Source organism: Leptonotus elevatus, chromosome 3, assembly GCF_054856555.1.
Source record: "Leptonotus elevatus isolate MCC_2025b chromosome 3, RoL_Lele_1.0, whole genome shotgun sequence".
Classification (NCBI taxonomy): domain Eukaryota; kingdom Metazoa; phylum Chordata; class Actinopteri; order Syngnathiformes; family Syngnathidae; genus Leptonotus; species Leptonotus elevatus.
Genome location: NC_141241.1, coordinates 23,054,749 through 23,126,837, shown reverse-complemented (window position 1 = coordinate 23,126,837; position 72,089 = coordinate 23,054,749). Strand labels below are relative to the sequence as shown.

Below are 72,089 nucleotides of genomic sequence, written 5' to 3'. Positions count from 1 at the left end.
GGAGTCGCTCTATCATTCACTAAGCACCACTTCAACCTCCAACCAAGGAAAGCCCCGTACTCCCCAAATCCCAATTAATAAGAAAAAGGTTTGAAGTGGCGGCTCTTGACTCTGGTTCTGACGGTTTAATTGTGATTTTGGCAAGGCCCCTCCGGCAGCAATCTCCTCTACTTGACAGTTCTGCGACCCTGACTGAACGGAAAGGCCTCTTTTGCATACACATTTATTTTCAACAATGTGCTTCCAACGCATGTCCACTGCTGTCGCTTGTTTGGTGCTAAGGAACAATTGTACATCTCTTTTTCCTCATGTGTTATTGGTCCTTTGAACGAATGACAGCATATCCAAGCAGAACTGTAGAATTTTTAAACATTTTTGGCAGTTTATTTGCTGAGCTACATGATCAAAGAGCCAACAGATCATCAATGTGTGAACTAGGAAACTGATGGTATTGGTAAATGATTCTAGAAACCTGCTTAACTCATTTGCTCCCAAAATGTATTTAAAAAACGTTCTATTTTAAATAGTGTCATGGTCCCAAAACGTATTTATACGTTTTTATGTTTTTTATGCTAGAGCATACAGAAGGCTTTGATGCAGCCTCTGACCTGAAGAAGTCGCTAAAAGCAATGGTAGTTATTACAAAAAACGGCCAGCAGGTGGCAGCAGAGTATATGAGATCAATCAGGGCCATGTGCTCTTTTCCCCAGTGTTGTAAACAGATTTGTGAATAATAATTAAACTTAGCTATATTCAAATGCTAATTGCTACAAAACAGATACAAATATTTTTTCCTGATGAAAGAAGAGACTCTAATCTTTCTTTTGATAGGTTCCATGTTTTTATAGCAGTATAACACAATATTCTATGAGCTTTGCAAAATCTGTTAAAATCCAGTAAAACAGCCAGGAGCGAAGGGCGGTGCTTCAGTGAAAATAGCTGGGAGTGATTACTTAAATTTGGAAGTCAACAATAAACATTTCTTCACAATAATTTGTTACATGTGACATCACTAGTCTAAACATGACATTCTGATTAGTATTACATTTGTGGAATATGAGTTATGAAGCAAAATCCAGCCGTATTTATCCATGTCAGGGGGCGGCCATTTTGCCACTTGCTGTCGACTAATGATGACATCACAGTTGCTCAGGCAACAACCAATCACAGCTCACCTGTTTTCTGACAAATAAATAAAAAAACTGCTGGATTTTGCTGCTTAACTCATATTCCACTAATGCAATATAAACCAGAATGCCGTATTTAGACTAGCGTGGCTGCATAAAACAAAGTATAGTTACAAATTTTTTTAGGGGTTGACTTCCGCTTTAGGGAGATTTTTATATCAATTAGTTAATAATTCATTCTAATTATAAAAATAACCCACAGAGTTAATAAATTATATATAATTAAATGATAAACCCTTTGGAAATACCTGCATCTCTGCATAAATTGGGCATGAAAACTTTAAGCCACTGCAATCCACCTTATTCCTGGGGGGTTCTCATGTACAAATGATTAATGGCCGCAACTTCCTGTGAGACATCAGAAGACGAAGAAGAAAACACAGAGTTGGATCCCTACCGGTAGTCATGTCCATAAGTCACACTAAAGGCTCATGGGAGTTAAGAATAAGGTGGATAGAAAACACATTTTGCTTCAACAAATAACACATCATCAATGATGTGTTTTCATTTAATTTCATCCATGTAAGCTTCCACAGTGCAATAATCTATCTGTTCTAATTCCCTCACCTAAAAAAGGTGTTTCATTAGAAATAGTGCTATCTTGTTAGTTGTACATCTGATGTAAATCAAATACCTGTAAATAAAAGCGGAACTGTTGATCTCTTGTCTCATATTCATCATTTGATGTCAAGCCAAAATGTTTTCAGTCAACTCAAAAACAACGGAGTTCCTCCAATACTTTTGGAGGCAAGTGTCGTCAACAATGGGGTTGTAAATAAAGATTAGTGTTATATTTATACAGATATTCATCATTTATTTACATTTTCATTTAACTTGATAAACCATGCGACAGAGCTTGCCATCAAATGATTACTGGAATTTCAATTTGGCAGTTCTGTCACTCAACTGACATCTCTTTTGTCTGTTCTCATAATTGTTATGAATTGCATACAATTGTCAAATTAATAAATTAAAAAAGAATGGAATTTGAAAAACAACAACAAATATGTATGAATGTAGTGAACGATCAAATAATTTACAGTGGCTACATCATTTTCTCAGGGCTTCAACCTATGGCATGTTTAGTATTATTATTTCCCTCAATGAATTTCTTTCATTGGCATGGTGATAGCATCTCTTAGCATTCACAAGCAATTTTTAAGAGAATAACTCTTCTAGCTTGTTTTAATAATGGCCTTAAATGCACAATGTGAACGTCTGGCTATACCATTCCCACCAAAAGCAAGGATAGAGGAGAGGGTAGTGCTATACAATCTTTTTAATGTGTGAAGCTGTGTATTCTTCTGCAACATCCTGGCACGACACGTTCTCTCCATTAGCATAACATTAGTTTTGAAAAGACTGGCGCTAAATGCATTTTTCCACATGAATAATGTAAATAACAGAAAATCCTCTTTTTTTTTAAGATTGCACTTGCGCAAATTCAGCAGCACATACTTTCTAATGCAGAGCTTACTAAAAGCCTTCTCTGGGAGAGTGCAGCGTGGTGGACAACAAAGCCCAACTATAGGTGAGCGTTTTAATGATGCATGGAGGTTGTCAGATTAAAGCAACTCATTACACTTTGGTGGCACTTTGTCGAGCGGTGAAACACAATCAGACCTGAAGGATGGTTCTCTGGGGGGATGTTTCAAAGAGCTAACAGTTCTCTGTTGATGACAAAATGAATAACATTAAATTTCCCCAAAGACCAAAACCTCATTAATACTTAAGTGTGTTTCAAGTTTTACGGTCGGTTTTAGAGTATTTCTGTTCTGTTGGATATAATAGTTCACAACTTCCGACAACAAAGACAGGAAATGGAATGTACACAGAAATATTTAAGCCTAACTTTTAAAATTTATGCACATTTTTTTTTACCTAACAAATTCCCGCTTAATTATTATTTTTAGATAATTTTAACACAGACCTACCAAATCAACCTTATGTGATGCATATTCATTAATTTAATAAAGCCATTTGATTTGAAATGCATAAACCTCAGGTGTATGTAAATAGTATTAAAAAAGTAGACTTACTTTATAACGTTTTTGGGATGTCTGCATTCAGTTTCATTTCAAAAATATAAAAATGTATTTAAAAAAATGGACATAAGTGTTTTTCACATATAGTAGCGATGATATGCTATTTATCGTGTATAGGTAACCTGATTATTATGCAATTCAAACACTATACTTTATGTATTTTAAATGAATACTCTCATTAAAATTATTAATTTAGAGTAATTATACTTCATTAATACTAAAATACATAAACTTGAGGATTATGCATTTCAAATAAATAGGCTTTATTAGACTAATGAATATGTATAATATAAGGTTTATTTGGTTGTTATCTAAAAAAACCATGTAAATTGAAATTTGTCATGTAAAAAAAATACATAAATCCTAAATTAGGCATGTTGTAAGTGCAACAAAAACATTCATGTGTGTAATGCAACTGTTAATTTTCATGATACTGTAACATTTTGGAAAGTATAATGAGATGGTTGTAGTTCTTGTGACATATTTACATGCAGCCATAGCATTAGGTACACCTGCACGAGCCGATGAGCTGAGTGCAATATTTTTATTGCATTTTTTATTTATTTGGCCGTTAAAAATATCAATGCTTATTTGAAAACTACACACCCCTGTTCAAATGCCAGTTGTTGTCTTGTAGATGAATGGCACAACAAATCAAGCAGCTTTGTTGTACTGTGAAGCCAATGGTCACAACAGATACTGACTGCTTCTCTGCCCCTACAAGAGTAAAACTACACATTAAAGTGCCAGACGGAAGCAAAGCCGGCTTCGTTCCTCAAACAAATCTCGTACACACAGAAGCATTTCAAGACTGGTGTGTGTCCAAAAGAAGACGCTGAGGACGTTTAACGGCTGTAATGTATATGCCAAGTCTGGAGTGGCGCTGTAGCGCAGCCACAGGGAGTTAACGGAAAGCGTAGAAGAAGAATCAGCAAAGAAGACGAACACTTTTTTTTCTAACTTTATTGCAATCTGCAGAACAAACATGGCTTTGCATGTAATAAACAACATGAAAAAGACGAACACAGGAGAAGTGACAATGGCGGGTGATTCAAGCACAACACCGCTTGTTGAACGTGGGAATAAATGTCCAGACGGACGCGTACGGGGCGCGTTTTGGAATCTTTCCACTCTGGAGCCCGGTTTCAAAAGTGATCGGTTTCAAGCTCCGAAACCGCGCCATCATGTGGACAAACGGCCTGAACGGTAAGAAACTTGTGAGGATGCATTGAAACTGGCTTTCGTGTGGACGGCGCCTTATTGTGGACAACCACCTGTGCGTCTCTATGGTGTCTACTCAGCATATTGATTTGCCACACCTGTGAGGTAGACAAAACAGATTTGGCCTTTGGTCTGCAATAAAAATGTCTTCAATATTAGAGAAAAAAATACATAATACTATATATATATATACCAAGATAATTGCAAAACATTTCAACCATTCATGCTATTCAAAATATGTATTACTCAGTCTGGTTGTACAACCTACCAAATTTGATGACACACACAAATATAACCAAGAGAACACATTTCAGTTATATGCAAATGTGGATGTGGCATGTTCAGACATCAACCAATCATATTCAAGCTCATGTTAAATGGGAGTCTGCACACACTTGTCAACAAATAAACAAAATGCCAACATTTGGCAGAGACATTATTTAAATAGGAAATAAACAGGCTGTCCACTGGTATCAAATGTGTTGTCAGAAACACAGAGAATAATCTTGTGCTGTGGAATTAGGTGATGCAAATGACATACAGGCCGTAGATGGCTTTATCCTCTGTTTGGCTGCCCTGGTGTTAAACAGAACCACTGTGTGAGACACAGCATGTTTCTCCAATCTCATCATTTCTTCCTCATGGTGGGACTCCCCACTGTGTTTAATATCACATGTCAACAAGTGCTTTGGATTTACCTCTCCCCACTTATATTCTAATCAGTCACTATTACGGGCTAAACAGCTACACTAGTCCTGCAGCCAGCTGTGAGGCATTGTTGGATATGTTTGGACATGCGCCTGCATTGCAATGACCAACCCGTGAGAAACCCTGTGATGAACACGTAAACAAAAAAATATATAGTGCAACAAATGAGCACACGATTATACAAGTGACAATACCTTTGTGGGTGGAAACACAACACACACAACTGTAAATTAGAGTGATGACATCACTAATGCTTCACAATGCCAGTTCCTTGAAAACATAGCATGCTCGCCTCTGCATTTACAGCTATGGGAGGAGCAGGGTAATTGGAGCTATTGATCAAGTTAAACGATAGCCTTTCCCAAACGCTTGAAGGGTCGTTTTCTCAGCCATCCCCGGTTCAATCTGATGACCCATAAACGCCTGACCTGGCTGCAATCTCCCAGGTGACTTATCTTACTCCATTTATCTGGCAAGGCGCCGTGGGTCAGGCTTGTGACTGCAAACAGCACATGCAAGGCCACTACACACACACTCACACATAATAGTGCTTCACACACTTCATGAGCATCCAATGCTGTACAATTCTCACTGCAAGTCTACAAGTTCAAACAGCTCATTTAGACTGCAATCTGAAGGGGTAACATGGAGGGGCTTGTTCCCTTGGAAACCATATTTTTCTCTTCTACAAAATGAACTCCATTCTCAGGTCGCCCACTGAGTGGCTGATGAAAAAAGATCATTACACAGAGAAGACATCTCAACTATGACAAAGTTGCAAGGCTGTACACTGATGCCAATAATACTCCTTTTTTTTCTGTAGCTACAGTCGGCACACACACAAAAAAAAGTATAGTAATGTAAAAACATTGATGTAAAAAAAAGTAACATTTTGTTCAAATCTAGTTTGTTACTTTTGTAGTTGAAGGGGAAGTCGAGTTAAATATATATATATATATATTATATTACAATAATATGTTCTATGCTTCCTCACTAGTGACTAGTCTAAACACTTTATTCTGATTACCGTATTTTCATCACCATAAGGCGCACCGTATTAAAAGGCGCAGTCCTATTTCTGTATTTACCACACACGTAAGGCGCACCACACTATTAGTTGAAGACACGCTAGCCATGATAGCAGGCTTTCACACGAAAACATCCTAGCGCTCGCGTATGTTTTTAAAAAGGCAGCGGAGCAAAACTGAGTTCGGTTGTACTTCATTGAAGTATTTAACAATGTAAACACTAACAGTGAGTTCGGTTGTAATTGAAGTATTTATCAATGTACTCACCTTAATTTAGATCAATCCTCATCCACTGATCCCTCAAAGTCCTCATCTTCGGTAGCTGAAACGAACAGCTGGGCAAGTTCTCCATCAAACACGCCAGGTTCCCTCTCGTCATTGTAGTATTGTCAGAGTCATGCTGCATTCACACTAAAACCAGACCGGAACGCAAATGCATGAATGAGCGGCAATCGTTACAAAAAACTCTATACGGTGAAACACTAGCGAAGGAAGCGTTCCAGATCGCCTTTTCGGTTTTGGTGTGAATGTAGCATCAGTCTCATTCTGTGCAGCTCCTCAGAAATGATGCTGGCCTTTGCAAAAGCTTGATACGTGCAAGCAGACACGTTTAGCCCAATCCATTCACAAATTGTGGCGTAACTCGCTCTAGCAGTTCCATAAAGCGAAAGCAGAGAGCACCAAGACGTCGAACTGTATCTTAAATACAGGAAATCCGGCCCTGATTGAAGACTGGCAGTTGAGTCTTTCGGGTTGCCATGCCTGCCAGTCCTCAACCAGGGCTGGATTTCCTGTATTTAAGCAATATGTCGGCAGCAATGCTCCCACATAGACAGTCAAGCGGAGCGCTTACCGAAGTCGCACAACATTTACAGATTTAAGAATTCCGTTCACACAAAAGGCGCACATCACTATAAGGCGCACCGTCGATTTTTGAGAAAATTTAAGAATTTTAAGTGATGGCGGTAATAATGCGTAAATGGAATATGCAGCAGAAAAATCCACCTGTTTTAATCCATCTCAAGGGGTGACCATTTTGCCGCTTGCTGTTGACTGCAAGTGTGGCAAAATGGCCGCCCCCTAAGATGGATAAAAACTGGATTTTTCTTTTCAATTTATATTCCACAAACATAATATTAATATTATTGTAATGCTGTTTTTAGTGAGGCCGCAAAATATCAGCCCTATTGTAAAGAATAGATAAATGATCATAGCAACCACAAAGACTAAAGAAAACCTTTTCAAGGATGCAGTCATACATGATTTTAAGTAAAACAATCTTTACCTGTTTCTCACGTGGCATCTCATAAAATGATGGCTGTATGACAGACTGCGGCAGTAGCAGTAGATTATTTTTTCTCTGTGCACGATACAATTCACAATGTAGCGACAAAGTGGGCCTCGCTATCAACGGTGAGTTTCCTGGCACTCTCAAGTTGAAGGATAGGAAAAGGTCATTGTGTTAACCTGGTTTTTATAGCAGCCACTTGGACTGAAATCACAGAAAATGACACCAGCCTCTCTAAAGAGCCTTTCACTGTGCCAGCCAAGAGACCTGGTCACAGTGAGTGTTAGATTAGCTTATTAATCATGCGCTGCACCACAGCCGCATTCACGCGCAATTCAATAGCTGAGAAAAGCAGTTCAGAGAATAAAATACAATGACTCCATCATATTTGTATAAGTGAAATAATTTCAAATTGACACAGTATGTACTCAGAATACTTCAATTCTGTTTTGACCAGCATACTTTCAAAGAAAATCCTAAATTTCCACTTGATCATGACTTTGACTTTTTAACATGACTAGATTGTCTGATGTTAGGTAGCCAAACAACCAATTAAAACACATCGTGTTCATAATTAAGCTACGGTGGTTAGCACATTTTATTTACCGTACTCACTTGTCTATTTGATATGCACTGCACAAAAACATTGGACAAAGCAGACCAGATTTAAAAATTTTAAAACCGGGACAATACAATTTTGTTGAAAATCCAATATACAATAAATTATCACCAAGAACTACTTGTAACAAATGTAATCACGAGTCTATCTGGTTGCATTATTACTTAAAGGTGGGGTCTTAAGTTTTGACCGTTTCTGTTTGTAAACAAACAATTCAAAACGGACTCCTCCCATGGCTCAACCCATACTAGCTCAACGTTCACTCCCCCTGCCTCTGACCGCACTCAGCCCAGCACCGGTTGATTGCTGTACTGCAGCAGAGTGTGTCTGTATACATTACTGATCCGAGACAGCGCCGACAGGGATAATTAGCTCACCTCGCGGCTAGTTGTGTCCTGGTGTGGAGAAAAAGAGAAAACGGTATTCGCCTTTTGGCTTAGCTTCACCTATTGCCCGGTGTAAATATAAGGATATAAGAAAAGTTTGACCCTCGTTACATATTGCCGAGTTACCCTTGTCAATGTGACTTAGCAGCCTAGCATGTTGCTAAATTAGCAAGCTAACATTTTCTTCGCTGTGTTTGGTACTTACCTGTCCAAGAAGGCCAACTCTGCGTCGCTCTTCAGCCCAAGCCGCTCCTTCGGGGCTCGGAAGCGGGTAAATGCCAAGCCAAGATTAACTCTAGTTTTCAACCGTGCACTTTCCGCTGCACGTTTTGTTCTGGAATACTTTCTCTTTTTCAGCCATTGTATGTTATCGCTGAAAATGTCACTCTTCTCATCAACATTGCGCTAGCCTTCAGCGACACGCCCCCCGCTCTGTGATTGGCTGGAGGGGTAAATATTGCCATTCCTCCCAGAAACATCCCTCTGATGGAAAAACACAACAAAATGGCAAAATACAGGCTGAGGGGGTGCTGGTTGATGACAAAATCACCACCACACATTAACAGAAGCCCAGAGGAGGATTGAGAAGGATTCCATGTGTATACATCCAGTGTTTATGAAGTGTTTATTTCTGAGTGAAAACTTTGGACCCTCCCTTTAAGCTAATGTTAAATCTGTTTTAGCTGACAGTTCAACAGCTGTAAACAAAACAATGCACTCACCTTTTATCCAACCTTTTTTGCTCGGTCCCAGCAGCTATTGGAAACTGGCTGTGCCATTTACCTTGTGCCAGTTTTGCATTGTAACATTGGAAATATGCTGCCAGAAAAGCTCAGCTTGCATTGGCGTCTGACCGGCAACCGCACGATCTGGCAAATAGTACAACGTTTGCCATTGTTCTTAGGCACAGAAGTAGGAAGTCGTTTTAGTTTAGTTTTAGTTGTGATCTTTTGAACACTTTTATCAAAGCAACATATTGATTAAAAAAACAAGTTGCAATTACTTTAAAACAAGTTCTCCCCTTGCAGACCATTTTTATGTGCGTAAACAGACGACAATGTCACAATGCATTTACGTCAAGACAGAGCATGTGCACACCGGACGCATCCTGACCTTTCTGATTGAACTGTTTACATGGCGCTCGTTCAGGTTGGCAAAAGGAATATACCACCGCTGTGATTCAGAGTGAAATTTACTTTGGATTCAGCCTTTTCATTAAAATTGAGGTGTTTACATTAGAGCATTTTCATTCCGTTTGTCTGTTCGGATTCATCCTAATCGGAATACATCTAAACCCATCTGGACCCAGCGATTGACGGATTACCGTATAGCGCATTATCCGGCAGCACCACACTCACTCTACTCAGGGGCGGATTTAGGAAATTTGGGGCCTTTGGAATGAGAAGACAGATACATTTATTTTAATTAGCGATGTTCAATACCACATTTTTTTCAGATCAATACCAATACTCATCTCTTGAGTAGTCATAGATATTGATACGGGAATTTTATATACTAGTGACTAGTATATAAAATTCCCTACCAAAAAGAAACTGATAATTTTGAAGACAAACCTATAAATCCCAATATAGTACTTTTCCTTAAAATTGCATGACATAATTTTGGAACTCTCACAGCACTTCCCTGTCTTATTTGAAAAACAAACATGCACAACACAGTATAAGGCTTCTTATTCAGTGGTATACTCGAGTGCTAATGTAGAAATTTGAGGATTTTGTCTGCTCCGCTGTATCTCTGAGGCAAATACTGCACTCTCTACTCCATTATTGTACATTATGTTGCTGGTTACATATTTCAAACTCTTCCTGCTCAGAGAAAACCACAATGATGATTTAATGCTTAACTCTTTGACCGCCAAAAACGTTTAATAACGTTTAGTAAAATCCAAATGAGTGCCGCCAAAGACGTTAAAAGACGTTCACTATGTTTTTTGGGGTTTTTTTGGAAACGGGTGGAGGAAAGCCTTGGCAAGCTGTGCTGAAAGTATCAAGCAGGTCAAGTTAGTATAATGACTATTTTTGGGCACTAGATGGTAGCGATGACTCTCTCTGGACAAGATCGGGTAGGAGTCAGTAGAAGACGTGAGGCGGAGCTAGAGTGTTGAGGGGAGAATGGCTGAGGAAGGGAAAATGGCGACCGGTTGCAAGCAGCTCACGCTTGAGCATTTTTTTCAAAGACGAAAAGCATCGACTAATGCTAAAGAGCACATTGATGATGATGATGGTGACTCCGACCGAGGTTGACGCCGAAGTTGGAAGCGTTGACGCGGCGGCTTCGATCGCGTCGTAAAGCCTCACCGGCTAGCGATGCTAACGGCGGAAAACGTGGTGCACAACCGAGCACTTCTGCACAGGCGGACGTTCAATCGGACGATGAAGAGTACCCCGAGTCCAATGCATATTTATCGGAGGAGTGGGTACAGTCTGATCACGGAGAAGACACTGGTTCTGGACTACGATGTCACCATGAATGGAGTGGATAAGATGGATCAGAACATCTCTTACCACCCGGTATAGGAACTGAAGGACATGAGGAAGCCAGACGTAACACCACCGTAACGTAATCGTATCATGATCCTGAGAGTAGACTTGATGACAACATGGCCAAACACACACTGTAGTATATACCTGCTACTCCCCGGAAAAAAAGGCAGGCAAGAAAGTGCATGCGAAGGGGCAATTGCAGTGAAACTAATCTATGGTGCAAATCCTCCTGCGTCCCCTTGCACGCAGGGGAGTTTTACACAATATACCACACAAAAAGAAAAACTGTGTAGTTGAAACATCCACACAATTGTAAATAGTACCACAGTTGCACACAATTGTAAATAGTTTGCCAAATTGTTTTGTCAAATTGTTACACTGTTGAATGTAAATAAACGTATTTTGCGATCAAAAAACACTTTTTCATTGTTGATGGTAGTGTTTTACAGAAGTAAAGCACTGTTTAGGTGTTTGTGGCATCATTCATGGAAAAAAAAAGGTGTCAAATTCACTAGAGTGCATGAAATAATATCGTTTCACTAAAAGCTTGATTTCTCCGTATTTTGGTCCAAAACAGAGCATTTGGATGAAACTAACCTATTTTCTATTGTTGATTACTGAAAAAAGGACTAAGGTAGAAACAAAAAAAAAATTCTGATGAAAGATGAGAGTTCAATCTTTCATTTGGTAGTATCTGTGTTTCCATAGTCCAAACACAACATTTTCTGTGGAACTTGAAAGATCAGTCAAAATGCTTAAATCAGCACCCACATATCCTCTTTTCTGAAAATGCTTGGCAGTCAAAGAGTTAAAGTCAAGGAGTATTCCTTTGCAGGGTGACTTTTTAAGACAAAACATTAAAAAAAAGAAATCATCTTGGACCAGTTTGGAAAATGCATCATGACAAACCTGAAAACCGGCTGGCTGCAACTCATAGGAGAGACTAGTGATGATACAAATAGTTAAATCTATGAAATTGCTTAAACTGTCCAACAGCACATAATAATTAATGTGCGCAAATAAGTATAAACTGTATTGGCCATTACTGTATGAGGAATTTCATGGGACCCCTAGTAACTTGAGGCCGGAGGCAACTGCTTAGGTTTGCCTAATGGTAAGTCCGCCCCTGACTCTACTGCATGTACACACCAGACAGTCTGACACCAGCACAATTTATTTCATTCTATTTTCTCTTTCAGTGGCGCCGCCTCCCATTTTTTTCAATTAGACGCCTACTAATTGTTATGCCCCTCATGTGCAGTAGATGGCGCTATGTACCACAATGTGTTGTAATCCACCTCAATAGGAGTCTGGAGAAGAAGAATCTCCCGCGTTCCATCAAGACACTTCAGATCAGTTCATCAAGATGACACGTTTTTGGCAATTCATATTGGTTTTCCCGTAAGATGTGAGTGACTTAAAACATATTTTATATTCAGATAGATTGTTTTGAAAGGACATCAATAAGTTAACGTTGTTTTGCACAAGCTAAAAACAAATGCAGGAGCTGAATGACGAACAAAGACGTGAAACAGGAAACAAAAGTACGGAGCGGGCTTCCAAATTAAAAGCATGGATTTCAAAATAAGAGATTTAAACATCACACACAAAACAGCTTGAAGAATACAGCTTGCACTTACACACTTAGTATATATGCCTGAACGTTTTTAGTCTAGAAATGGGGGCTTTAATAGCATGATTTAATAACATTATTATTAAATAATAACATTAGTAACATTATGTGGTTGTAAATAAAGTGCTAGGAGTAACAAATTTCTTCTTCTTTTTTCATAGTGTGGAAAATGAAACAAGAAAATATGACTTGTTCCTTAAATGAAACAAATTTCAATTTTTTAAACAAATTGCAAATTGTTAATTGTTCATTGTTTGAATATTGTACATTTTGTCCAGCACATTATGGGCGAAAATCTCCTGTGTACTATAATCCATCTGTGCATTTCCAGAACCGCTTACTTGTGCTATAATATGTACTTAAATATGTTTCAACATTTAGAGACTCTGTTTGAAATTAATTGTTTATAAAACAAAAGTATTTGGCATAATCTTTGGATATGCATACTAAGTATCCATGGCCCCTCCCTGGCCCCTCCCTGGCCCCCCCATTTATAAAAGTCTGGCTCCGACCTTGCTCTTGACTAGGCCCTTTCATCATTATTGCATTGACAAAAGATGGTTTAGTTCCTGTGATCAGCATTTAGTGAAAGTCCCTTTTCATGTCTAGTTAGTTGAATTGGGGCCACAGTATCTGCTTTCATAGCCTTAACTTCGCTGAAAGTATGTCAGTCTTGCGTCAGCGAACGGTTTCTTAGCATTGCTGTGATCATCCTTCCAAACAGAACACCGTTCTCTTATGCTCCCATCCGAAGGAAGAAAGACCAAGAGTGAAAGAGAATGAAGTAGTCATCTGATGGGCTCTCCAGCAGGAGTTCTATCACTGTTAGCTGATAGCAACGTTAGCCTGATCTTTTAGAACCTCACACAGTACACCAAATATTGCGAAAACAATCCTATTACTTTGCACAATCGCTCCTTGTTTTCACACTGTAGGTGAGTGAACATGGTCCCCCTTTCTCAGGAAGTATCAGGCTCCATGTAGAGAGCCGGACCTGGAACCACTCCCCGGTCACTATAGAAGCTGCGGTCTGAGCACTGCGAATGTGTTTGAGATCAGAATCTGATACCATAAGCAGAAGAAATGAGATTTGAGTCTTTAGTGGCCACCAAAGCCATTGAAAATATACTTCAGGTCTATTTATTTTAGGGTGAGTCGGTGTGAAGGAAGCTAAGAGGATGAAGGAATCCATTCGCCAAGTTCTTGCAGGGATGGGAATGAAATGAGCCAATCGTTGCTCTGTAAAGAATTAAAACCACCCCTGCAAATAGCTCCAATATTTGCGTAGTGTCTCTGAGTACGGGTTTCACAGCGTCTGGGTTTCCTGTGCAAATAAACAGTGAAGCGGTCCACAAGTGAGGAATACCACCCCCCGCCCCGCTTGTCCCTGAGGTGAAGCCCACTTCGTTGTTGCTGCCTAATCAGGGCCACTCTGTGCAGAGAGCTGATCAGATAAAGATATATGATAATGCCGTCCTATATGGGGTTCTTGATTCAGCATCTCAGACCTGTGGAGCCTGCCACAGGATTTGCCAGCTCTAACTTCATCCACTTCCTTGACCTCTGGCACGCACGCACGCATACAGAAATCCCAAGCGCGTCTTGGCACTGAGTGAACTGACAAATATTGGCACAACTGGCCAATATTTCGGTTTGAGGACGTTATAAGGAGGGAGAAAGTTTGACTAAAAGGTACTGTACAAACTGGCTCTAATATACGTTTTAGATTCTATCCTATCCAAATCGGCCTTTTGGCTTTTCCCTGAACGTCAGCTTTGATTTGGTGCCAGTAAATGAAAGCATTCAAGTTCATCAGTCTGTCAAAGTGGAGGACGTGTCTGTGTGTGAAGTGTTTAACCTGGCATAAATTGTCCCAATTGTGATGGCATTTAATGCATTATTTTATAAAATGGTGTCTAATATTGGCTTATTTAGTGGTCAATGTACCCTAAAATGATGTAAAGCCACCTTTTTCAACAAACGGTCAAGTTTGGTTTAGTACGATAAATTTAATTGTTGCTTTATAGTGGGGTGGTTAATTTGGATGATAATTGCTGCATCTCCACCATAAATAGTGTGACATTGTATAACCACAAAATCAGAATTAAGTGTTACACACCAGTGAACGCAACAAAGAAGAGGAACATGACACTATTCTATAGGACAGAAGGTATGTAGGCTATATGACTGTTAGAAGAAGATAAGTTTTGTTGAAGAAAAGCTGTGTTTAATTGTGTTTTAGTCCCCCCCCCACCCCACCCCACCACCACCAAGAGTCTGACCAGTTTGACTCCTCAGTGACATGCAATTATGAAAATGCATAGTTACGATAGTCAGTCACAGAAAACGTCCAGCTTCAACTAAATAGCAGCGCTAGCATAACAAAGCTAACATTAGCACTGTAAATAAGCCAATATTAGCCACCATTTTATTAGATGACATATTTGTGTCACTATAGTAATAAACCTATTGGTTTGAAGTTTTGTTTTTGGAACGTACGATCAATATAATTTTTTTTTTTTAAAAAGGTCATAAATGTACCTGTCGAGCAGACATGTTGCTAACCAATGCCACTGAACAAAGACCTTTTTTTCCTGACCTTTCTTTCTGATAATTTGCTGATCAAACTGCCAAGGAATAATTACACAATGTCACAGTTGTTTGTTTTAAGTATCTGTGGCTGATATTGGCAGCCTCTACGTGTACCCAATACCTTAAAAATAAGGATGGTACCGGCCCGATACCTGTTATCAGTACTTGCCAAGAGGTTTCATTAAAAACAACAGTCATCCAAAAATGCAATACACAAAGTTTGTTCCTAACTCCTCTAAAGTTGCTGCTTTTTCAATTAAAATAGATGTGAGGACTATTTAGTTAAAAATTTAAAAAGTCATGAATATAGTTTTTCTCTAGACTAGCTACCAGGACAGAGTATTAGGTCTTCACAGTTAGTCAACAAAACATATTTGTGGAATCTTTGTCGTGCCTTTGCTACATTTTCATATCTGTTCTAGTTAAAATGTTTGTCAACCGGTTTCCACTCTCTGGGATTACACCAAGAATCTGAATTTGGTTTCAAATAATGCATTAAATATAAAATTGCTTGTGCTCTTCAAGGTTGTGATTGGAGGAGCCTCTCCCGGATGACTTTGGACAAGAAATAGACAACACCCTCTACTGGTTCCCAGTTAATCACCGGCTAGATATACAAACAGACAACCTTTCACGAAACCAATGCTGTCTGCACAGGTGAGTGAACCACTACACCTTCAGCGATGTTGTTCCAAACAATATTCACTCTAATTTAGCCACACAACATTTTGCTATATTGTTTAAATATGTTTAATACTCAAGTATTGACGAGCCAAAATAAACCAAAACATATGAATCATTCAAGTCACAAGACTCCTCACAATGTTGTCTTAATTGTCTCACTGTTGTCGTAGAAGGTATTTTGCAAATAATGAATAATTGATTCCCTTCTCAAGGAAAGGAATGGCTGCTTAATTGACACCCCAAAGCTGACCCCCCAAGGTTTATCATGCACATTTTAATTCGACACATTTGAAGAAGTAAGAAAGTACGATTTTGTGGCTCACAAAAAAGAAAAAAAAAAACTTGTAATAAATAATCATCTAAATTCTAATAAATGTTCACTTGTTTCATTTGCAGCTACATTGTTTGTGTCATTTAAAAACCCAACTGTTATCCTTACTGTGCAAATCATTTGCAGACCTAAATGCAGACAGAGTTGTCAAGTTTTGCACTGATTTTCCTGCATGCCCCCAGTGCATATCAATGCATCTCCAGGAGGGATACATTTGTTGCTTAGCAACAGCTCCAGTTTGCACCATGCTACATGATGTTCAAATTGTGATACACTTCATGATTTTTAGGGAAGTCACCCCCCCCCCCCCTCCCCAATCGCAGTTGAAAATAGTATTATGATTATTATGAGTTGTTTTCTTTAATCGTGGCGTTAAGGTGTAGAAAAGCAACACATTTCATATATAATATGATGCTGCCTTGGTGCAATGATAAAGTACAGATGATAGAATGTGTGCTATTGTTTGCTTTGAGATGCTTTTCAACAGCATTACCACACTGGTAAAAGGTCATTTTAACAAACTTACAACCCCCAAGTAAAAACATTTGACTGTTGTAGTTAAACACATACATTATCAAATCAACCATTCAAATCCAAATAGCTTTGATTGATTCCCAGTGTGTTGGAGCAAACAAGACAATTCATACAGTACATGTGGTTTAATCAGTACGACATATTGAGGGCTCGACTCCCCCAATATCTACCACAACTGTTTGAATGATTCATATATTTAATTGATTTAACGAGTCCTCCTGTCAAACGTCTTCATTCGCAGTGTGACACATTGTGGTTTTACACATAAATGATAAAGAAATTCAACATTTCGGGAGACACTGAGGACACAACTGTGCAAGAGCCAATGTTTGAGCGAGGTAAAAGCTTTGTTTTACAGAAAGCGCTTTCATGGGGGAGGACGAGAAGGGGAATCAAACTGATATTTAGCCCCTACTGGCTTGTTCCCCCCTTGCTTTTGTTTTATGCAAAGCTCTTTTTACCACATGGTAGTGACAGATTGTTTGAGCTGAAAGGAAAAGCCATTCGAAGCTAATTAAGCAGCCATTCCAGCCTCTATTCGCAGGCAGGAGGGAGAGGAGCGCCGGCATTTGTCAGCGCAGAGTCCAACGTGGGTTTAATTGACACCCCTACGCTCTGACTGACGGCTTCTCTTGCATTGGGCCAATTACAAGCTGTGTAGGCAGACAGCTGAGAGCTTATTGGATAACATGCATTGCTTGGGGGCGGGACGACCCACGTGGGTTGTGCATTGAAGGCAACACGTCATAGGCTGATGTCCTCAAGAGCAGACGCGCAGTAGCCCACTGACATGCTAATAAAGAGAAAGCTTGGAAATGTTTGAGGTCTTATTTGAAATAGGTCGATCAGTTTGAGTCTGTTAATGGAAACGCTACTGTGAAATAAGCGCTTTTTACATCGTGTGCATACTGAACTTATATTATTTACGTGAAATGTGAACAGCATGACGGAAATGATCTTGACGACCCTTCCCAGTCTGTTTCACCGCTGCACACATGGTTTGCATCTCACACTGTTTATTTTTGTGTGCGCAATGGTATCAATGCACTGATATATAAATTACCGTCTTTGTTTTGAACAAGTTGTCGAACACACCGACTGTCACTTCAGATCCAAAATGGCGAGTTTGTGAGGTCACATATCAGCGACCAATCAGAACAACGGTTGAATGAGTTCACCCCACGTGGGATTTGCTGGTCTTGATTGGTTGGAGTACCCAATTGGTTAGCGAGTGGTCCTCTCACGTCAGTCGCGTCCTCGTGTCAGTGCTCAGTCTGTGTGTGGTACAACGCGCGACGGAGGAAGCGGCTGTATGCTAGCTTGTGCTTTATTTCACAACTACGGACTTTTTGTTTTTATTATTCAAGCAGCGTTATTTCCCAACATTCATCCACGGGACTCGTTGGAATCAACTTTGCCTACTACTGGATTTAATAGAACCTTCATTTGAAGGTGTTTCCGCCCGCAATATCGAAGGGGCTCCATAGTCCGGCTGGACGGAGGACGTCCACCGCCTCGGGACCACGGAGGTCTCAACATAGCACTGTGGAGGGGCGGAAAGACGACGCCAAGGAAAAGGGAGCGGATATTTTTATTCTCTTGCTCTTCCTGCGGTGACTTGTGCGAATGAAGGATATACTGCAACCTCTGTGTGGATATTAACATTTAACCTGTGCAAGAGGGGAGGCGAGGGAGTCAGTGGAGACAAAGGTAAAAAGAGCGACATATCCGCGAATAAGAGTGTGTGTGTGCGCGCGCGCGCGCGCGTGTCGACTTTGTTCCCTAGCTGTGTTTGGACCACCAGGACAAACCACTGAGAGAGAGGGAGAGAGAAAAAGAGAGAGTTTGTGTTTATAGAACACCTCACAACTCGTTAGATTTGTGAAGGAACAAGCACGATATTCACAAATGGTGTGATCCAAAGTATCAGTGTAAATCCTGGAGTGTTGTTTTTCTCACTTGTGACTTATTCGAATCACTGGAATTATTTCCATTTCACGTGAAAGAAGGTGAGATCCATGGCCACACTGGTGTGTTTGTGTGTGTAGGAGAAGTGTGAGCTCCGATGCCGGGTGACTGAGCGCCTCGCAGCCGCGAACGGTACTTTGTCCACCGCCATCCCGCGCCGCCCGGGCAGGAGGTGTGTGGTGGTGGTGATCTGCTGCACTCGGATTACTTGAAGCAAAAATACAGGAAAACAACGCATTCCCTCGCGCGAAGGGTCAGCTATGTATCCACAAGGCCGGCATCCGGTAAGTAGACGTGTTTGGTTTGAAAATTGACATGCATGCTGCCACCGCCCTTTCAGGTGGCCTCCTCAGTGTGGAGCTGCACACCTTGCTATTTATGTTGTGGCCTAGAGGTTGCAATGAGGTTTTGATAGTGCTCATAATCAGATGATGTATCAACATCCATATATGGTAGTATACATGATCCTGTACAGGAAGTTGAAGGTCGTTTAAAAAAAGTGTTGTTTTTGCTGTACAGGCACCTCATCAGCCAGGGCAGCCTGGCTTCAAGTTCACCGTGGCAGAGTCGTGTGACCGAATCAAAGACGAATTTCAGTTTCTGCAGGCTCAGTATCACAGGTAACACTGAACCTACTGTGTCAACATTAGGGATGTAACATCTTTTTTGGGGCAATAATATACTGCAATTACTTTTTATTATGACTTAGTTATTGGTTATTAATCATTCACTTATTTTATTTTTATTTGCCTAATTTTCCTGCTTTGGGTACTAGTCCATGTACAGTTGAACATTGCCGTTACTACTTTCACTACTATTACGAATATATTTTTCATTCATTTACTTCCTTTTCCTCTAAAAGTACTGAAGCATGTTTGTATGGCTCAGTGGTTGAGTGGTCGACTCCCATCCGTAAGGTTGTGGGTTTGATCCTGTGTGAATGTGAGGCTTAGTTGTAAAGAGCTTTGGGCACCATATGTTGTAGTCAAACCACTATAAAAATGCAGTCCATTTACCATTTAGTGTTTATTGCTTCTACTAAAAATAGTTGAAGAAAATTAGGGATGTAACAATAACTGCAATCTCGTGATGTTGCGATATTAAAATTGCCACAAAATTGTTGTCGTCATGTCACAATGTTAAAAGCAGCAGTTCTGTTACAAAGGTGAGGTTGTATTCCATTCGTGTAGTTCTAGTACCCTCTAGTTTATTAGTGAATTTAAATTTTAATTAGGAATGTTTTGGTCACTGCTGCGGTTATCGCTCACATAAATCAGTCATACCAGCAAATATATTTAGAATTTTTGGGGGGATTAGTATCATGAATTTTTACACAGTATTGTGACTTTTTTTTAATACAGTGGAACCTCGAAGTTTCAACGTCTCGGAACTCGTACAATTTGGACTTCAACCCAAAAATATGAGTAAAAATGCCTCTGAGTTTGAACTCATTTTCTTGAAAACGGGTACCGAGTGAAGCCGAGCAATGCCGAATGCTCACGTTGCGGTAGTTGAGACGATGCACTGCTCATTTCCATTTAGATCGTGAATATTCCATACTCACAAGTGCATTTAGATTTTTCCACGACAATTTTCTTCGCCATGGGCCCAAAGAAAGACAACAGTGCCAGTGACAGCAAAGAAAAACATACAGTGCTACGAACCACAGTGGATTTAGGAAGGAGATTATCGCGCAGTTGTAACTACCTTGACTACTTCTGTAAATACTGGCATGTGGACCCCCTTAGCTGTTCAACAACGTACTTGATGTTAAACAACGCACGCAAGGACCGCTTAGTAGTTTAACAATATGCCCAATGTAAAATACACACACTCAGCACTGAACTAAAGCTAGCATTAGCATAGCAATTATCATCCACTGATTCCATCACACCACAACAGGTAAGGTAAGGTATTTTTATTGTTTAAATACTGTACTGTACTGTAAATGTAAAAAAAACATACATAGAAATTAAAATAGGAATTTTCTGTTTTTGGAGCTTTTTCAAATTAATACATTATTTCCTATGGGAAAAATGTTTCGGAGGTTGAACAATTCGGACTTTGAACACTTCGCAGGAACCAATTATGTTCAAATTCCGAGGTACCACTGTATATATATCAGCAACCTCCCCACAATATTGTGATCATTTTCGTATTGTGAGGTTCATATCCTGATATTTATCGTATCGTGATGATTGGTATCGTTAGATCCCTCTTAAACATTACCGGCTTCCTGCTGGAAAGTATAAAGCTTCCATTGTTTTCGTTTTCTAATTAATTACTTTAAGCACAGCTCTACTAATTAAAGACAGTACATTTATGAATGAGATAAACCATGATTGTTTTGTGATTGCCACAAATGGAGTATGTAATCAAATATTTATCCTTCCCTCTCTTCAAGTCTTAAAGTGGAGTACGACAAACTGGCCAACGAAAAGACGGAGATGCAGCGCCACTATGTCATGGTAAGTGGAATCATAAAGATGTCAATATGATTGAACGTCATATCCTCCCTTTGGCCTCAGGTAAACGGTCACAGGTGGTGCACAGGCGCCATGTTAGTGCTTGCGCCTGCTGAGGTGTTGTTGAATCATCACGTCTGTGTATTCATTGGATTAGCAGGGTCGGGGTGGGGGTGGTCGAGGGGAAGTTGAAACTCGAGCAAGGGTCAAATGTCCAGCTATTGATTGTGGGGTGTGACGACCCCCCCCCCCCTCTATGGCCCCGGGGTCCTCTTTCTGACCCGATGCGACCCTTCCCGACACACTAAGCATGACCCGCGGCGGGTTAATGGCCGCTCTGCAGGCTTTGAGCACGAATCAAAGGGTTTCCTGTATTTTTTTCCCCTCTTCTTAACTATCCCAACGTGACACTCCTAACACCCAGGGGTCTCGGGATATGAGGGGCACTTGGTGTGTTTTTCATCAGCCCATGAGATAATAGAGGTCATCTGTCTATTTGAAGGTAGATGCCAAGTAATCAACTTGGAACCCAATACAACTCCGGTACGCGTTTTAACTCATTTGCTCGCAGCCATTATCACTGTTGCTGTTTTACTGGATTTTGACTGATTTTGCAAGGCCCACAGAATATTGTGTTGTATTGCTATAAAACATGGTACCAAAAGAAAGATTAGAGTCTCTTCTTTCATCAGGAAAAAAAGTATATTTGTATCTGTTTTGTAGAAATTAGCATGAGAATATAGCTAAGTTTCATCATTATTCACAAATCTATTTAAAACAATGGGGAAAGAGCCTTTTTGCAACATGGCCCTGGTTGATCTCTTATACTCTGCTGCCACCTGCTGGCCGTTTTTGTAATTACTACCATTGCTTCACCCGTTCTCTGCAGTTCAGAGTAGCATAAAATATATATATTTAAAAAAAGAAAAAAGCATAAATACGTCTTTGGAAGCATGGTAATATTTAAAATATAACATATTTATATGTTTTTGGGAGCAAATGTGTTAAAGGGGAAGTCACCCTAAAAAATTATTTAAATTAATATGTTCTATGAAGCCCCATTAGTCTAAACAAGGTTTTGATCCATATCAGGGGGCGGCCATTTTGCCACTTGCTGTTGACTGAAAATGACGTCACAGTTGCTCAGAGTGCTCACAGCCCAGCTTGCGAATGTCACATAACCAAACTCAGAAAGTGTGCCGTGATTGGTCATTACCTGCTGAGTAACTGTGATGTCATTATAAGTCGACAACAAGTGCCAAAATGGCCGCCCCCCCCCCCCCCTTCCCCAGGTGTATTTTGCTGCTTAATTTATATCACACAAATGCAATATTAATCAGAATGCCGTGTTTAGATTAGTGGGGGTGCATAAAATATATTATTTTGAAGACTTTTCTGGGGTTGACTTCCTCTATAAGTCAAACACTATTTACTATTAGATTGATTTGTAATTGGGCAGTTGAGATTGAATTTGTATTCAAGCATTTTAACGTCATTTCAACCAATACAATGAAAGCAATAAATGTGTTGCACAGCGTTTGTAATTTCCAGTCTTTGTGCTTAGTTTGTGTTTTATATATGTACATTTTATCAGCAGTATGTTTTGACCATAGTAATAAAAAAAAAAGCAGTAAAACATACCACTGACATGCTTAGCCCACAATATGCAATTATTGTAAAGTTTTTGGTCAGTCTACACTTTTATCATACTGTATATTAATAACTTTTTTTTTTTAGAAAGCACTATTTTCATTTTTAACAATATGCTGCAAAAAGATGAAGTAGAAACTCCATACTCAGATCATGTTCTGTAATATGTTTACAAAATTACAAATGCAATATTTCATAAGTGTTTTGGTAACATGCTTGTCTGTTAATCCTTGGTTATAAAGCGTTGGCCATACCAGGTAACTCATTCACTTCCAGCCATTTTCACTGAAGCAACCCCCTTTGCTCCCGGCTGTTTTACTGGATTTTGACTGATTTTGCATGGTCCACAGAATATTGTGTTCTATTGCTATAAAACATGGAACCTAGCAAAAGATGAGAGTTTCTTCTTTCATCAGAAAAAAATACATTTCTATCTGTTTCCGTTGTGCAGCAATTGGCATTAGAATAAAGCTAAGTTTCATCATTATTCACAAATCTGTTTAGAACTGTGGGTAAATGAGCTTTTTTTCAACATGGCCCTTGTTGATCTATTTTGCTGTGCTGCCACCTGCTGGCCGTTTTTCTAATAACTACCATTTCCTCAATCGTTCTCTGCAGTTGAAAGGCTGCATCAAAGCCTTTTGTGTGCTCCAGCATACAAAAACCCATAAACATATAAATACGTTTTTGGGTTTGAATGAGTTAATGGTCAACCTGTCAGAATGCATTTTGTTCTTATTAATAGAGATAATTAGTACAGTAATCGTGTTTTAGCTTCTACTGTTTCTAAAGATGACATACAACAAGCTAGCATTAGCATGTACTAATGCTTTGTCTTCTCTTTGGCCTGCAGTACTATGAGATGTCCTACGGGCTCAATATTGAAATGCACAAACAGGTATGTAGCCATATCGCCCCAGTCTGTGTTTAGCCAAAACAATCTTGTTGTCCCTCCCGTCTTTGTGGAATACACACACGCACCTGACCTTAGTTCCTACCCTCATCTTGAAATGCCTTTAGGAGGCACACATACACACACACACACACACGCACCCACACGCACCCACACACACACACACACACACACACACACACACACACACACACTGGCCTTCTGTAGTGAAAATGCTGACAGGCTAAACAACAACATGAAGGGCACGCTGCCTGATGGGGATGGTTTGATAAGATTAAAGTGAAATATTTGGCAGACTGTCTGAGAGGATGTGTTTTAGTGTCCCTTCTGAATGCTCGGTTGTGTGTACGTGCACGCATGTCTTGCTCCCTTGCCTTGTTCCAGCTGCACAAAAAGCTCATTAGTTTAGCTGCCACCCTGCACTGGGCGTCATGCTGTAGGCTACGACTACTGCTAAAGATGAATAGGAGAAGCTGATTAGTACTTTCGTATCGCAGCCGAGCTTAGTAAAATGAGATGAAATCACACATGTGAAAGACCTTAGATAATGGCCACATTTCAGACCCAAACTAATTTCAGGCATGGTTTGTGTTTGGTTGTTTTTTTAGTTAAAATAAAATGTACAGACCAAAGCGTAATGGGGCTTATTTTAAATATCCTACACTTGTTACTAACACATAACTGGTAAAAGTTTAAATTCTCATTTTTAGGGATAGACCAATAATGCAGATATTGGGCATTTTGACAAATATTGGTATCGACCTTTTTTCAAAATCGATAAAAGGTAAAAGTACAACCATTTTAATCTCAGGAAACTATTTAAATTTTCAGTTAACTTTATAAGAGATGTTGGTGACCCTGAGAATCTTAACCTTTTGTTTTTGTTTGATATTAAAACAAAGAAATGTGGAAGTTTAAGAGTTCAGTTATTTTTTTGTGTGGGGAAGAAACAGAGCTATGGTATTTTTTTCTTTAAGTTTCCTTTTAACTTTTTTAGACTTACTGATAACCTTGGGAGCTCCCTGAACTTTTTTTTTTTTCTAGAAATTTAAAATCAAGTAAGTCTAAGATTTAAAAAACAATCTACATTTTGAAAAGTCTGAAAAATTGTTGAATGCACATTAAGACATTAAAACAAAGTCAAGATTGGCGTTTGATTATTTTATTTTTTTTTCACTGAAAATGAATATCGTCTTCAAATATTGATTATCAACCTCCTTGACTACTAATAATCGGCTTCGGTACCGGCCCTGAAAATACTGCTCTATCATTTTGCATATGATCTTAATTAAAAGATCTAATCTGTTATATGTCTTAACTGGTGATTTTACAGTTTTTGTGTTTGAAAAACAAATGCCGTCTTTGTTTCCTAAGTTAAGGTTTGGAACGATGAGTAAGTAGACTGTTCATACCAATTTATCCTCAATTATAAATATAGCAAAATGATATTAAATCAGCACAGTTTAATTTGAATTTTACACAATCTCACAGGCGTGTCACATACATTTTTGTTACTGGCCACATCACAGTTTCTCTCAGAAGGCTGTTATGACTTTGAATCGACATAAATGCATTGTAATGTCACATATAAACAACAACTTGATGGATAACTTGTTTTGAGCATTTAAAATTTTATTTTAAAGGGTGATTGGTAACAAAAAGCTCCTATAAAGTGAAGTAAATTTTTAAGAAATATAAAGTCGAAACACATGATTTGCTTTCGTTTTCGCCAAAATCTGGCCCCTGGTCCTTGAGTTTGACACCTATGTCATAGGCTTCTAATAATTTTGTGTACAGTTAACTCCCAAGCCTGCATGATCAGGTGTCTGCTCAGTCATCCCTTTGTTTCTCCGTTTCCTGCCATCTTTTCCTCCTCCTTTCCACATCTTCCCTGTGCCTGCTCAATAATTGCTTTCCCTTCTACTGGCTAAGCCCAGCACCCCAATGATGTGAAATGAATGGTGGCCCTGGTGTCATTAGCGGTGCATTATGATGTATGACAGTGGGAGGGAGCGAGAGGGGAGGTATGGAGACGTCCCGGCCCTCGAATCTGGAAGGTTAATGGCATCAGTGGGAGGCTAAGCCAGCTGGAACAGCAGCATACGGCCCCATTCATCAGCCAGAGCCGTTTATGTGGTCATGTGCTTTATGTTTTTTGTTTATCAAGCAGGTCATTGTCCCTCTCCCTCCTGTATTGAGTGTTGTTGGATAGGCACTTGCAAGAAAGCTGCTGGTGGTTGTTCTGTCTGCATGCTGGTCGAGGTGTGCAAAACAAGAGGGTTAACGCAGGGAAAGAGACAGGAAAGGAGTGAGACGCTTCAGGGTAAATGAGTTAATCGACTGATCCTCTCCTGTGTGTGCGTGTGTGTGTGTGAGTCTCCTTTCATTTTATCAATAAGCCTGCCGGTGTCAACGGAGCACTCTGAATAATGCATGATTCCCGCTATCCCCTTATCCCAGCCTTGATGAGCGAGTGTTTGTGATGACATCAGCGAGAGGTAAATGGACAGCCCCCTGGCCTTGGATTATTGGATGCAGGCGGCCATATTACTTTGCTCGGCTGGAAGATTTATTGCAGTGTGGGAAAAAAAAGACATAAACTGGCTATGTTGTTATCAGTACAAAGCAGATTTGAGAAGCAAAGTAATGAGCTCTCGCACTCCCTTGTGCATATAAATAAATACGCTTATCCCTCACATGGTAAAGCCAGCAATATCTTGACAAAGACACCCATACATACCTGTAAGCCTACACTGCTGTCTCCGTGCTGCCACAGAGCCGAGGAGATCGGCGCGGCTGCCAGGGTGTAATTTGTTTTGACAGTGTCTGCTATGATGGCAAAGACTTCACGCTGGAGGTAATCACCCTCGCTTGCTGTCAATAAGTGATTTTAATTAGTGCAGCTCATTAGGCTGCTTTAGCGCCGTGCCCTGCTGACTTTGTGGTGGGGCTTGCTCTCCCTTTCCGCTACCGTTGTTCTCTCTTGTAGTACCTACTTATCTCGTGCACTCTTGCATGCATTTAGATGTCACTTGCTAAAGTGATACGAAAGAAGATTCGGAGTACATTTTACTCTAAAAAGACCATATTAGGTCCCAGTCTAAACTAGTCATTAAATTAAATTAATTATGTCTTGGAGTAAAAAGTGACAGTTTATATTCTACACAGGTAATTAATTATAATTATTATTATTGTATTATCATTGAAATTATTTTTCTGTTTATGCCAGTGGCATTTAGTGGCAGGCATTTATTATGCCTCTTTGTTAGGCGTAACAAATAACTGCTCTTCAATTGGATGGCAAAATGCGTAAAACCAACTTTTCTGTTGCCATTCATACAACAGACTAAACGTGGTTACCTGCATATATATCAGCTTTGTGTTCAACTATACAAGCCCAAAGTACATTTGTGACTAAACGGAGTTAAGATCATTATTTCAGTATGACAACTTTTTTTCACAGGTTGGAAAACAACTCCCAGATCAAATGACAATTATACTAATATAATATGAAATGAATAATTAAGTCTTATTTGATGGACCTAAGAGAAAGATGTGTCATAATTTACATCTAATATGGATAGGCGATAGGGTAATGTTTATCTCGTTATTACTCCCTCTACATGATGTGCGAATGAGCTCAGCTCATGCCCTAAGTAGCCTCATCTCTTCGTTCACGCTGTAAACACCACCACACTGGATTACAAACGAGACGAACAAGATGTGCTTTAATTGCAGATTTCCACCTTTTATTTTGAGGGGATTTAAAGAACGCTCAACATTTACCTCCCAGGAAACGACATCGCAAGTCGGAAAGTCTCCGGGCATATGAGCTCGTATGGGGCTCGAGGCCTACTAGCGTTGGTTAGCTGTGTGCTATGCCATCATCGATTATCCTCGGACCTCAGTTTAAACCAAACTCCCGTTCGAAACAAAACACCTCAGTCATGAACATAGCGATTTCCGGCGTCGGTTTCATGTACCACAATTCTTGTGTTGGATTAGTAAACACTTGTGAGCGATGGCTCAGGGTGCTAAACGCTGTTAGCACCGTAGCGTACACTAGCGTCATGAAACCTGAGAATTCGCTCTATCCGCCCCGCTGCAACATGATTGGCTGCAGCGTCGCTGGAAGGATATGGCGTACATGAGGCGCCACCGTAACCATGGACGGCGCCACAATGGATTAGCGCTTATAAAGGGAGGGAAAAAAGAGTTGTGTGAAAGTTTTAAGAGTTACGTTAAGCCATTTCGGCTGGTGGCCAGAAACAAAATTATGGTGGCTCTGCCAGAACCATGCAGCACTGTCCCTGTATATCGCTGCTTTGGTCCGATACCTCACATATAATTTGGTCAATTGAATATTTTTTTTAAAAGTATACTATTTGTCGGATACACGTGCAAGCCCTATGTTATTTTTTGACAAATTATTCACCAATAAGATAACTACAATAAGTAATAAAATAAAATAATGATCCCTATAGTAATAATAAAAGATGATTGAAAAATCGTGTGTATTGAGTGTTGATTTTATCACATTTATTTATGAAATGTGTAAGGCCATAGACTATATGGATAGCCTGTAGAATAATAAAATTTATTTAAAAAAACGTAATACATTAATAAAATGAAAGAAAAATATCTAGTGCCTAAAAAGTCTCATTCAAACTTTGTGGTTGCATAAGCTTTTTCAAGACAAGTGCAAGGAATTAAACGTTCGATACAACAGTGAGTGCTTCAAGTATGTTTAGGAGTACAGTAGCTCACATTTATCTGGAATTCAACACATCCTGTGGTGTCGCAGTTTAAACACCGGGTGGCACACTCGGTGCCACCCACCTAATGACGTACTTCACTGAGATAGCCAAAGAAGAAAGTCACGGATGATGAATAGATTTTAGCATCGTTTACTGACTGATTAAATATAAATAAAACGATTGCTGAGAATACTGCACAGATAATCAAACCCAATGTCCGCTACAAGCACAGACAGTGCCCCCTTCCCAATTTAAGACTATTTGCGGCAATTGAAGGCTTTTATCTGCCGTGATTGGATCGCAACGAAGTTACATGCTATGCTAATGGCCACAAAGAACGCAGGCTAATAGCACACTCGAATGGGAAAGACGAAAGTATGGAATAGGTCTCGCGATACTCGGCGCGAAATCATGGTGTTTAAGCAGTTCTAAGTACTTTTTTTTTTTTTTTTTTTTTTTTTTTTTTTAAAGTACTAACGGTGCCGTCTTCTTTTGATTCAGTCACCAAATGAACGTGGTTTTATAGCGCGTGCTGTCACTCGCAATATTCAGGTCGCTATCCAGGCGAATGGTAACGTAAACTGAGTTCGCCCGACACGGTTTTTAGTCGCTATTGGTGAGGTGGCGAACGCTAAAGCTCAGCCCTGTGTCAGTATATCGCTGACGTCAGGTGGAATCCGACCATTTTTGTTTTCCTTTTGGAAACACCAGCATTGTTATCCAACAATGGACATGGCTTAGCTCAAGTGATAAGTGGCCATTGAGGTTGAGGGATTGTTGCTAAACCCTTGAGTGATTTTCTTTTTTTTAATTATATGTAATGATATATATATATATATATATATATATATATATATATATATATATATATATATATATATATATATATATATATATATATATATATATATATATAGTAAAGTTTACTCTGTTTAGACAGGGATCAATTATAGTTTTTCAGAGTAAAATGTACGTTACAAAATTTACTGTGGAAAACACACATACATTTGCGGAGTTAAAAAAATCCGTAGATATTCTGTGGATGTGTCATGTCCTGATTAGGTGTTGGAATGAGAGAAAGTGCTCATCAAGAGGGATATTGGCTTCCTGGATGGAGGAAAAAGAGTGTGAGGAGCAGCAGAAAGCAAGCTTGTGCAAATGAATAATTTATACAGGATTCCTGGAATTGTTTGCCAAGGTGATGATGGCCGACCTGTCTCTAAGCCAAAACAAACTAACTGGGTGAACACACACACTGCCTCTCAAGGGAAGTTGATGAGGTTACTAGGGTTCTGTGTGAGACATGCTTTATTTTGGTAGCGGGTAGGAGGAGTGGGAGAGGTGCATGAGTGTGTATGCTTTTGTACTCACAACAACTGGATCATGGTTGTTGGAGTAGAAAGGAAGATACGCTTGGTCTGTGTCTATAAAAGGCTTAGGACAGAGCGGATTATAAAAACATTGTCTACTGTATGTGATGATTCCAACTCCTCCAAAAGAATCTGTTGGAAAATGACAAAAACACTTGTCACTTGAGTTTTGCGTGTATGTGCTCACAATAAAATGACACACATGCAAAATATCCTTCATGCATTTTTAATGAACAAGATACAACTACACCGAGTGCCTCTTTCTTCCTGTGCTCTAGCTGAGAAGATAATTCCCAAACAGCCTCCCACAACATACAGTATGCCACTTGTTTCCCCCTGCAATTGAATCCTCGTCTCTGCTCTCCACTTGGGGACTAATGCCTGCAGCGACAAACAGCCAAATGGCTTTCAACGCACCATTGACGGAGAGAGGGAGAGAGGGAGAGAGGGAGAGAGGGAGAGCTCTCTCCATGCTGTGTTGCTGCTAAACAACCCCGAGTACCTGTAATTGTGGCTCTGCAGTGAAAAGCCCCTGTCGCCCTCTCAGGCTTCTGTTTTCAATGATTTTAAGTGACAATAAACTCTTTCCAGTGCCTGTCTCTGCTACTAAAAGCCCCGTGACAAGTAGACTCTTTTAAATGGGAGTGAGAATAATATAAGAATGCTGCATCAGTGATGTAGGCCAACTATCTGTAGTTTTCTTCTTTAAAGTGGCCATGAAAATGAAGCAAGTGTCCATTCACATATCAAAGCTAAAAGTGTAGTTCTTTAGTGAGTCTGTTTGAAAGGGCTGTTTGTATAGTTGCTCATTGCGGTGGGTAATTGTTTACTTGAGTCATGTTTCATGCTGCGCGTTCTTAATATTTTTGACAAATGTACGCCAGTGTTGCCAAAATCAGGAAGAAAACATGGTTGCAGGTGTAATTGGCTACATAGTGTTATTCCTCTGCCCAAATGAATGTTTGAATCTGTGATGTGTTTTCCAATGAGACCAGTGGTTCAGAAACATTCAACTTTGCGTCACACCAGTGAGAAAGAAAGTGCTGACAGAAATCTGTGCATTTCCGGACATGGCCAATAGATTCCAGGATTGCTTTTGGTATCATGTAGATTCTTTGTTGTGGCAAGTTAGCATATTTTTCAGACCACTGGTATTATTAGGCGCGATATCAATGAACGTCTCTATTTTAAAATATTTTCATACATATGGCGTTCAGGGTTATAAAGTGTGTTATTTTTTTGAAGCATTGTATGTTAAATAGGTTATTCTTTGGACTGTATTTTTATTTGATAGATTTAGCGCTATTATGCTAGGTTCTATCGGGGGAGAGGTGCATGTATTGCTTGCTTTTGTTTGCCTTGCAACTATATGGGGGTTACTTTGAGTGGAGCAGGGAATCCTCCAACAGATGGGGAAAAAAAGTTTGGACATCGCTAGTCAATCTGGTGACCGGTGAATGTGTTATTACTTTGGCTAATGCTAAATGCTATCGTGGTTGACAGTTCAACAGCTGTAAACAAAGCAATACACTCACTATTATTCAGACTTTTTTTCTTTGATCCCAGCAGTTTTTGGAAGCTGCTTAAGGAGGTATGGGCTTAACTGGCGACTGCAGCATTAGGCTAGTAGGACTGTATTTCCCATGATTCTTAGACACAGAAACAGGAAGTAGTTCTCGTTCCGGCATGATGAAAACATAGATGCTCCTAGCGATTAGATGCGAATGAGAACACGAGGAATTTGAATTAAAGACGAGGATCTATCCATACTTATGCTCCGGATTACAAGGTGCACTTCTGATTTTCGATAAATTCAAGAATTTTAAGTGCACCTTATGGTCTGAAAAATACGGTACTGTGAACAAATGGATGTTGTTCTTTGAGTAGGTTCAGTGTCGTTTTCATTTGTTGATGCTCTAATAGCCAAGTGTATCAGCATGTTACTGTTTTCTCCACACCCCTTGTTGCTCCCCTTCGAGCCATTTCCAGAGAAATGACGTGATGGTGAAATACTCTCATCCTACTGTGTGTCATTGCATCCAGCCCCCGCTAATGATGATGGTTTATGAGTTCCCTCTTGTCGTCTTTTTTTTTTTTGGGGGGGGGGGGGTCAGGCTCCTCCTCACTTACCCGCTCCCTAGTTATCCCTCATTAATTTCCTGTGCCGATCACATCGACAGGCTGAAAATTCAATTTAATGACCTTCCTCTGTGCTGCACCTAATATGATTTTACGAGCTGTTCTGGTCAGGACCCCAGTTTAATTTACATAACGATCATCCTTGCCAGATAGTGTTGCCCCAGCAACAGAGGTGGGATGGAGATGGTGTGGTGGTGGGGGATGTTAGATGAGGAAGGGGGGGTGTAATGTGCAGTGGAGATTAACGGGGGGCTGTGAGGAGGCGTTGGCAGGATGGAGGAGGCTTAGAAGAGAGACAACAGTGAACCAGGTCGGACAGAACACAAAGATAATTCCTTGCTGGTCTTACCTCTTCTATTTGGTCCTTCTCATCTTGCCCCCTCTCCACTGCAAAATGAACAGAGTGACACAAAAGGTTGTGGAAAAAGGCCAGTGGCACCTCCTGTCTCCTCCTATCCACTTTCACAGTCAAACAAGTCTAAGCTTGAAAATGAGTGGAATGTAGCACGCACACCTGCTGGGCTTCCACCCCTAATCTCTCAGAATCAATTAGTTCACCTCCCCTGCTTCACTCAAACCACATTACCTTGGTGTCAAATCAAAGCATTTCACGTCACCCATCTTCGCCACCCTTCCTTAAACTTTTCTGCTTGTCTTCTCTGGAACGTACAGGTTTAAAAAGGTTAAAAAGGTAAATTAGCTTTAAAGGAATATCTTGGGACATCCAAGTGCTGCAGGCAGGCACTGCAACATCCATTAATCCAAACACAGCACTGAAAAGTACTCTATGTGCATGGGACCCTGCAGTATCGTCTTACTCGCCCAGCTAATAATCCGGTCGATACCAAAGATGCCTGTGACAGATAGCGTCCGAGAGTTAAGATGACTGCTTCAGCCTGCCCCAAGCTCTCTATGGGCAGTAATTATGAAGTATGGACCTCATTAATTTCGTTCCAGCCAGATGGCATTAACATATTTCAGCCTCCTAATTATATAAGGGCTGAGTCTAATGGTGGCAGTAGAGAGTGGGATGTAAAATTGTTTTGGGCGAGTACAATTTAGTTGCGGGGTCTATCCAACTGAAACTCGAAGAAATGGACAAATGTATGCCACATTTTTTGATATTGTCTGTTTGGCTGTTTCATTCAAGCCTTTCTTGTGCTCACTATACACACAGACTGCAATAGTAATAGTTTGTCTCCTGTCTTCTGCAGACGGAGATTGCGAAACGGCTCAATGCAATCCTGGCTCAGATAATGCCATTCTTGTCACAAGAGGTAAGTGTCACTGTAGCAACAAACCATTTATGTGTGTGATTATGACTCTTTATTTTCCCAAAGTACAACTAGTACCAGTGGTACAGAAGCATGGAACTGCCAATGTGGAGTAAATATTTTTAACTGGCAAATACATTTGAACGGATTTGCACATACAGTTGAACGTACTTGTAGGCTTAATGCTAAAAACTTAGCATAATAATAAATAAAATAAATCATCAAATTTTCGAATGAACAAACGTTTATGTGCGTAATTTATGAACATATTGGTATTATGTAGGCTAAATGCAAAAAGGGAAGAATTTGCAAGTACGTTGAAACGTATTTGCAAATGCATACAAGTACGTGGATACAAACTTGCAAATACATTTGAACATACACCCCAGTCAAAAAGGTTTGTTTCACATTGGCAGTTCCACGCTTCCATACAGTGGAACCTACAAAGTCGAACACAATTCAATCGAGACTGCAGGTCCCTACGACTTTGCAGGTTCAACTGTAGACTTACACCTTGATACTGGGAATGACCAAGTTTCAAGTTCAAACAAAACCATTTAGCAAACATTCACGAGCTCGATTGTTTTCTTTCTTTTTATTTTGAGTAAATTGAAATGCCTGGTTTAAATGTTTATCATACTTTTCCTTCCTGTTTCCTGTAGCACCAACAGCAAGTTGCTCAAGCTGTTGAGCGAGCTAAACAGGTGACAATGACTGAGTTGAATGCTATCATCGGGGTACGTGGACTTCCCAATCTGCCTCTCACTGTGTGTATACCCCCTCTTCTTTCTTTATTTCACCTGAGGGCAGGGGCAAACCTGCAAGTAGAGAGGAGTGTTGGCAAGCGAAACAAATACTTTTGAAATTCAAGCGTATTACATTAGGCTTGGAAGTTTCTTTCACCTTGTGTTCATGTGCTTCAGTTCAATTGGCCTGAGTTTCCTTTTCGGTATATGTGGAAGACAAATGGGGAAAGGGCAACAAATCAAATAGAAATAATACAAATCGCTTCTTCCTCCTTACGTGTGCAGACTTGACCCTGATTTCAGTGTTGTGGCATGTTTATTTTTTTAGCATATAATTCAGAATGTTTTTAAAGCACTTATTCCCTACAGTTTGGTACGTACACCAGATTTGCTATCATGCATGAGTGACATTGTCAATTTATATTATTTTAATTGCTGCCTCTTGATTAGATGTATGCTTCCAGCTTCCATAAGTATCCTAATGGAGTCTTTTTTGTTATGACGGAGAGTTGATGCTATTTCTGAGCCAAACGTTTTGTGTGCTTTGACCATGTTTGCGGCCTCCCTCAAACTGTGTATGTTTCACTTTTTAATTCAAAGGCAGCAAATCTAAGTGCACTTTAAAAACCAGTAATTGGCCTTTTAATAGTTACAAGCCAACATTGCTGTCAAGCCAACTAGACCTTTTAGTTACTTGGTCTTCCATCTGCTTTTATTTAAGCACTAGACGCTTGCTAATAGCCAGCTTGGACCCAGATGTTAAAGTGACCCTTTTGATTAGTCATCTTTGTAGCAGAGGTTAGTCAGTGGTTAGCTTGTCCCAGTGGCAGGGGGTCAAGTCTAATGAGAGGTGGATAGTGAAATTCGATTAAACTAAATGAGGCCCGAGCACAACCCCCAGTTTTAGAGATAATTACTTCCTATTTCCCCTTGAAAGGGGTCATACTGTCAGCAACAGGAATGACCTTTCTTTAATTACAGATGGATAGGAGCAGACAGAACACAGGCTTAGGAAAGAAAAGCTTTATTATTTGGTAGCAGACGTGGCAGGTAATCAATCTCCCTGCAGACTGGGTGCAGGACTTGACATTCAAAAACTGGCATACCAAAGTCCAATCAAACCACATAGATTTTGGTGTATCACCAGACATTTAACATATAGTATAATGTACTGTACATACTGTGCGTATGAGGATGTCACATGTCACTGTCTTGCTTATGCAGTCTTTTAGTGCCTCATTGAGTGTTAAGACTATTTAGTACTTTCGCACATGAAGTTGGTTATAAATACAAAAGAATAGCTTGATGAAAAGCATAAGGTAGGCCTCTTATTGGCTAGCTTTGTTTACTGTATTTTTTTGATCATTGGGCGCACCATATTATGAGGCGCAATATCAATGAACGGGTCTATTTTAAACTATTTTCATACATAAGCTTTATTTATTCTTATTGTATCATAGGTATGTTTATTTGTTAGATTTAGCACTATTAATGCTAGGTTATATCGGGTAGCTTTGCGTGTCTCGCTTGCTTTTGTTCGCCATGCAATTGCACGGGGTTGCTTTGATTAGAGGAAATAACAGACGGGGGAAAAAAGTGTGACATCGTTAATCAATCTAGTGATCATGGTCGTTTTATTATTTTGGCTAATGCTAAATGCTACCTTGGTCGACAGTTCAACAGCTGTAAATAAGTCAATACACTCACCATTACCCAACTTTTTTTTGCTCGGTCCGGCAGCCATTGGAAGCTGGTGGTGTCGATCATAGATATCTTTAAAGACTAGAAGTCTTGTCCGTGCTGCTAGCCAATGGAATCGGATGTCTGCACGGGGCGGCCATCTTGCCACAGTCACCTCTCTCCGCCTCTCTCATTCATTAATATGTGTATTTATTGTACTAATTTAAAATAGCGGTTTACCAAAAATCTACTTATTATTGAGCAGTTTAGTTTATAGACGTAGTTATTATTCTACATACTTGTTAATAATCCAAAATCCATATTGTTAATAAATATCCATCCAGAATTATTACTACTTTAATAAAGTTTGTGAGAAAGCAAACCGTGTGTAAATTTGTTTACGTTTGTTCAGATGGCTCGCTTACAGTCAATACAATAGACTAGACGAGTGTTTATAGATATCTATGGTGTCAATTACAGGCAATCATAGCCTTCAGCTAACAGGACTACATTTCCCATGGTTCTTAGCTCGGGTATGACAAAAACATAGCGATTAGACGCGAATCAGAAGACAATGTAATAGAAAGGAATTTGAATGAAAGACTATCAATTCATAAGGCGCTCCGGATTACAAGACACACTCAATTTGTGATAAAATTCAAGGGTTTCAAGTGTGCCTTATGGTCAGAAAAATATGTTACTTATAATTGCGAATGCATCCAGCCAAGCTTTAAACTGCTCAACTTGGTTAGCAAAAACGTTGCAAAATGAACTCTGTTTTTCATGTCGCGATTAATCCGCTGACTGGAAAATTATAGCTTCATTAATACTGAAAATATGCAGTTGTATTTCTAGTCTTGGTAACCAAATCATGCTAGGCGATGTTAAGTCTCGACACACAGAGGTGTAGTTGGTAGTGCAATGTTTTATACACGATGTTATCTTCATCTCTCTGAATCTGTTCCTCCTGTCCTCTTTCGTCCTTCAGAAGCAGCAGCCACCTCACTGTATCTATCCAACCTTCATGGTCAGAAATTATTCAAAACACTTATTTCTTTTTTTCAAACTGCTTTCCACCAATATAACATGCATCGCTTTCTAAATAGTGTTTCGGATGACGCTTGATTTGTGTGTTTTTGGCATCTTGTTAGCCGTCCATGTTAGCGGGCTATCACAGGTTTGCAGGAAACTAGATAATTGCTTGGAAGTAAAAAGCAATGCCACCATCTTAAGCCACACAAACATTTGCTGCTCATTAATTTGTGTAAACATTCAGGTGTGTTTTCAGGTAGGTAATGCGGTGATCAATGATCATTGTCCCGCTTGTTAAGCCAGTGCGCCAGCTGGTTTGTGCTGGTGCTGCCGTTGACGCTTGCTCTGCCTGACAGTTGTGTTCTGCAGGGAGTCGGCTTCGCCTAGTTAACTTTAATTGCCTGTTTCCTGTGGAAGTTGCCTGCCGTTTACGCATAATGAAAAAAGATAAGAGTGAAAGGGAGCCAGCTCTTTAACCATGAATATTGAATTGGAAGCAATTTATTTTAGTCCCCCGTACCACATCTTCTCTTCCCCCCGTTCCTTTTCTCGCCCTTTTCCTCACTCGCCTGCCCAAGCATATTTTACTAATGAGGCTTCTTGATAACGATCCTTGCACACTTTTCCTCATTTGGCACACTGAATGGGGATGCCCATGCCCCAATCCCATGCTCACTCTTCCACTCTCTTGTTAGCTACTGATTCTGTCGCGCCACTCTTTCGTCTCTTTTGTTTACATTTTGTGTCAGCATCCTCACAGGAAACGGTGTGCTTGAGCCTGTGCACCTTGACTATATCGATATGCTTGCGGTTATTATACTGTACTGTTATTAAGATCAGCTTGAAACGCAGAACCGAAGAATATAACAATTTCCATCTGTTAAATTAACCTGTGTGATGAGCCTTGTTCTAGTTTGTTTCCTGCATTGCATGTATGGATGATGTCGTTGCGATAACATCTAGCATCAGAATAGCAGTCATGATTTTTGTGAGCAGTTGATGGATGTACTAAGTGTTATTTAACCTTGTTTTAAAGCACTTGCTCCCCTTGGCCTCAGTGGCTGTTTAACACGTCTGTCGACTCACGTCACCCCGGCTTGCCTTTTACACACAGACATCTGAGGCCTCTCGGGGGTTGTGGGTCAGCATGTGTATGACTGTGTCCAAAAGGGTTTAGTGGAAATTATTCTATTCTCATTATTTTTGGATCTACACAACTATATTGACAGAATTTAAATGTACTGTAGCTCTAAACTAAAGCGCTAATTCATTGTGGCTTGAGTTAGAACACTTGGAACTAGACACATCAGCGTCTGAAGGTTTTGGACAGTTCTTTGCTTCAAATGCTTATGGTGCATCATCAATTTGTCCTTGAGAACAAACCAAGGTCCATGATAGGTTTGGTGTAGAAGAACTGCCCTCGCAGAACCTTGACCCGTCACATTGAGATGAAATTTCCTCAGACACACTCCAATCACTTGGAACCCTCCTTCCTCCCATGTGAAGGATGGGATCATATCCAATCCTTCTTTAATTCATTTGCTCCCAAAATTTTATAAATGCTTTCTATTTTAAATATTACCATGGTCCCAAAAACGTATTTATATGTTTGTATGATTTTTAGATAAAATGTATGCTAGAGCATACAGAAGGCTTTGATGTAGCAGAGTATAAGAGATCAACCAGGGCCATGTTGCAAAAAGGCATTTTCCCCCAGTGTTTTAAACAGATTTGTGAATAATGATGAAACTTTTATAATGTTAATTGCTGCAAAACGGAAACAGATAGAAATATACTTTTTTTCCTGATGAAAGAAGAGACTCTAATCTTTCTATTGGTGTAGGTTCCATATTTTTATAATAATAGAAAACAATATTCTGTAGGCCTTGCAAAATTAGTCAAAATCCAGTAAAACAGCTGGGAGCGAAGGGAATTGCTTCAGTGAAGAATGCTGGGAGTGAATGAGTTATTGGCTACTCAATGTTTTTGTTGCTACAGTATAGTGTATGTTTATTTTTTGTTAACAAAATATCCTTCATTCTCCTTTATGAGTTGAATCGGGGAAAGCTAATATGGAAGAAACGCCATATGATGCTTCCCCGCAGTAGTAAAGTAAATTGCTTTCCTCTCAGTGAACGAGCTGGATCAGCTTGTTGGCAGTCGCTATCATCTTGCTATTATCCATAAACGGTTTGACCTGGAAATAAATGCTAGTGTAAGCCAGCGCTAATGCATGCATAGAGTGCGGCCATTCATGGATTCACTTCCCAGCCGACCCACTTGTCCTCTTGTCTTCCCTCCCGCCTCCCTATATTTGTTTCAGCAGCAGCAGCTACAGGCTCAGCACCTCTCCCACGCAGCCCACGGACCACCTGTGCAGCTGCCCCCGCACCCTTCAGGTTTACAGCCACCTGGCATTCCCTCTGTGACGGGTGCTGGCTCTGGCCTGCTTGCGCTTGGTGCTCTTGGCAGCCAGGCGCACCTGCCTGTAAAGGATGAGAAGAACCATCACGACCTGGAGCACAGAGGTGAGGAACACTGCCTCTCAATCATTCATTCAGCCAATGATTACGTTTACATGCTAGCAATATTTGAGTTATGGTCAAAATTCACATTTCTGAAACATTCGGGATAATGTGTTTTTCATGCGTGAACGGACATAGTTACTTCTCTATACATATCGTGATTTTAACGTCGTTACTCAAATAGACGTCATTTCCACTTTTAACTTTCTACGGTCAATAAAATACATTATATTAATGTCACTCACCACACTAATATAGGTCGGTATATATAATTATTCACACGGTGACATTAACGCCGTACAGAAAATAATGTGAAAATGTCACAGAGGAATCAATGTATTCAAGTTATGCTTCCTTAGCGAGTGTCAACGTAAGATGACCGCCACATATAAAAGTAGTTCATGTATACTACTCAAAGGACAACATTTCTTGCAAATATAGAATGCATAAAACACACACCAAAGTTCTGTTCACAGGAGGTACCCCGAAGATGTTTATGTGACCAAATATTTGCGTTAGAAAAGGTGTAACCTGGGGTCTTATTTGAGTTTTAAAAAAAACTGAATAAGAGCATACAGTGGTCTTTTGCTACTTTGCGGTTTACTTGTTGCGGATTCACTTTATTATGGATTTTTATATATAATAAGTCAATCACTAGATACATTGTTGCGCCATTGTAATCAAAAGTGCATCGAAGTATTTATAACATTTTGACAAAAATAAGCATTAATATCAACACTCATATGCATATAGTATATTTTAAAAAAGCTTACAGTATTCCTGCTTGCAAATACAACATGGATGGCAGTAGATTGCATTTCCGTAGTTCTCCGGGAAGACCGACATGTTTCGCTCGCAAACAGGAAGTATGTCGGCGGAAACTGGAAGTACGATTAACGATACTACTTTTCCTTTAAACATAAATAAAATCAGTAATTATCCATACAAATTATTATTAAACCTTTTCAAATGACAAACAAACATGTTTAACCTTATTATTTAACAAATAATAGCAATATTTTTTTTTAACGTCCTCTACTTCGCCTAAAAGTGAGGGAACACTGTATTTGGGTTTTAGTTGTGCTTACATGGCCTCTATAGTGTTATTGACTGCATGCAAACACACTCACTCACTCACTCACTCACTCACTCACTCACTCACTCACTCACTCACTCACTCACTCACTCACTCACTCACTCACTCACTCACTCACTCACTCACTCACTCACTCACTCACTCACTCAGGTTTCAAATTGGTTGAGTAGATGGAATGGGTTGGGGGCGGGTTTAGCTGGTATACAGGTTGCCGTGCAGGTAATTGAACATACTGTAACCCAGACATTTTAAAGACCAATTTGTTGCTGGCCTATTGAGCATTACCAAACATTTACTAATCAGTCATAAAGGTATTAAATATAACCTGTAAAATGGTTATAATTTACACCTTATTAGACACAGGTATTAAAATGAATGATGCAGTTGATCACATGGCAAATGAGATTAATCTTTGATCTGAATAATGTATTACTTTGATCTGATGAAAGCAGACGTTGTGACACCCATACTAATTTGCTTTTTGCTTTTCTCTTTCCTGGCCCCTCATCTTTTCATTCGCCTCTGGCTATTCCTCTGAAAGAACGCGAGTCGAGCACGGTACGTTTACCCCCCACACTCTTTCCTTGTACCCAGCCCATGTGTGTCCTTTCTGCTGGTGATTAGGTGTACGTTAGTGAGATTCAAGATCTTTCGAAATCCATGTTCTCCATGTAAGAGCACACATTTTGAGTATACGGGTGAACTTGCAGGACGATATTCGCTGACTGAAATCAAATATTGAAGTCTAACCAAATAGAGTCTCAAGCCATCTAATCCTTGAGGAAAATGACTCCAATTGGACAGAGCGGATTAGTAGGCAGCTAGCTTCCTTAATTTCATCTCAATTTTGACTGTCCTTCTATTATTTTCTCGCCGCCTGGTACATTTACTGTTGGCTGCCCAATATCTGACTCCCTTTCAATTGCTTTTATCTTGACTTTTTCTTTGTGTGCCTGTTGGTGTACGTCTATTTAACAATGCTCACCAGTCGCCCTGCTACCCCTGTCTCTTGCCGTTTTATCATCCCGCCCTCTCATGTTAAAGTCCCTGTTTATTGGACTGCCTCGTAGCGCTCAGATAACTGGAGCGTAATGCTCTGTTGGATGGAACAGATTACGTTCCCATTGACTGGCCTTTCTGAATGGGCCCACTCATGTCTGAAGGGAACCCAAACTATGCCTCCATCTTGCGTAGTGACAAGTGCCCGCCAGTGCCGGCATACCTGATCTGGCCACACCTCTTTCAATTTTCAATGGTTCCTGTTCTGTTGTTTCGGGTAATCCAAAACCAGACAAGGTGGAAAGTAGACGGTTATTGAGTCCAAACAGCCCTTTAAAGGTCACCGGCTTGCATACAAAGACAAGCTGTACTCCATCAATCACTGTCTTTCTCTCCATGCTTCAAACGAATGGTAACAAATGTTCATATTTTGACGCAAGTTGCAGGAAGCTGCAAATGACAGAATCGTGCTTAGGTGGATGAAGGAAGTCAGACTGCTGGCAAAAGCATTTTCCAAAGGGGTTGTGGTGTTATTGGCTGCATGTGTCAATAACAGGCAGGAGAGGCAGCCTTAACCTGAGTCGGACTTTTCCCTAGACCACTTTTCTTGCTCATTTCTCTTTTCCAGTGGAGGTTTGTTGTGCCGCCACCAGCAGTCAGTGTGGCCTGCCCTCAAGAGTTCCTTCCTCACACTCGCTGTTGCTTGTTGCCTGTCAGCCTGTTTGGCCACCACACTGAGCCCAGACTACAAAACACACTAGCTGCTCTTGTTAGCCGCTCCGGCTAATTCACACTAGCTGCTCTTGTTAGCCTCTTTGGCTAACACCCGTTAGCCGCTCGGGCTAACCCCGCTAACTGGTCTTGTTAGCCACTCAGGCTAACCCCCGCTAGCTGCTCTTGTTAGCTGCTCAGGCTAACCCCGCTAGCTGCTCTTGTTAGCTGCTCCAACTAACTCCCGCTAGCTGCTTTTGTTAGCCGCTCCGACTAACTCCCGCTAGCTGCTCTTGTCAACCGCTCCGGCTAACTCCCGCTAGCTGCTCTTGTTAGCTGCTCCGGCTAACTTCCTTTCATTTTACACTCTTTCCTTTCATCTTCTTGTCTCTCGGCCTATTTCATTTGATTTTCCTGTAGTTGATCTTTGATGTATTTGCTGTCAGTCCTTTCTAGTAAATTATTGTCTCTGATCTGCATATTAACTTATTTAGTTTGCATGCATATGCATGTTTGTAATCTACAAATATAATATAGCATGTGTGCTCATATCCTTTTTGATTTAAATGACTACATTGCTTCAGGTATGTTGCTGAATATTTTGCTTGACTTGAGTGTCTGTAAGAGGATTAGCTCTGGATGTGTGTTTGAACACAAGCATGTCCTTGGCTGACCTTTCTGCTTACTGCCTTGATCTGTCCTTGCTTTAGGTGGTACTGTTTTAAAAAAATTGTTTGAGAATGATAACGGGTATTTCCAGTTGCCAAACTTCTAGCCTTTCTGTCCCCTTCTATCACAAACCAGTCCAGAGCAACTGTGCACTTAGTCAACATTGCCACAGCTTTGAAGAGTAGTAGCCAGATTCATGTCTAGACTTAAGTAAAGTGTTTGCTAGAAGTTGACGGAGAATTGCTTTCTTGATCCCTCGCATCTGGCACTTTTCTTGACTAACGAGTCAATTTGTGTTTTCTTGCCGTCAGTGCCAAGATAGAGGTTTAGATGCAATGTTTTTTTTTCTAATATTTCTTTCATGTAAAATTAAAGGACGGAGATCTTTTGGAGTGCTCAATTTACACCTACATATCTCGATATTGTTTGTTGGCAGAATAATTCTGTGTCGCCGTCAGACAGCTTGCGGGCAGCAAGTGAAAAGCACCGCGGCTCGTCGGATTATGGACTTGACCCCAAGAAACGCAAAGTGGACGACAAGGACAGCATGAACAGATATGTGAGTGGATTTGCTTCATTCATATCAATTGAAAAAGGGTCTGAAAACAGCCAATGGTGGTAGTAAAGTGTACTAGGTTCCAACCGATTAATCGGCCGACTGATTAAATTCCTGATTATTCTTACATTGTACTCTAACCATTTACAACAGTTGTAGACAAGTGACACGGGTCTCATTACTTATTACATATAAATCTATACCATAATCTTGTATCCCTAATTACTGAACATACAATGAAAATTGTTGACTTCTCTGGACCTGTTATTTAATACAAAGCTAATCTTAATTTTTACAAGAAATGTTTTGGTTAATAATGCAAGTTGTGCAAGGAATTGACCTGGATTATCACTATTTTACACACAACGTAAAGTCATAGTTGAATTGACAAAATAAAAAATAATAAAATACAAACGGTGCAACATAAATCAAACGACTGTTTGAAATATAACACACATTCAACTAACTACTGGTAACATAAACAAACTGATTTATGTCCTTATAACGATTAATTAAAGGCATTGAGCCACACAATGCATTCTGGGAACCCAAAAGGAAAGTTTTTTTTAACAATAAATTTACAGTTGACCACCGCTAATTTGTAGTTAATAGGGACTAGGCGGGCCCACGAATTGTGAAAATCGAAATAGTGAAAAATTGGCATCAGCCTAAAAAAAAATAAAAAATCCATATCGGCCGGGCCTTAAAGTGTACCCATTAGTTGACAAAAGTTAGAGGACACCCATCTATTAAGCCATCCCAAAAGTATGAATACAAAATTTAATGCATTCAGTTGTCTCTGTAAAAGTATGATTCAGCAGAAACAGTTCTCAACCCCCCCACCCACGATCCTATTTTTTTGTGTCATCTTATTACCCAATTCATTGCCTGGCTAATATAGCCCTAAGACAGTAAGTAATGATTTCCATCTCATCACATACTTGTTTATTTTTTTTATTTTTTATTTTTACAGATACTGCACGGGGAATGTAGTTTCTAGAAACATTATAAATAGAGCAACACTTTTTGATGGGGATTTTCATATGATTTAAATGAAACAGACATACTGTATGAACAAAGAACACGGACTAAAACACAACTTGTCTATTCTGGTTAATATTAATTACAATGGGGAACAAAATTGTTGTTTTCTATTTCTAAACAATTTTATTTGGGTGCGGAATCCAAAACTGATCTCGCTTTATCTATATCATGTCGAATTTTAAGATATAGCATCCCAGTTTTCTTAAAAGCTATTAAATAAACATGTATGTTTGTAATACTAAGATGGAATGGTTACAAGAAAATAATAATAATAAAAAACAGCATAAAACGAAATGGAATTCACGACAGTATGCCCATGGTTATAAGGTTAAGAGAAAAGCCAGCACTAATCCTTTTAACTGCTACTATGCTAGCTTTCTGTCTGCAGATATTGGGACTCCGGGCTTCACACATCTCTTAACGTCTCAATTTTGACTGCACAAACAAGTTGCCACATAGCTGTCGTAATTAGCTCTTCTTACTACAGTCTTACTACAGCTAATTGCAACAATAACAAAAAATCAGTGGAGAATTTTTTTTACGTGCTAGAGGAAAAAAAAGATACTTGGGATGCCAATTTGGAGTTTTCTAAGTAGTTTTCTAACTTTCTAATCTTTTTTTCAAAATTTTACCCAGTGTTACCATACTAATTGTAGACATTATATACTTACCGTCTTCTGTCTCTGGCATTCCTTCATTTCAGGATAGTGACGGAGACAAGAGTGATGACTTAGTGGTGGATGTATCCAACGAGGTAAGACCGCGTTGGGACCATGCTGCCCAGCCACATTCCTCAGTGTCTGTGGGGGCCAACACCTTCCACACTGTTGCCAAATAGTCTGACCTCATGTTGATTGTGTGTGTGCATGTGTGTGCATGTATTTCTTTTTTGTCATTCTTTTGGCATCCATGCGTAAACTAAAGATAAAAGGGAGCGGCAGGTGAATGAGTGTTTGTGTGTGAGAGCGTTTGAGCACACACGAGTATATATATTATCTGTGTTTGCACATGAGGCCCCAGTTTGTTTGACCTACGTGTACATGCCAGTCGCTTTCCTCCGCTCTGTTTGCTCAGTCTTTCTCCATGTCTGTCTCGTTTCCCTCTGTAGGATCCAGCCACACCTCGCGGCAGCCCTGCGCACTCTCCTCCAGAGAACGGCTTGGATAAATCGCGGGTTCTGAAGAAAGACGCTGCGCCTAATAGCCCTGCCTCAGTGGCGTCCTCAGGAAGCACGCCGTCCTCCAAAGCGAAGGACCACACTCATATGGCGGTGAGCAACATTTATATAGTTCAAGAGAGAAGACAAAAGGTTTTAACTGACAGACTAAAGGGTATTTTTCGAGTGTAGTGGGTATTTTGGAAGGCCTAGTATGGAGGAGGCTTAGCAGCTAGCTACTTTGAGGGTCTCGAAGGGGCAATGGGTCGATGCACACTGTGGAAATCAAACCCTGTGGCTTACTCCTCTCAATCGCCTTTATGGCTTAACCAATAAGTGGTCATTTCTTCCTCACTGAGGCTATAAATAACTCAGAAGCATGCCTCATTTTGCTTCCTTGCTTTTTCTCATCTTCTCTCCCTCCATCATTTCTCCCTCCTCTGTTGTAACCTGGACTGGTTTGACATAAACCGTTACACTGAAGAATTACGGTCCATAGCACGAGGCTCGACAAGCAGCTTCCATCCGTTCCTCATTAACAGGCTGAGAAGCCCGCTTCCCTTCCCTTGATTGGCTAAGGAAGAAAGAGCTTCATTATGAAGAAGTGTTTGGGCCATCATCCTCTAGCTTGTCTAGCTCTGTTTAACGAGCTTGACCTCTGAGCAAAGGTTTATGTCTCGACCCCTATGCCAGCCACTCAAACCATGACTGTAATGAAGTGCCAGTGTGGGATTGCATTACCCTGAGCTATCCACTCGGATTGTCACTCTGGATTTCCCCGGGACTATTTTCAACTGCTTTTTTTTTTTTTTGTACCTGGCAGGTGTTACTTGGCAGTTGGCAACATGAACATTTTCCAAACATGTTTTCCCCCAGATGTGTCTGAGGATGACTTGATTTAGTGGCTAGGGCTGGGTTTCAATTCTAATTTCCTCAATCAATTCGATTTTGATTCACAAGAGTTCAGTTAGATTCGATTTTTTTTCTGATTTGATTTGATTCACTTCAATTCAATCCGATGTTGATTGATTATGGATCATCAGTTCTTAAATATCAAGGACATGATAAAACTTCAGAAACATTAAATTCCAAATAAAATTTTGCGGCGGCAGTAACTGGTTAAATGATTTAGTTTATTAATGAAAGTTACACATGTTATAATCACTTAAGTGTGACACAAATATTGACATCAGCAAAGATGAGATGAAAGTATTTTCACAATTCAAATTCAATAATTGAACATTTAAAATATTCTGAATTGTCTTAAAGTGCAATAAATCAGTTATTTCATAAATGGAAGAAAATACTTTTAAATTCATGTGAACAGTAAATTTCAAGAAAACAGTAAGATACAAAAAAATTGCCATTAGAATATAGCTAAATGTAATCGTTATTCACAAACCTGTTGAAAACTGGCAAAAAAAGCTTGTTGCAACATGACCCTGGTTGATCTCTTATACTCTGCTGCCACCCGCTGGCTGTTTTTTTGTAATAACTACCATTGCTTTTAGCGACCTCTTCATGTCAGAAGCTGCATCAAAGTCTTCTGTATGCTCTAGCATAAAAAAAATATATATATATATTTTGGGAGTGCAGGACAAAGTATTAAAAATGTATTGATACGTTTTTGGGTTTGAATGAGTTAATTTATGGGGAAAAGAGATGTTTAAAAAATGTATTCATAGTTTCATGAATCAATGTCGGGCTCGAAAAAGGAAAATCGATTCAATATCAATTCTTTTTTTTCTTTTTTTTTTTTTCAAACCCAGCCCTATGGGCTCTTTGCACAAATCTACTACTTCCTGAACACAGTACCAGTGCTTCATTTCCTGTCTTTCATGATTGGACAAACTGATTAATCCAGGTGTGCCTGACCTCAGTAACCACAACGACAATGGGCAGACACACCTGGATTACTCAGTTTGTCAAATCATGAAAGGCAGGAAATGAAGGAGTGGTATTGAGTTCAGGAAGTAGTGGATTTATTCAAAGAGCCCATTAGTGGCCTCAGAAAACAAACGTGCAAAACAAGTAAAAGGCATGTTGTTGTTTTAGAATGACAAATCCTCGACACCAAGCCTGAAGTCCAACACACCCACACCCAGGAATGAGGCACCCACACCAGGAACAAGCACTACTCCTGGCCTGAGGCCTCTGACTATGGGCAAACCGCCCGGCATGGAGGCATTAGGTATGAAGCACACTCATGCCGCGCACCTGCTGCTAACTTATTTTGAATGTCTGACTGGAATGCATGCATCTGCCATTATCTTATGTTTCCCGTTGCACCAAAAGTTGGAAATTCAATACCTTCAGAAACTGCACTTTTTATCATGAAAAATGTTTGCATTCCCCTGAAATGACCTTATCTCCTCTGTAGCTGCTCCTGCCCTTCGCACACCCCTGTCCATTGCGGGTTCCTACGCTACCCCGTTTGCCATGATGGGCCATCATGAGATGAATGGATCCCTGACCAGTCCGGGCGTCTACCCCGGCCTGATTTCACCTCAGATGAGTGCGGCGGCTGCAGCTGCTGCAGTTTATGGACGCTCACCAATTGTAAATATTTTTGCTTGACTATTCACTTTGTATAAGGTTAGCGATTTCACATACGACTTTCACACATTTTGTATACTGTAGCCCAGTGGTACTGAACCCCACCAATTCACCTATGCATATTCACCAAAGCCTTCTTTATTGAAAAATAAAACATGATTCTGCCCCCCCCCCACCCCTTCCCAAAACCAGATTCAAGACATTCTTTTTTTTTTATCCAATCTGGCTGTCTTCACCTTGAATTCACCTTAAGGAAATGTTTGTTGATTTATGTCAGACAGCTAGTGCTGTACTAGAATTGCTCATCTTGGCCTTGACTCCCATCACTCTTTTCTATACTCATCGAACCCAGATTAAGAACCACTGCCTTAGTCTCATCAGTTTAGCGCAAGTATTGACCATGTAACCTGTAGCCATTTTAGCTTTAAGTTGTACATTGTGTATGCAAAATGACTTTGAGAAACTTAAGTATTCATTCTGTATTTCCATAACTCTGTGAATTTCTCTTCTCCCCTGGCTGCAGCTTTGTGTACATAATGAAAAAGAACAAAGACTGCCAAGATCCCATTACTTTGATGTTCACTAGTTAGCATTCTAAAGGCTTAAAAAAGGCGCTTCCCTAAAATGAATCTCATGTTTGAAAATCTCCCAGCTTTTCATTAGTATTACCAAGTGGGATGTTGTGTTAGCTTGTGTAAAGCTTCTCTGTTCGCAATCGAGTAGAATCTATGCTTTTCATTTGCCTCGAAACAACCGTATAGGGCTTTCAACAGATGAAAGAAGGCATAATTTCCCATTTGAATATTTTAATAGCCCAATTTATATCAGCAGGTTATCATTTGTTTTTAATGCTTTCCTCTACTTGTTTTTGCAGGCGGGGTTTGACCCCCATCCCCACATGAGAGCTCCAGGCCTGCCTACCAGCCTCCCTTCCATTTCAGGAGGAAAACCGTGAGTGTTTGAGCTTCTCATGTTGCTTTCAGCACATACCTCTGGTTGAGCTGTATTGAGATGAAAAACACCTGTGGTTTTAAATATCGGTTACTATGGATTAAATTTGTGGCAAAGTTGAAAGATAAAAATAAATCACTTTTTTTTTTTTTTTTTAATCGTTGGAGTCAGTGGAGATCACTCTCCCAGTTCAACTTTAAAGTAGCATTAAAAAACCTTTCAACCGTAATCAAATATTTTCATAACTTAAAACTAGTTAAATGGTACCTTTGCCATGGCCTGAGGGGGTCTGTATCATTTTTAATAGCACTGAGCAACTTTGAGGAGGGTGGTAAGAACACTGCCACACAAAAAAACAAATGTGCTGACTGCTTTATGGCGTACGTCACTTCCCCCTTTCCTCATTCGTTACAAAGACAGAAGTCAATTTAAGCTATAAAACGATGCAATGCGCTTGTCCTCATGGGAAACGTAGTCTTCCTTCAGTCATAATATTACTGCTTTTGTCCATATGGCGCCGCCATAGTCCACATAAACTGAAAGTTCCTTAGTTTTGCTTTAATACATTTTGTACAGATCATTAGTTTTACAATATCATCGGTGTCCAAACTATGACCCGTGGGCCATTTGTGGCCCGCCATCCAACTTTAAGCGACCCACGGTATATTTTTTAAAAATGACATCTGCTACTAAAAAAATTGTTTTATATACAGTAGAGCTTTTCTAAATATGCAAATTAACTATTTACAATTACACAAGTAACATTTCTCTTCTTAACACTGGTGCTGAATAAAGATATTACTTTTTATGAGCTAAAACAGTTTCATCACTTGTGTAAAGGTCCAAATTTTGAAAATATCAGATGAATAATTCCCAAGTGACTGCTTCAAATAAAGAGTGGGAGTCGGCTGCTGTTCAGTGCAGGGGCTGATATTTTCTAGTCCCTTTCAGGGTCTCGACCACCCAAAAAATCTTATAAAATCTTAAACTATGTCCCTCAAGAAAGTGGTTAAGGTAACAGATTTAAAAACTAAAAAAACTAAGACAGTGGAACCGTAGAGTTTGAATGTCTCGGAACTCCTACGAATCGGATTCAACCAAAAAATCGGAATAAAAAATGCCTCGGAGTTTGAACTCATTCTCGGACTTCGAACACCCAAGCAAAGCAAGCTAAGCCGAACGTACCTTGAAAACGGGTAGCCGAGCGAAGCCGAGCAATGCCGAGCAATGCCGAATGCTCATGTTGCTGTAGTTGAGACGATGCACTGCTCATTTCCAGTCAGATCGTGAATACTCCCGGGGGTGCTGCATACTCGTGAGTGCATTTCGATTATTCCACGACAATTTTCTTTGCCATGGGCCCAAAGAAAGACAACAGTGCCAGTGGCAGCAAAGAAAAACATACAGTGCTACAAACCACCATAGAATTAGGAAGGAGATTATTGCGCATTTGTAACTACCTTGACTACTTCTGTATATACTGGCACGAGGACCCCCCTTAGCTGTTCAACAACCTGCCTGACGTTAAACAACGCATGCAAGGACCGCTTAGTAGTCTAACAATATGCCCAATGTAAAATACACACACAAATACACAAACTCAGCACTGAACTAAAGCAAGCATTAACATAGCATTTATCATCCACTGATGCCATCACACCACAACAAAAAAGGGAAAGTATTTTTTATTTATAAGTACTGTACAGGGTTAAAATGTTTTTTACATAAATAGAAATTAAAATGAAAATTTTCTGTTTTTGGAGCTTGGGAACGAATTAATTGCATTTACATTATTTCCTATGGGAATTTTTTTTTCGGAAGTTGAACAATTCGGACTTTGAACACTTCGCAGGAACGAACTATGTTCAAACTCCGAGGTACCACTGTATATAAACAATAATTCAATTGCTTGATTGACTGTGATTTTAGTGTGGTTGATAAATAAAAAAAAAAAAATCCAAAAACATTTGGACACCACTGGCATAACATGTTGGCTTTTTATAAGCGTACTTTTTTTTTAGCTGACTCGTATCACAAAGGGGTAAACGCTAAAATTACAGTCAGTGGTGCATGTTTTCAACATTCTATGTCAAAAGGACAAAGCAACTCTGACAAGAGACATACATTTCTCACGTTGATCTCCTCACCGCTCCTGGCATCTTTGCAGGGCGTATTCCTTTCACGTGAGCGCGGACGGTCAGATGCAGCCCGTGCCCTTCCCCCCAGACGCACTGATAGGCCCGGGCATCCCACGGCACGCTCGACAGATCAACACACTGAGCCACGGGGAAGTGGTGTGCGCTGTCACCATCAGCAACCCCACTCGTCACGTCTACACGGGCGGCAAGGGCTGCGTGAAGATCTGGGACATCAGCCAACCAGGCAGCAAGAGCCCCGTGTCCCAACTTGACTGTCTGGTAATTGGTTGTCATTGTTTCTTACATGGTCATGGCACAATGCCTTTTTTTTTTTTTTGTATAGGCCTCCAACCAGTTGCGATACTTTATACACTCACTGTGACAGCTCATTGCTTGAGTCAGATTTCCCCATCCCACTGTAGTCCCAATGGGACTGAAATGTGAGCAATTTGGCAGGGTCTGGCAGTGCTGGGCTATGCTGAAATAATCATTTTCTGTGGGGAGGGAAAAAATCCTGCTGAGTAAAAATGTTCTGATTGGCTGACCTTGTCTGCCATTACCAAGCTCATTGCTCCCCCTCAAGTGCCTTCTAGTTCTCATTTAGATTTTGTGGCTTCATCCTCTTCATATGGCCGCAAACATCCTGGAGGTGCGTTGGGAGTGCAATTGGCTCTTATAAAGCCGTCAGGGTGCCGTTTTAATGCGGCTGAGAGCATCCACACTTCTGACGCCTTCGCTGCAGTTCTTGTTAAAGCTGACATCTTTGTCTTTACCTTATCACGAAACAGGAAGAGGTTTTTCTAAAACTGCACTCTTAAGAAAAGCCAATTGACAGGATGAAGTCTGCACTAATTAACTCATTTGCTCCCAAAAACGTATAAATACGTTCTATTTTAAATGTATTAAGTGTCCCAAAGACGTATATATACATTTAAAAAAAAAAAAGTTTAATGCTTGAGCTTACAGAAGGCCTTGATGCAACAGTTGAGGAAATAGTAGTTATTACACAAACGGCCAGCAGGTGGCAATAGAGCATAAGAGGTCAACCAGGGCCATGTTGAAAAAAGCTCATTTACCCACAGTTCTATACAGATTTGTGAATAATGATGAAACTTAACTATATTCTAATGCTAATTGCTGAAAAACGCAAACAGATTTTTTTCCCCCTGACGAAAGAAAATCCATGTTTCATCTATGTTCCATGTTTTTTTTTATAGCAATAGAACACAATATTCTGTCAAAATCCAGTAAAACAGCAGGGAGCGAAGGGGATTGCTTCTATGAAAATGGCTGTGAGTTAATAGGGCTGGGTATTTATTCTAATGTCCGATTCACAAGAGTTCAGTTCGATTCGATTTTTTTTCCACATATGATTTGATTCACTTCAATTCAATCTGCTATTGATTAATTATGTAACATAAATTCTTCTTAAATATCAAGGACAACATAAAAACTCCAGAATCATTAAATTCCAAATTAAAAGTTTGCGGCGGCAGAAACTGGTTAAATGATTTAGTGTTATAATCACTTATGTGTATCAGCAAGGATGAGATGAAAATATTTTCATAATTCTAATTCAATAATTATAAATATAAATTGAAAGTAAATATCAATAATATATATAATATTATAATGATATCATAAATATCAATAACTGCAGTAACTGGTTAAATGATCTAGTGTCAATTATAAAAATATAAGAATTTATGGGAAAAGGGATATTGAAAGAATTGATTAATAGTTTTATGAATCTATCAGGCTCAAGGAGCAAAATTGATTCAATATCAATTATTGGATTTTTTTATACCCAGCTCTACTAATTAACGGACAGTCCGTCAGTACAGACAGAATCCCGCCCACCGTTATTGTGCTTGCCGTGGGAAAAATGGAGGGTATCAAGATGTTCTTCATTTATCCAAACAAAGCTCACCTCGTTTTTGTGCTTCAGAACAGGGACAATTACATCCGCTCCTGCAAGCTGCTGCCCGATGGCCGCACCCTGATCGTGGGCGGCGAGGCCAGCACACTGACCATCTGGGACCTGGCGTCGCAGACGCCACGCATTAAGGCGGAGCTGACCTCCTCGGCCCCGGCCTGCTACGCGCTGGCCATAAGCCCCGACGCAAAGGTCTGCTTCTCCTGCTGCTCGGATGGCAACATCGCCGTGTGGGACCTCCACAATCAGACCCTCGTCAGGTAAGTAGTCCAACATAATGTCTCCTCTCCCACTCACGGACGAATGATGTAACCCGTCTCCTCTTTTCTTATTCCAGGCAGTTCCAGGGCCACACGGATGGAGCCAGCTGTATCGACATCTCGCATGATGGGACCAAGCTGTGGACCGGAGGCCTGGACAACACAGTCCGCTCCTGGGATTTGAGAGAAGGCCGGCAGCTCCAGCAGCATGACTTTACCTCGCAGGTAAAGAAGACATCTCAAACAACCAACGTTCACACTGACTTTCTTTTGTTTGAAAGTCAACATTCATTTGAAAACCTCTTCGGTTCCAGATCTTCTCTTTAGGCTACTGTCCCACTGGGGAATGGCTGGCTGTAGGAATGGAGAGCAGCAATGTGGAAGTGTTGCACCACACGAAGCCTGACAAGTACCAGCTACATCTGCACGAAAGTTGCGTCCTTTCACTCAAGTTTGCATACTGTGGTAAGAAATTTGCATTGTTACACATGAAAGATGTATTGTTTGGATAGCTGTGCAAGGGCTTGCCAGAAGTAGAGAAGTCTGTTACTTTCCAATATTGTCTTAAGACAGATGTCTCAAACTCGCCATTTGTGGTCTGCAGGATGATATTTTGAGATCAAAGTTTCATGTTAGTGTCATGTCAGGTTGGTGATATCCTTGGTTTTTCAACTTTGGTGTTATTGGAGTTCAGGTGGCGAGGATGGATTTTTTTCATGGCAAAGTGCAATTTGGTATGGAGCCCGCCAGGGGACATCACGGAAATATTTAAGGTTGCAATATGACGCAATACTTTGCAATATTATCCAATGCTATTGCGTTATATTGCAAAAACAATTGCATTATAACGCAATAATTTGCGATATATATTGCGTTTTAACACAATGACTTTTTTTTTTAATATTGTGAAATAACGCAAATTATTTGTGAGTAAGGAGAGATTCCACTTCCAGGTAATTAGCAATAGGCTTGGCTATCACCAACACCACCATTGCTTTGTTAATTCACTTTTAGTGAATATATATAATAATGATTTAAAAAAAAATACATATACAATTATTAGGGGTGTCAGGCGATTACAGTTTTTAATCGTAATTAATCACATTACTTCAATAGTTAACTTGTGATTGCAAATTTGATATGTGTTCTAAATGTACAATATTTTTCAAGTTTTCATACTCTTGTTAACATAAAAGTGAAAAAAAAGTTCAACCAATAGAAATATGGCTTTATCTTTTAGTTATTGATAGTTTTTTCATAATAATTCATAAAATTTAATTACAATTAAAAAGATTTCCTGAATTGTAAAAAAAAAAAACAAGTGTGATATTGATTTGTGTTGAGGTCATATTTCTGCCACTAGATGGCATAATAATCTTTAACCTGAAGTAACTTGTGAAATTCTGCACTTTTTTCAAATGTTAAAAAATAAATACAAATATATGCATTATTATTAAACGTATTACTGCAAAATTCTGACTTTGTGACTGGAATTCATCGCGCATTAAAAAAATTAGTGTTGTTAAAGGAACTTAAAATTAACTCAAAATGAATGCACTAATTTTGACATCCTTAATAATTATGTATTGCAAAATAACGCAATGTTATTTTTGGAGGGGAACGAAAGACTTCCACTTCCGGGCATTGATTCATGTGTATTGCGGCGCTGGCAGGAGCATAGATGATGGTTTTGAGAGATTTTTACGATCGAGAGATGTTCGGGGCTTTGCGTTATTTTGTAATATTTTTGCAAAAATCATTGCTATAGTATTATAGCGTTATAGTATAGCGTTATATCACAAATATATTTATTGCAATATAACGCGATAGCATTAAGGATGACCATCTATGGCAGAATGAATCTTTATTTTACACTTTGTATAATGTAAAGGTGCATTACATTGTAACAACAAAAGTGTGGACTCAATTCTGCTCACAAAACTATTCCAATTGGTTTGTCAGCATGACATGTAATCGCTGCGAGCTCAAGCCACTTTGCAGATGCTTGTGAGGATCGCCACCCCACACACACACACACACACACACCCACACACAAACATTATATCCTGCCAAGCCTGTGGGAGTGTTGCGTTCAAGTTTAAGCTGCAAACAAATGAGATTTTTCTATCACTTAACATCCCCCCCAAAACGCAAGTGTTTATTTCTGCCTTAAGCCCTCCTTCAGCACATTGTCGTATTTCAGCCACTACAGAGCTGGTTAATTCCAATGATGCTTCCGGGCTCTTGCTGCCATTAATTACACCATTAGCCAACTAGTCATTTGGGTAATTAGTCAGAAGCTGATTGAAATAATTATCTGAGTGGAAATAGTGCGAGACCCATAATGGGATTTTTCTGATCGTTTATGTTGTACTATTTTCCCCAATTAGCTTTTATGGCCATTGATGGATAAAGTCAAGTCATTATGCATTTGCCCCCTGGCTCCAGTTATGGATTCAAGGCATAAATGTTGCCTTTGTAGAAGATGCTCGAACCGGATTGTCTGTGCAGATTCTACATTATTATTCTCTCAAGACAACAATTTTGTGTTTGCAGGTAAATGGTTTGTCAGTACGGGGAAGGACAATCTGCTGAATGCATGGAGGACTCCCTATGGCGCCAGCATATTCCAGGTATTAACATCAGTCAATGCACACTGACATGCACAACAGGCTGCACAGCTAACATTTCCTTGTTCATTTAAAGGAAACGAGAAGCATCCACCATTGCCGTTGGTTATTAGCGTGTCTCGGTCCGACGAGAGTAAAGATCTTGATCGCTATTTTTTGTGAAATGTAAATGTTTAATAATGAGTGTTTCATATATATTCAATTACAGAAGAATATTAGGGTCAGTGACGTAAAAAAAAAAGGGGGGATGGCAGGATTATATTTTTATTCTCAGAATTTTGACTTTAAAGTGACTTTAAAGTCAGAATTCTGAGTTAGTCATTTATTCTCAGAATACTTACTTTAAAGTGAGAATTCTAACTTTAAAGTCTAATCTAATGAGTGTTTCATGTATATCCAATTATGGAAGGGGATTAAGGCCAGTGAAGAGAGGGAAAAAAAAGTTTGGCAGGATTCTCACTTTATTCTCAACAGAATTTTCACTTTAAAGTCATAATTTGTAGAACAAAGTCAGAATTCTGAGTAGTCATATTAATTCTCCAAATTCTGACTTTAAAGTCAGAATTCTTTCAACTTTAAAGTGAAAATTCTGAGATTCTGCGAATAAAGTGAGAATTCTCACTTTAAAGTTGAAAGAATTCTGAGAATAAAGTCAGATTTCGAATTCTAAGTATAAAGTCAGAATTCTGCCAACCTGCCCCCACCCTCCTCTTCACTAGCCCGTATCCAATAGTGGTGCTCCACGTGACTTTGTTTTCTTTGCGCAGTCCAAGGAGTCGTCGTCAGTCCTAAGCTGTGACATCTCAGCGGATGACAAATACATCGTGACGGGTTCCGGTGACAAGAAGGCCACAGTCTACGAGGTCATCTACTAGAGACGCTCACTCTCACTCTGCTTGAGCACTTCTACTGAGACGACTCTTGTCGCTGACCCTGCCATCTATCTGCAAAGTGGAACTCAAGATTTTTATCCAGCCCTGAAGACAATCCGCTACAGGGAAACTGATTTTTACAGCGTGCAGCCTTTTTTGTGTCTTAATTTCTTTTGTATCTTTTTTTTAGCATAACCCAATGAAGCAGTGCTTCAGCCCTGAGAACCATAATCCACAGTTGTCTTGTGAAAAGTGTACATATTGGATTAAATAAAAATACATTTTATATATATATATTATAAAAAATGATATATATATTTTCATGTCCTGGGTGTACTTGTGATATGTTTTGGCCCTCACTGTTTTACTTAACATGTGAGCGCAATTCTTAGATTAGAACTTTTGAACTGTAACGCAGCATTTTTTGTTTCCTTGAAGCGCATCGTGTGTGTGGGCTGACCTTTTCAACAAGAGGCAGAGGAGCAGGATGTTTGAAACGAGGACGTTGTGGAACATTTAAATGGCCTTTCAGCTCAATGCTCTTGCGAGATAATGTGGTCAGGTCTGCATCGTGGAGCCACTGACTCATTTGTGCCACACTGATGGAAAAGAAGAGATTGCTGGAGTTGAACCGAACCCTCGGACCTCAGTTGGCGGCAAAAGCACGGGAGCAGCCGTGAACTTCATGACGATGTGCTTGTGGCTAACTTTACGTAACAAGGGATGCAGAATTCCACCGTTGTTTTTTTTAACTAGAGGCAAAAAGTCCTTTCTAAGCCATTAGCATCCATTTTGATCTTATCGATATTCCTCGAATGTGTTTGGTCGATCGAGGAAATGAAATGATCAGTGCCTGTTCTTGATGAAGATGTGGGAGACAAACGAAATGGACAAAAGACTCATTCAAGTGTTGCTCATGTTGACATGAACACTTTCAGTTTTTACACTGTGCTCCTGACAACGTCAGCCTTTCCTACAGAAACAAAAGGGGAGGAGGAGGTGTGGGGGGGAGATTGCACTTCCCACTGTATCACACCAAAGTATGTAGCAAATGCTGTCAGCACTGGGAAGAAATGTATAGTTGTTAATAAATCAATAAAACTTTTTGTAGAAACGGTCTTGTTATCTGCCAGAAGAATATACTCTCTCAGGGGTGAGGGGGCATTGACCCTGGGCATCCATCATTAAATTTCATTTTGTGAATGCTGATAATGAAGTCATATTTATCTAGGTATGTGAAGACACTGATCATGTTTTTCATTTCTCATAATATTGATTTAATGATAGAAAATGGATAAATATATATAAACACATTTACCAATGTCCCATTACTGCTGAAATCATACCTCATTAATCTTTTCATGGCACCCCCTGAAAATCTTCTGTAATGCAAACACAAATGCCTTTTTCTTCCTGGTTTTAGTTCAACCGCCAAGACATTTTGAAATGTCTTTATTTAGAATGACACGTGGCGTGTATCACAGCTACATGTCTGAAGTTTGTAACAAACCAATCAGCGTCAAAATCGCTAAATAATTCAATAAGTTCTAATGAACTTAGTGGAGCCAAACATGGCTTGCTGTATGGCTTATATACTGTATCTATGGTCTTTGCAGCTAGCCCGTAGCATGGAGGCTAACCCATCCAGCATTCAGGATGTTTGTTGTAGAGTCAAAATTAATCGATTAATCGACAAGTAAACGATTATCAATTTAATTGACAAGTATTATAATAATCGAGTAATTGTTTGGAGCCATTTTTTTTATTTAAAATTGTCCAAATCATCTGAATTCAGCACATCACCAGTAATGGTTCACTGATTTCTGTAGTCCGGTAACATAGTACAACAACATCCCCTGACTTTTTAAATTTAATATCACTATACAAACATGAAATAACCACCAATCTGGTTAATAAGCAGTAATCAAGTAAAAATGCTTTTGTAATACATTAATGCAAAATTAAATTGAATCGGATCAGTCGATTAATCGATTGAATAATCAATCGATTAATCAATTCTAAAAATATTTGATAGTGACAGCACTAGTTTGTTGTAAGGATTATTTACAATGTTTTTTACAACACTAAAGTGTGCAATAACCGACCCATCCCCCTCAGCAAGGCGTGACGTTAAGTTACGAATCCAAATGGAATGTATTCGCTGACGTAGGCATGATTAGCGAATCTGGATTTTTCGGGGCACCCTACTGCTGAGCTATTTTTAGAACAGGCCTGCATTCAACTTGTGTGGTCCTTGTTGGCTACCTAGTGACCCCTGCAATATGGCAATCTAGTGTCACTTTGGCATGTCAGCTTCCCAAATGCACATTTATTTTCGAGCTTCATGTTTGCAAAACCATTTCAAAATGTTTGTTCCCAACTGATGGGCTATTTTCTCGTCGAAAACACTTATTGGACCGAAATCAAAAGCATTGATGCAATGATGCAATGATGCATGCGGCTTCACTTCACACGGATACTCGCTCACATTCACACACACCCACTCTTCTCAGAACAATGACAAACCACTTTGGGAATTTGCCACTCGTGCTCAGCTAATGTATGTAATGCTTGATTACAGAATGTGTGTGAAATGTGTATTAATGTAAAAAAAGAAAGAAAAAAAAAGACAACTCTGCTTCTGTATTCTGTTCCAATAGGCAGTGTAACTTGCATGTTGTATCCTGTCGCGCTTGCTGGCCAATTTCAATTTCAATTTCCCCTTCCTGTCTCATGTCCTTTCCCACTCTCGTGTTCTGCTCCCCCCGCAGGAGCCAGGAGGTGTAAGCGTTCATTTTCACGTTTGTGGGAGAGATGGGTGTGAGGCTGTGATTTCTGGCCATGCTTGCGCGAGAAGTAGACCGTGTGGTTGGGCATGCAATATGGGGCCATTTCTTTGCCATGCATCACCTCACTGTGTGGGCTCAAGATTCATATGGCCCATCTTGTCTACTGTATGGTCCCCTCAGTGGATTGTTTCTATAATTACCGGGTTTTTTTCTGTATTCCTGCACTGCTCATAAGGCCAACTTCCAATCCAAAATGTGATAAATACATAGATTGTTCAGGTTTTTTTCAGCTTTGTAGACCAGACTGCTTCAGTAGGACCTTAAAAACTATGTATTTTTTTTTCTTCACATTTTACATCAGATGTTGATTTGCAAACGGCAAAATGTATGTATGTTGTAAACACTTTTATTTACTTCCTGTAATGGCGTTTAACCTGCAGACCAACTTAGCCACTGGAGCGAAGATGGACAAACAGACTATAGGTAGTTTTACTTGACGCTCGTTGGAAAAATCCCAAGAAGCTAATTTGTGCACTTTACAAAGCCAAATTCAAATAGCCTATGAGTTGAACGTCTTTGCCGTATCAAGCTACCCTGCTCAAGTTCCCTCCACGGCGCTTGGCAAATCAACCCTTCTGAAGTGTGCTGCTTGTGGGCACGAGCACAACTAAACCTGGAAGCAAAACGTTTTTGACAATTGTTTTGGTGAGAAAAAAAGATGGTCCATTTTGATTGTTATTTTTAACAGACGTATTTTACAGGGGAAAGATTCTATTTAAGGATCAAAGAACGCTATTAGAACAATCTTTGATTATAAATATATTTTCTATTTGATGACTTGTGATGAAAATGTGATTAATTGCAATTCATTGTGGAAGATTGTGCGATTCATTTGTTTTAAAATATGAAATCGCTATATATATATATTAGAAGTGTGAATTGCCTAGTACCTGGCATTTGGATTCGTATCACGATTCGATTAGATACCGATTAATCCCGATACGAATCTATACATTTATTACGATTTTTTAAAACTCAAATTTAGAAAATAGAAATCAGTAAACTTGTACATGTACACTGTAAGATTTGTATGAAAATGTATTTATTTATCTGAAAATTAAGGCTTATAACTGAGCCACTGCATTTAACAAACAGGTTGCAGTCTGCTTCAAGTTTGAACAGCACTGAAATCAAATATTAAGGCTTAATGTTCCATTCATATAACATTCTTCCATGCTTAATGTGTGAATCCTAACCCTAAGTAAGACGTTTTGTTTTTTGTCTAACACCCCTTTATATATATATATATGTATAATGATGGTTTTCTTGAAGCTTTTTTTCTCTGATGTAAATTGCCATGTGTCATCTTCCCAATAAATGCTACTCTAAATGCTAAAAAAGCAGCATACTGTGCTAAAAGCTCCAGTGAAAGCCTCTTAGCCTTTGACAGGCTCAGCCTATATAATACTGACTCAAAATGCTTTTGTTCTCTTGACAGTCAACAGCTTTTTCAGTGAAGAAAAAATGATGTACGTCATTCTGTCTCCCTCCTCATTCCATTACGGGAGGCAGGTAAAGCTTCTATTTTTTCACCCGACAGCTCTCTCATTTCATCTTTCTTTTATAGCACGGCAAGACAAGACGGAGAGCAAAACTGATGAGCCTTTTCCATCTCTCTTTTCTCATCTCGACAGCCTTTTTCATTTTCATCATACACCTCTCACTTTCCCGTCACCACCCCCCCCCCCACCCCCCACCCCAACCGCCGTCCATTCAGCCGTGATAGTCCAACGTCTTTGTGCCATGTCTTTGTTTTTTACATGGATCCACCCCTGCTGGCACCAACTAATGAAAACGTGATTGACGGTGCAGTAACTCCTTAAAAAGACTGAGGAGAATAGATTAAAAATGTATTTCTCTCACCGCATGTAGCGCAGTGCTTGCAGAGGAAGATTAAAGGAGGCCTATGTATAGCCAAGGAATGCTGGTCTTCCATCTCCCGAGAGTAATTGGACTCCCTGCTTTGCCTCATATGCTGACCGTCCGTCAGATGTCAAACTTTCATCAGCCTTCACCTGGCCATGCAAGCACAACCGAACCATCGGCAATGAATGAATGAGTTGAACGTTCACGTTGTGGTGGGCTTTACACAAGAGCCTTTTCATTATTTGATCACACTGGTTAGTGGGATCGATGTTTAAAATGCTTTTCAGTCAGTATTTCTAAAAGCTTAGAATTAATATACACTGGAAAGGGGTTTTGCCACCGTAAATGTGGTTTATTGATGCAGGTTCCATTGACCTTGTAAGTCATTGCTTGGAGGCATCCAAGTTGACAACATTCCGGTTAAGTTGCGAATGTAAGATGGATGCCTTCAGGAAACAGTTAACCTCAGTCTTGAATTTTGACCTGCAAAGTTCATTCGACTAATTATTGTTCTGGTTGCCATTATGGTCAACACGGTCTTTGCCAAAGAGTACCTGGACAAAATTTCTCTGTCGAGAAAATGTGGACACATAATTTTTTTTTTTAATGCAACATGATTTGTTGTGGGAGTTAAAGTTTGCCTCTTCATCCTTGCATTTATCGTAATATAAATTACTAAATTGAAGGTTTACCATTGGATTTAAGAGTGAAATGTGCTACATTACGACACTGGCCAGACCTCAAAGTAGACAGAACGCTAAAAAGGAAGTCAACACAAAACTTTTTTTTTGACAATAATATGTACTATGTAGCCACACTAGTGTAAATATGATATTCTGGTTAATATTGTGTTAGTGGAATATGAGGTTTTAACCATCTCAGGGGGCGGCCATTTTGCCACTTGCTGTCTAACGAAGATGAACTAATGTTGCTCTGGGTTCAGGCAACAACCAATCACAGCTCACCTGTTTTCGTAAACTAAGCTGTGATTGGTTGTTACCTGAGCCATGAGCAAAATGTATGTCATCTTCAGTCGACAGCAAGTGGCAAAATGGCCGACCCTTGAGATGGATAAAAATGGCTGGATTTTGCTTCATAACTCTTATTCCACAAATGTAATGTTAATTAGTTTAGACTAGTGAGGTCACATATAACATATTATTGTCAATAAATGTTTAAAGTCTTAATTGCAACAAAGTAAAAACTGATGAATACCTGGTAGTATTTTCTTTTAATGGAAGAGCATCAATGATGATCATAGCGATAGTAATCCAAATAGCTACTGTGCTAAAGAAGCTACAACATGGAGACACAGCCCTATACCAGCATAACCCATAGCTCTGCCTCACCTACTTGGACATTCCTATAACACCTCACCAGGAAGGCGATGTGCATTAGCAGCTCTTCTCTGATGAGCTCCCATGTGACTGACCAACCTCGTCAGTTGAGCTCAGAAACCCTCACACATCACTCATTTCTGCCGCACAGTTGTCCAACTCTTCACCTCTGTTGAAGACATATTTCACCCAGCTACAGCCTTGATGTATAGAATCACATTTTCAAATCCAATCCCAACATGATATACTGAATACTATAAACAGCACAGATGCAGTATTAGCGTATGGTGTTTGGACAGATCATTTATCTTGGAAATTCTGAAAAGCTGAAAACAAATCCTACAAACTCATGTATCTTCATTGACCTTTACCATGTCTAGCTACCAAATTAATCTTGGATGTTGTTTCATCAGTGACACTGTCCGTAAGACGTCCGGCCCCATTCTAAGATTTAAAGTTTTGTTATTATTATTATTATTATTATCTCATTTACTGCCATCGACGGCTATAAACGTCAAAAATTCATTTGAACTATTTCTATTAGTTTAACCTAGAAAAAAATGTGTTTATTGTACATTTAGAAAATATTTAAAATTTGTGATTAATTGTGAGTTGACTATTGAAGTCATGCGATTAATTACTATTAAAAATGTTAATCGCCCGACGCCCCGAATTTTTAATAATCGATAAGTTGCGTCAGGCGATCATTTTTTAAAATTGTAATTAATCGCATGATTTCAATAGTTAACTCACAATTAATCACAAATTTTGTATCTGCTCTAAATGTACAATAAAAAAAATGTTCTAGGTTTTCATACTCTTGTTAACAAAAGTGGAAAAAAATGTTAAACTAATAGAAATAATTCAAATGAATTTTTGACATCTATAGCCGTCAATGGCAGTGAATGAGTTATTATTATTATTATTAATTATATATATTATATATTTTTATATATAAATGTATCTGTTCCCCCTGTAGTTTCACTCTTCCCCTGCACCCCTTTCATTCACACACATATGCATTGCCTTATTTCAGCAAATCTTCATTTCCATTTTCTATTGCATACCTCCCACTTTCTAAACGTTCCTTCTCATGCTCCCAGCTCTCAATGTAAATCATAACATCATCTGCAAAAAAAAAGAAGGTCCATAGGGATCCAAGTCTAACTTCATCTGTCAGCATTTCCATCAACAGGGAGCAAGAAGGGGCTCAGAGCTCATCCCTGATGCTGACCCACTTCTACCCTGAACTCCTCTGTCACATCCACAGCACACCTCACACTGTCCTAAACACATTTAACAGACCATAATGTCATTTACTTGCAATGAATGTATCCTGAAAATACATTTCAGCTGTAAGAAAAAAAACGTACTAAGACAAACATGAAAAGTGTATTGAGTTGCCTCAATATTTGGTCTTAATTGAATAAATGAATGAAAATGAATGAATGAAAAATTTATTCGGTTCACTGACAAGATAAATAAATATAAAAAAAATTTACATGGACAAAAACAAATTCCATACATATTGAATCAAAATTTGAGGTAACAATCTTCTAGCAGGAGAATGCAAGCCACATTAATATGTATGCTGGGCAATTTCACACTCTGTATAAAAGCCCATTGAAATTGCTGTCATCTGCTTGTCACGTTACCTTGGAATTTCACCTCAAGCAAGTCGTGACCCCCTCGCCGAAACAAATGACCCTTTCATCTAGTGCAAACACTGCCTGTCAACCTTCAAATCACTTTTCCTAGCCCACAATAACCTCCTCGAACCCTCCTTCCTCTTCTTTGGGTATTCAGCTCTGCCTTTGTGTTCTTTTTACAATATGCTGGTGAGAAGAAAAAAAAAGTGCAACAGACAACGCACGGCGGAGATCGTGACCACAGCTGTTTTATTGACATTGATCATTAATATATTGCTTGTTGCTTCATCTGCTGCTCATCATCATTATCGAAAATATTAGGTGTAACTATTAATATATTGTTTTAGAATGAAAGTATGGAGTATATAACGTGAAGTTATTAGAAATTAGTATGAAAACGATGACACCCTATTAGTTCAAACATAAACAGGATTTTTGGAATGTATAACAAATTATGACTACAGTTTTATCCATTGATGCTAATTTATGGTCAGGGCCTGCTTTGGTGTAAAAAAAAGAAAAAGAAAAAGAAAAAAAAGTACATTTTTCTCAGCTGTTGTACAAACAGATGCAACATAGTTTCTTCCCCTGTCTCACACACCATTACCTCTGTGAAAGGAAGAGACAACCCTGGGCCGGTGGCAAGGAAGGGGAGCACCATGGGTAATGTCAGTAGACACACGTCAAAAGTACAGCCTGTGTCAGGAGAAAAAGCTGTGCACGCTGTGACAGCAGTCCGCCTATCCCCCTTCATGCTGGACCGCCCCAGATTCTGTCCAGTACAGACACAAAAGCTTCCTGTGTTCTTCCCCAGGGAGGAGGAGCTCAAGAGGGAAGCAGCAGGGAGGGTCATCAGCAACACTCCACTGGGATAAATGCTTTTCCTCTTGTAGTTTCACCTCACTGCACAGCTATTGTCCTCGGGAGAAGTGCAAGAAGGCCTTTGTGTGTCGGTCTTAAAAGCAACAGCGCGAGAGTGCCGCTGTTTGTTTGTGTGTGTGTGTGTGTGCACATGTGTGTTTATTACTAAAGTGACCAATGTGTGCACTGTGTTTTGGAGAAATAACGGATTTACCATTTTTGCTGAGCGATAATTTTCCCGCTGACCCATCGAACTTATGGATGAACTTTAAGAGGTGTAGACATAGCTAGCTAGCTAACAGCATGCTGTAATGTAAGAAATTGGCAGAGTAATAGTAGCTAAGTAACTTGCAATTGCGACGGAATACCACTTATGCAAATGGTATCGCTTGTGTTTTTATATCACGACACTTTTTTTTGTGAAGGTATTGTGAGCTAGCTCATGAGCTAACAGGCTATGGCTCGCTTCGGAATGGAAATAATGTCACAAGCTGTTCTCTGAATTCTGACAACCAGGTTGCTGTTTTCAAGGTGTAGGCATAGATAGTTTAGGGTGACCAGTCATCCCGTTTGACCGAGGACAGTTCCGTTTTAGCCTTGGGTCCCACATCCCGGTGGATCTCGCCAATCCCATTGTTTTGTCCCTATGTTATGTAGGTCCCGTCCCGATGTCCTGTTTTGGTATTTTTTGCCATGTGTATGTCAATCACACAGTTGCCATAGCGATTCATATGATAAACCCATTAAAAGGGAATTTAATTGTTAAATTCCTTCATATTTACTTCCACATTGTTTGCATTCTCATTCGCATCCGCATCTAAACGCTAGTAGGTGTTTTTTTTGGCCATACCGGTGTTTCGTTGGTCATATCGGAACCAGAACTACTTCTTGCTTTTGTGTCTAAGAATAATGGGAAATGTCCTACTATCTTAATATTACAATACAAGCTGAGCTTGCTTGTGACATATTTACAATGTTTAAATGCAGGAACGGTGCAAGGTAAACGGCACAGTCAGCTTCCAACTTGAACTGTCAACCAAGATAGCATTTAGCATTAGATAAATTAAAAACAACTTAAAACATCCTTACCCCCGCCTCCCTCAACCTGACGAATAGGTTTCGGTGTATGTCGCCCATCTTCCGCTTGCCCAGCCACCATTCCGAACTTTGGAAAATTGACTAGCAATTAAATTTGGTGAGAATTTTATGTACTTTGTATTTGATTTTCAGCAAAATTGTAGCTCCCAAAAACGTATAAATACGTTCTATTGTAAACGTTTTAAGTGTCCCAAAGATATATTTATACGTTTTTTATGTTTGTCTGTTTTTATGCAAGAGGATATAGAAGGCTTTGATACAGCCTCATGCAGGTAGTTATTACACAAACCGCCAGCAGGTGGCAGCAGAGCATAGGAAATGGACCAGGACCATGTTGAAAAAAACGTAAATTACTCAGAATTCTAAATTGATTTGTGAATAATGATGGAAGTTAGCTACATTCTAATGCTAACTGCTGCAAAACAGAAATAGAAATAGAAGAGACTTTAATCTTTCTTCTGGTAGGTTTCATGTTTTATAGCAATATAACACAATATTCTGTGGGCCTTGCAAAATCAGTTAAAATCCAGTAAAACAGCTGGGAGTGAAGGGGATTATTTTAGTGAAAATGGCTGGGAGTGAATGAGTTAATTAAGAAAATGTGGTCACGCCAAGCTAGCTGGGTAGCTAACTGCATGCTGTAATGGAAAAAATGGGAATAATAATGGTAATTGTGATGGAGAAACATTGAGGTGAATTAAGTTGTATTTAGACGGTGGGTAAGGGGCAACTCATGCCAGATGCCCAGGTAGATCACTGGGGAATATTTTAGCCACATCAACAACCAAAAGCTGTATTGAAAAAGGGTATGAATACTTTTAGACCAGCCAATACAAAATAAAAATACACATTTTCATAAAGATCGCTAAACATGTCTTGTCGTCTGCTACACTCCATCCATTCATCCATTTTCTTAACCGCTTATTCCTCACAAGGGTCCCAGCTGGCTTTGGGCAGTAGGCGGGGTACACCCTGAACTGGTTGCCAGCCAATCGCAGGGCGTCTGCTACACTCCACCCATCCAATAATATCCATTTTCCGAAAGCTAAAACATACCCATTAATGACTTTATTTGGTCAGTATAGTCGATATAAAACATTTGCCTCTGGACGACACACAACCATCAGAAGCAGAGACTTTGTTGCCTTAAAACCAATACAAGTCAAGCCATAAGCGATTAAGTGAGATTGCACAGACATTAGGTGATGAGTTCAGGTTTGCTATTTGTGCTCCAGTTGAGGTCGGGGATCAGCTTGCCCCAACAGCTAAGTGGGAAAATCAGCTCCTGATGTTTGAGTTTGGAACTAATTCGTGGCTTTTTTCACAATCCAAGGCCTGCGACTAACTCTGACTTTATCTGAGGGGAGTAGCTTAGTGGACAACTGGAGAAAGGTTTAAGTTGAATTCTGACTCAGACCTGGTTCTATTCATGACTTTTGGCAGACTTAACAGACCATATAGGACTGTAATGAGACTATCCTATGTATCTTAAAGGTGTATTACATTAGAGCTTATAATGTTTCAAATATACCATGTGCATATCTATTTTAGACCACATTTTGTGCATAGAAATATCATTTTAGTACAAACTGAGAAATAGCAAACATGCATATATATATGTACTGTATTGCTTTTTAAGAATACTGATCAAAGTTTTAATAACATCGGACATCTATATTTATGACAGACTGATAAGTTGTATAGGGCACCCCCTCACTCCCCCTTTGACACAAAATTGACAGAAAATGGATTACAGTTGCCGGCTAAATTGGTTCAATTAATTATTAAATTAACAACGATTACTTATCAAATTTAGTATTTAAATTAAATTTGCATTAGCCTGCGGAGCACCACATTGGTTTTTGATAATTTCATCAGGACAGCAGATGATAACCTCGTTAAATCAGTCATTAAAATGAAGGTTGTACCCTTTAACAATTTTGTGAGTTTTTTTTTCTTCACTATTAATTGATAAAACACACACTCAGTACACAATCAGGTTTTGTGCATGATTATTTTCTAATCTACTTGGGAAAACCTACTTAGAAACTTAGAAGAAGGAAAACTACTGTAATAAGAAATATAAATAAGAATAGAAATGATCAAATAATCACAGATTAAAACTATCAAGAAAAGAGAAACAGTCTTAAACGAGGTGATGGAATTTTCTAATCAGGCAAAACATGGGACCAAAAGTAAATTAGATCCACCAATTTGTACAATCTGGTTAATGTTTGCAAAGTTGCACTTACTGCTGGTCTGAGTTTGGCCCAAGAGGTGGAGAGGTGTTCCTCGGTTGGATGTATTCGTACCCCCCCCCCCCCCCTCACACATACACGCACACACGCACACATGCGCACACACACACGCACACAACCGCCCCCACACTCACCCACACACACACCGCAAAATAAAATAAATACATTAGATGACTACATAGGGCAAAGACAAAAGAGTCCTGAAAAAGCACATTACAAAATGTTTAAATTCGCAGGTCACCTTTAAGATCACCTTCAATTGGTGCCCCTAATCTTACTTCATATTTAGATGGAGTAAAAATGCACTTGAGTAACCCTCCAACGCTTGCTTGCAGCCTCTTCTCAGTCAGATTAAAGGCAGCAGCAAGCATTGTAAGAGGCAGAGGTAATTGCCCTCATTTGTGGCCTTGACAATAGCCAATGTTCCTGCTGCTCTTAAGTAATCTGGAGAGTGCCAGTCAAGGATTCTTCAAGGCTGCTGGAAATTGGTTGTCTCTTTTCCCTCCTTTACAACCAAACTGAGACAATTATGAGACTCGGTGAGGCGGCATCCTTGCTACATTTGACTTTTAGCCGGCTTTAAACTCTACAAGCCACACATTAGTGGCTGACTCTGGTGGGATGAAAACTCTGGGAAGGTAGTGGGATTTAGGGGCTACAATGACATGTATTTACCACCGGTAAATTTTCTGCAGTCATCGCTCCTTTCAAAGGAATAAAGAAAAGCACACAGAAATATCATAAACAATAAATAAACGTGTGTGTGTGTGTGTATATATATATATATATATATATATATATAATTAATTCATAGGTGAAAGGTTTGGATTAATTTCTCATTGCAATAAATAAATAAATACATAAAGTGAGATTTTGGAGTTTTCAAGCAATCCGAAAAGGGATGTAAATATATCAGAAAGGCACTTACTTGTCTTGTTCAGAACTGTGTGTGCGCACGTACAAGGTTTGCTGCACATTAAAAAGATCAACGTTGAATTCAGCACACATATAAGCCGTGCCTTTCTTTACCAAAGTCAGATAATTGATGGATGGATGTTTGCTGCTGTCAATCTGTATTAACCTTAATGGCTGAAAAGCATAATTCACTTTTCAACTGGATGAGGTTTTATTTCCACAGATATGATATAACATAACGTAAAAGTAATTTTATCCACTTAACCCCACTATAGGAACATGAGTTTGTTTTTGTTTGTTTTATTTTGGTAAATGATATTAATGACTCCACATTGTTTAATGCTGGAAGCAAGGCCAGTCAATAGACAGTATAACATTGAGAAATGAACTAAAGGTGTTCTTCCTTACTTCATATCCAATTAAAATTAGTTGCTAAATGAGTGGAATATAAAAAAAAAGTTCAATATATTCATAGAGATACAAACATCAGAGAAACTGTTTATTTAATGTGACAGATTGCTACAAATTAGTTTTGCGAGTCAAACTTGGCCACAACATGATTTGCTTTGACTAACCAGAGGACAATAGAATGAAATGTCTGGCGCTGTTAGGACAAATTTGAAATCAGATTGGTTAACGAAATAGACCCATAGTTAATATGGTTTAAGTTATATCGGCCAGCATTTCTGACATGGCAACCTGAAATCAGAGTGAACCAAAAAAAAAAAAAATCTAACATCCAAATACAGTACTGCAAGCAGCGCAACCTAGATAAAACAAGACAATAGACTGTTGGGAATAAATTATTGTAATGTCATAGAACAACAATTAGAACTAAGAAATTATTTTCACCCTTAAACACATCCCGTCAAACATACACAAATCTTTCAGTGAGATGTGACAATTTATTACTCTCAGGCCTTCTATTTGACTTCCTAAACTCTTGTTAACAGGACACCATCTGGTGTCCATCTCTGAAAAGAGGATCTTGTCAACCACTGAACATGTTCATGAAGCTAAAAATCTAAACGGACAATCATCGCCCACTGAATGTAATTGCTAGACTCATCCTCACACCCTAAACGCACCAATCATAATCCCTCCAGTTTTCAGCCTCACATCCGAGAGGCGGCGCTGGCTCTGATTTCAAGGAACATTTAGCCCTCTATTCAGCCATCAACAAGAGACGGCCATTCACGCGCAAGGAGGGAGGTTGCACTTGCTGAGCAGTCACAAAAGCTCATTTGTTCTTTTCTGTTTACTTAAGCGCATCTCTCTCTTTTCTTTCTCCAACCTCCAGAGACTTCAAGCATGGACGGCTGACTGATTGGGAGTCAGCCTTCCATTATTCCATCCGAGCGGGAGAGATAAAAAGCAATTCAAATAGTCAGCAGAGTGTTTTCATTTGCACGCATTTTAACAGTTCATCTTTTCATAGTTAGCTTCATTTTCAGGAATGAAAGTCAACAAATTCTCTTCACAACATGATGATATAATGGCCAGATACAATGATGTTAATCCTCACTGTGAGAGCTGATCCCATGCAGGAGAGCTGACCAGACTTTGAGTTTTCTCCAAGCAGCAAATGAATGAGGCATCTTCACCAGTCACTTGATTTTGCCTCATCCATTATGGCAGTGACGTTGATGTGATTCGGCGCTCAAGGCAGTGTCTCTACAGTACAGTATATGTGGCCTATGGGTGCCTTAGTTAGTGCTCTTGTAACCAATCAGAACACTATAATGCCAAACATATCATATTAAATACAAGTCATTTTGAGCCCTCTATTTCATGAGTATAATGTTTTTTCCCCCCATTAAAACTCTGACTTATATGATCTGGCAAATGCATTGCACGGATAATCCATTAGAGGGCAGTATCACCCAGATGATGGCTTTTACCAGCGAACTTGCAAGATCGCCCCAATTGAGAAAAAAAGAGACACCTATATTTTTTAATAGTGGGAAATGTTCTTTCTGATTTTTGGAAATACTAATATGTTTGATATGTCTGTTCATTATTATATTTTTGATAGTTATAAATGTATGAATTTAAAGCATTGTGACCGGATGTATCAAATATGACACAAATCAAAACTCATATGTGGAAAAAATATATATATTTGTTTGTTCAAAAGGACCAATAAATACTCTATTTATAAAGAATCAGAATTTTCTCTCATATTTCATGGTTCAGGCTTTATAGGGTTGAAGATGTAATTTCATGAGACAGTACTGTATTTAAATTTAAAACACATAAAATATTTAGTAGAAACTTTATATACCAATTATAGTGTAACCAAGGGCAAACAACCCAAAACGCACTTTAACTCATTAACTACAGTTAAAGAGTCATTGGTCCATTGACATGAAAAATGCTTCAAGGCACCCATGGCAACACATC

At 39.5% G+C, this 72,089-nt stretch overlaps 1 protein-coding gene across 4 annotated transcripts; it reads left to right on the top strand.

Annotated features, from left to right (window-relative positions):
• The first annotated feature begins 18,029 nt into the window (after nucleotides 1–18,029).
• Nucleotides 18,030–58,288, top strand: tle3b (TLE family member 3, transcriptional corepressor b). Of its 4 annotated transcripts, none has more exons than XM_086071383.1 (21): nucleotides 18,030–18,470; nucleotides 18,809–19,012; nucleotides 19,248–19,348; nucleotides 21,133–21,196; nucleotides 23,697–23,741; nucleotides 33,237–33,299; nucleotides 33,959–34,033; nucleotides 39,081–39,282; nucleotides 40,917–40,933; nucleotides 43,191–43,313; nucleotides 45,058–45,108; nucleotides 45,463–45,624; nucleotides 47,566–47,701; nucleotides 47,891–48,069; nucleotides 48,941–49,017; nucleotides 51,185–51,434; nucleotides 53,104–53,351; nucleotides 53,429–53,576; nucleotides 53,666–53,816; nucleotides 55,908–55,984; nucleotides 56,749–58,288. In XM_086071383.1, the coding sequence occupies exons 2-21, from the start codon at nucleotides 18,989–18,991 to the stop codon at nucleotides 56,854–56,856; spliced, it is 2,301 nt and encodes a 766-aa protein (XP_085927509.1). In that variant the 5' UTR covers nucleotides 18,030–18,470; nucleotides 18,809–18,988; the 3' UTR covers nucleotides 56,857–58,288. The 4 variants fall into 4 exon arrangements, with proteins under 4 accessions (XP_085927509.1, XP_085927508.1, XP_085927507.1 ...); XM_086071382.1 differs by having other exon boundaries at nucleotides 39,078–39,282; XM_086071381.1 differs by having other exon boundaries at nucleotides 33,959–34,063.
• Nucleotides 58,289–72,089: the final 13,801 nt, after the last annotated feature.

What these genes read in the sequence shown, in the direction of transcription:
- tle3b (XM_086071380.1), top strand. Translation starts at nt 18,989, where the DNA reads ATGTATCCACAAGGCCGGCATCCG. An exon ending in TTTATGGACGCTCACCAATT is followed by an intron (nt 48,070 to 48,940) that starts GTAAATATTTTT and finishes TTGTTTTTGCAG; the next exon opens with GCGGGGTTTGACCCCCATCC. An exon ending in AGCATGACTTTACCTCGCAG is followed by an intron (nt 53,577 to 53,665) that starts GTAAAGAAGACA and finishes CTTCGGTTCCAG; the next exon opens with ATCTTCTCTTTAGGCTACTG.